This window comes from Anastrepha obliqua, chromosome 6, assembly GCF_027943255.1.
Source record: "Anastrepha obliqua isolate idAnaObli1 chromosome 6, idAnaObli1_1.0, whole genome shotgun sequence".
Lineage (NCBI taxonomy): Eukaryota > Metazoa > Arthropoda > Insecta > Diptera > Tephritidae > Anastrepha > Anastrepha obliqua.
In genome coordinates this window covers 35325785-35397873 of record NC_072897.1, presented here as the reverse complement: position 1 = coordinate 35397873, position 72089 = coordinate 35325785, and the positions used below count along the sequence as shown (strand labels likewise).

General features: G+C 37.6%; 3 protein-coding genes across 3 annotated transcripts; 1 reads left to right on the top strand and 2 right to left on the bottom strand.

Moving 5' to 3' along the window:
* Positions 1 to 14173: 14173 nt before the first annotated feature.
* LOC129250348 (uncharacterized) lies at positions 14174 to 19055 on the top strand. The gene is made up of 3 exons (XM_054889978.1): positions 14174 to 15020; positions 15219 to 17235; positions 18314 to 19055. Exons 1-3 carry the CDS (start codon positions 14174 to 14176, stop codon positions 19053 to 19055), a joined length of 3606 nt encoding a protein of 1201 aa, XP_054745953.1.
* Positions 19056 to 39264: 20209 nt separating this feature from the next.
* LOC129250347 (uncharacterized protein K02A2.6-like) lies at positions 39265 to 40323 on the bottom strand. Its single transcript, XM_054889977.1, has one exon. The coding sequence runs from the start codon at positions 40321 to 40323 to the stop codon at positions 39265 to 39267; it is 1059 nt and encodes a 352-aa protein (XP_054745952.1).
* Positions 40324 to 40692: 369 nt separating this feature from the next.
* LOC129250346 (uncharacterized protein K02A2.6-like) lies at positions 40693 to 42828 on the bottom strand. The gene has a single exon (XM_054889976.1). The coding sequence runs from the start codon at positions 42826 to 42828 to the stop codon at positions 40693 to 40695; it is 2136 nt and encodes a 711-aa protein (XP_054745951.1).
* Positions 42829 to 72089: the final 29261 nt, after the last annotated feature.

Below are 72089 nucleotides of genomic sequence, written 5' to 3'. Positions count from 1 at the left end.
TTTGATATCCATATTGTACAAACACATTCTAGGCTCCACGTTATGGTCTCTATCTCGAGATCCTAGTCACGGAGCGGCATGAAAAATACTCTGAACTAAAGCATTTACCAACAGCTTCCATTTGATACCCATATTGTACATACACGTCCGAAGGTTACCCGGGTCCACGTTTTGACCTATATCTCGAGACCCTAGTCATCAATAGGTATGAAAATTACCCCGTATGAAAGCACTTATCAACAGCATTCATTTGATACCCATATTGTACAAATACATTCTAGGGTCCACGATTTGGTCTCTATCTCGAGACCCTAGTCACGGAGCGGATGGAAATACTCTGAACTAAAGCATTCACCAACAGCTTCCATTTGATACCCATATTGTACATACACATCCAAAGGTTACCCGGGTCCACGTTTTGACCTATATCTCGAGACCCTTTCTACCAATAGGTATCCAAACTATACGGAAACCATCTTCAATACCTTCTTAACTATGTGTGTAAGTTTGGTTTAATTCGGTGCAGACACGGCCGGTTAGCGAACACACACAAAAAGTTGACTTTATTTTATATATAAGATTTTTTTCAGTTTGTGTCCGAAAAATCCAAATATCTTACGGAACCCTATTTTTTTCCAAAATAAAATGTAATCCATGTTACTCCTGGATAATGTAGTTTTCGAATGGTGAAAGAATTTTTAAAATCGGTCCAGTAGTTTTTGAGCCTATTCGTTACAAACAAACAAACAAACAAACAAACAAACAAACAAAGTTTTCCTCTTTATAATATTAGTATAGATATAAGATTTTTTTCAGTTTGTGTCCGAAAAATCCAAATATCTTACGGAACCCTATTTTTTTCCAAAATAAAATGTAATCCATGTTACTCCTGGATAATGTAGTTTTCGAATGGTGAAAGAATTTTTAAAATCGGTCCAGTAGTTTTTGAGCCTATTCGTTACAAACAAACAAACAAACAAAGTTTTCCTCTTTATAATATTAGTATAGATATAAGATTTTTTTGCAGTTTGTGTCCGAAAAATCCAAATATCTTACGGAACCCTATTTTTTCCAAAATAAAATGTAATCCATGTTACTCTTGGATAATGTAGTTTTCGAATGGTGAAAGAATTTTTAAAATCGGTCCAGTAGTTTTTGAGCCTATTCGTTACAAACAAACAAACAAACAAAGTTTTCCTCTTTATAATATTAGTATAGATGGAACGATACACGCTTAAACAAGGCATTGAAATTATTAAACTTCACTATAAAAATGGTGAAAATTTGGCAGAGACGGTTCGTAAACCTCAAACATTTTCGGGTCATCGTGAAGCACCTTGTCGGACCGCAATACAGAAATTGGTGAACAAATTCGAGCTGTTGGGATAAGTTAATGATGTGAAGAATAAACCCAGTGCATGTCGCTCAAGAGCAGCCGAAAATATTGCTGTTGTAGCCGAAAGTGTTGAAGGAAACCCAGGTTTGCCATTACTCGTCGTTCTTTGGAGTTAGGCATTCCACAACTGTCATTACACCGTATTTTGCATAAAAATTTGGGTCTTAATACTCATAAAGTCCAGCTAACATAAGAACTAAGCCGGCCGATCATCAACAACGTCGTGTCTTTGCTGATCGGCTCGTTGAAATGCATGAAAATTATCCGGAATTCCATCGAAATCATTTTGAGTGATGAGACCCATTTCCACCTCAGTGGCTTCGTCAACAAGCAAAATTGTCGGATCTGGGGCTCAGAAAATCCAAGAGTTATTGTTGAAAAGCCTCCCTATCCTCAACGTGTGACTGTTTGGTGCGGTTTATGGTCCGGCAGAGTCATTGGACCTTACTTTTTCGAAAATGAAGATGGAGCAACAGTTACGGTGAATGGATTGCGCTATCGAGAGATGATTAACGATTTTTTATGGGCGGAGTTGGATGGTATTGATCTGGACAACGTTTATTTTCAACAAGACGGCGCTACGTGCCACACAAGCAACGAAACTATTGATCCTTTACGGGAAAATATAACAAATAACACCTCTTATTGGAAACCCATTTACTTATGTAAAAAAAAATAATTTGCTTAAAAACATGCATGTTACTTTGATTGGATTATCTTCAATACTTACACTGGAGTCGACAGCTCCATAGGATTGGAGTAGTTTCTTATGAATCGCCTCTGACGAATAAGGTTAACTCCCGACTCCACATTATAGGTTAGGTTAGGTTATGGTGGTAGACGGTCTGCATCAACAACTAACTTAAACCTTAGAGCCCCATTTGCCTTTCTTCATGGAACTATTTTGTAGCTCTTATGAAACGTATTTAGAATTGATCCCAACTCCACGCCAGACAGGGAATTAAAAAAGTACTTACCTATACAACCCGCTCTGATTTTAGCTAGGGCTGGACAATTGCAAAGGAAGTGCTCAATTGTTTCTTCCTCTTCCTCATCTCTGCAACTTCTGCCATATTCAAGGGAGAAAACCCTTAGTCTCGAGGAATGCCAGCCAAATAGCCAATGACCGGTTAAACAAGCCACGACCTTCGATATATTATCTCTTGAGAGACTAAGCAATTCCTTGGTTTTTTTTTGTTTATATGCGGCCATAGTAGCCTAGCTGTTACACATGTATCTGTATCTCTCCATGACCTATTGGCCTCTTGGATAATGTTGTTTTTTATTATTTGTTTACTCGTGGCCAAAGCTATTCCAATGGTACTTTTATCACTGAGCAGTTGAAGAGCAGTACCTTTTCTGGCTAACTCATCAGCTTTACAGTTTCCCTCACATATATAAAAGTAAAAACATAACTAGGAAAAATTAATAATAGATACAGGCGCAACTAACCCAATTTTAAATCACGGATTTGTAATCCAAAATAGATCCAGAAAAAAAATCCCATTTACATAAATACGTTACAACATAAAATATGCCTAAGTGAAAAAGCAAACATTACAACTTTTGAAGAATTTGGAAAAGGACTTAACGTAGTCGAATTTTACATAGCAAAATTTCATGATTTCTACGACGGATTAATAGGCAATGATTTATTAAGGCCTTTAAACACAAACATAAATTATGCGAATAACACAATCACATTTGGAGAACGTATATTACCTATTTTTGTCAAAAACAAAGATGGCGACAAGACAGAAGAACATGTAACTCTAGGCACAGACCTCATTAATAATAAAAAATCGGATTTAGTGGACGAATCACACACCACATTCACACATAACGAAGATAACGCAAATTTTAATATCATCGAAGAAAAATAGTATAAACCATTGAATGAACAGATCAGGATTCAACACCTTAACATTGAGGAAAAACATAAGCTTTTGCCAGTTATAAACAAATATTCTGATATCTTTTATCTGGAAAACACTAAACTAAGTTTTACATCAGTAATGAAACACCAAATTAGGACTACTGATAACATTCCAATCGTTACCAAATCATACAGATATCCCTATATTCAGAAAAAAGAAGGAGAAAATAAATCAAGAAATGCTTGAAAATAACATTAAAAAACACAACAATTCCCATATTCAGCACCCATCTGTATCGTAGCAAAGAAGGCTGACGCCAGTAGAAGGACTAAATGGAGACTTGTAACAGACTATCGAAAACTGAATGAGGTAACGATAGATGCGAGGTAACGAATCCAAATATCGATAAAATACTGTACAAATTGGGCGGATTGATTCAGATTGAAATCGAAGAAAACGATATTCACAAGACCGCCCTCAGTGTCGAAGGAGGCCACTATGAATTCTTGCGAATGCCGTGCAATTAGATAAATCAGAATTTTTAAAAAGGGAAACTGAATTCCTTGGCCACATAGTTACACCCAATGGTATAAAGGCAAGCCCAAAAAAAATAGAATGTATCAAAAAACTCACAATCTCTAAAACTCCTAAACCAATTAAGCAATTTCTCGGTTTAACTCATTACTATAGAAAGTTAATAAAAGATTACTCTTTAATCGCCAAACCCATGACTAAGCATTTAAAAAAGGAAGCAAAAATAAACACATCCGATCCACAATATCAAGAAAGATTCAATACCCTTAAACCATTGCTAATTAACGACCCAATTTTGCCATATCCTGATTTTTCCAAAAAATTTATTCTCACAACGGACGCTAGTAACATTGCCTTGGGAGCAATACTTTCACAGGACAACCGCCCTATTTGTTATGCGAGTCGTACTCTTAATGAGCACGAACTTAACTATAGCACTATAGAAAAAGAACTGCTAGCAATAGTTTGGGCAACTAATTTTTTTAGGCCCAATTTTTTCGGACGCAAATTTTTAATCGAAACCGACCATGTCATGGCTTTTTTCCATTAAGGAACCTAATTCTAAACTTGTTGTTATCTGAATTCGACTACGAAATAAAATACAAAAAAGGAACGAAAAATAGTAACGCGGGCGCACTGTCTCGTATTGAGCACGAACCTATGAACATATGTAAATGCATTAGAATTCAATCATTCAACTATTAAAGAGACTCCGTCTCCAATAGATCTATTATAGATAACGGAAAATTTAGAATTATTGGATGTTTTACTTTATTAACAGATATAGAAAATGAATTAAGTGAAATAATTGAGAAAGAACACATGTGTAAGAATCATAGAGGCATTCAAGCAGTTTATGGAGAACTAAAACCAAATTTTATAACCCTCAACTCAAATTAAGAATAACACAATTTATCAACAATTGCGAAATATGCACATTAGAAAAATGACAGAAAACCCCCAAAGATACCATATGAAGTTAGCGAAACCCCTTCCGGACCTCGCGAAATTATTCATATCGACGTATTCTTCACTTTAGGAAAAGAACTTTTTATGACTATTATCGATAAATTTACAAAATTTGCGGTAGCTAATAAAGTAATTAGTAGAAATTGGGCAGAATTTAAGACAAAACTACTCGATTACATAAACATATACGGCAGAATAAAAAAGATAGTAGTAGACAATGAATTAGGATTCAAATCTATCCCAGTACAACAATACTTCAAACAGTAACCACACTTCAAATTCCGACGTCGAAAGACTTCACAATACAATTAACGAACATACATATAATATATGGCTCTTAAGACTTGACGATAGGAATAAAAACGAGACAATGGAAGAGAAAATGCTAAGAATAATAGGTTTTTACAATAATACACAGCGCTAAGAAAATTGACCATGACAATAGCTACAAAACTATCCACGAGCTTATTTCTAAGAAAAAAGATAAATATATAGATAAATTAAACCGAGACAGATCTGACTTAGAAAGAGAAGAAGGAACTTATTTTATTAAAGAAATTATAGGAGGCAAAAACCATAGAAAATATAGGAAAATAAATACTAGAAAAATCGTTGAAGACCCCCTAGAGAATACAAAAACTGGGCACAAATATTATAAGGTTCATATAAGACAGAATACAAAATACAAAGTCAAAGATAACCCCAAAGTAAGAATTAACTAACATAACCCTCCCAGATGACTACCTGGGTCCTGATAACTATTCCTACAGTAAATAAAAATTTTATTTTAGCCAAAGAAAAGATTGTAAACTTAAATCCACACTTTAGGCTAAAACGAGGACTGATTAATCTTTTAGGAAAAGGACTTAATTTAGTAGCTGCCTCTATGGACAGCGACGACGAATTAGAAATTAAAAATTTATTGAACACCGTATACAAGAACGAAGAGATTTTGCCGAAAAAACAATCTCACAAGCATAAATAATATAATTTCCTCTCAAATACAAAATATCACCAATCACATACCATATCAAATCAGAAGCAAATTCTAATAGGAAATTACATAAACAACTTTAAGAGCTTCTTACAACATAAAATAGCTACAATAGAAGACGAAATAATATTTTTAGAAAATACCTATGAAATAAATAACGATATATCCCTTTTACGTGATCACATTCACGATATTGGACAAATAATATTATATATAATTATATATAATATTATATAATAATAAAAACTAGGAATAATCCCTTCCGACATACTTACTCAAACAGAATTAGATTTAATACACGCCTTGGACAGTTACGCTAACATTAAAGTAGCCGTCGCATTATTTTAATTCTCCAAATACCTCAATATTCAGAAAGAATCCTATCAACAATCGTACTTTTACCAATGCCTAATATCAATAATAAATCCATTAAATTAAGCATATATGAAATACTTGTATAATATATTATAATAATAACATTTTTTACTCTTATGTTAAGGGTAGCCTAGAAAGAAACTTAGTAAAATTATCAGACATATGCTTATTCAATATTATAAATTTTAAAGAAGCATACTGCGATATGCAAGACTGCAAAGAAACTGAAGTAAAAGAAATCATCCCGGGAATACTTACATTTAAGAATTTTGATTCAAAGGTTACACATAATAGTAATTAAATGGAAATAAAACAGAAAGGAAACTTTATGATCAAATTTGAAAATTGTGAAATCCAAACACTTAATATAACATGTTTTAATACGAAAATTAAAATTTTTGACAAACTCATTTTACCAAATATCCTACCAAAAATAAAAGAAAGAAGAAATGAAACAATAGACGACTTAAAATTAGAATCTCTGTACTTAGAACAAGTAAAACATGCAAACTCAATTCACCTTTTTATCAAACAAAATGTATATTCCAATATAACTTATATCAGTATTAGCACAATAATCATAGTCATAATTATTTTGTTAACAATATTTTTTTCGAATAACATAAGAATATTTCGTCGGAGCCTCAAACTAATGGTGGGGGTGTTATAGTAAAGCCCCTTAATATAGTATAAAACCAAACTTCCATTTCTATAATACACACTTAACATACATAACTTACATACATAATTTAACTAAACTTGCTGTTCAGTCACGTGCCGTCTGGAATTAAGCAATTCCAAAGAATTAAAAGTGCAATAATGCAACTTATACGAGTATTATTGAACATTTATTCACCTTTTTGCCGAATTTGCATATCCGGCACTTGCCAAATAAACGGTAAACAATTCCATAGAATTGTTCACCGTGTTAATATGCAACATAGACAGAACTTAAATAATAAATAACATTGCAACAGTAATTTTAAGGCAGTCTTAAGATATATTCAATAAAGCAAAGATTGATTTTAATTGAACATAAATTTGTTTTTTTTTTTGTTCATTAAAAATTTCGAACCCAAATGTATTTCCCAGTATTGCGTAATAGTACGAGATCCGACTGCGTGACTTATACGTTCATATGTTTGATTAATAATATATAATTTGTATCGATATTTATAACTAAACCAATGAAAGTAAAAAATGTTGGAAACATTTTTTAGCAATTATTATTTGTTTAAAAAAAAGTATTTGTTGATTATATATTTAAAAGAAAAATGCACGAACCATTTTTTCATTTGTTAGGGATAGTGACAACAAAAAGTGAATTATTTATTTTTGATTTTATAATACAACTTTTTTTTATTACAAAAAATAATAAAAAATACCAACAAAATTGGTTTAAAAAAAAAAGAATAAAAATTACAAAAATGATTAAATATATTTTACAGTTAAATAATCATCTATTCATATCGGACTATTTGTAACAATTTTCATTCACGTACTATCGTCACTTGAATCATCGGAACTGTCACTCTCATATGTTGAAATGTCAGAATCTTTATCGTCTGTATCTTCTGAAGATTGTTTAATTAAATCACAAATAACATCTTTTACTTTCTGTGGCATTGAATCTCCTATGAACCATGTTGGAATAATTTTCAACTTTAGTATTAAACATTATAAACATAAACATTATTTATACATTATTAAGATTTATTAAATATTAAAAGATAGTCTACTATTATACCACTTTCATTAGATTAAAAATATCGTACTATTAAACCTACACTCCACGCAATAATATTTGTATTTAGTAGTTATAAAATTATTCATTTTACCTCTTTGATTAAAAATTGCACTTACATTTTGGGTTTTACAAAATTCTTCAAATTCCTCCTTGTATTTACTTTTTACAATAATAACTTTTTTAAACAATTTATGTGATAACCAAATTCATTAGTAAATTCCACATTTAGTTTTAGGTCATGATACATGAAATTTTTGTGACGTCGAAACAATATCATTAAAAAACACTTTTTAAATGATACATCACTAAAGTTAAGCACTTCTTGCCTTTCATTACACAACAAACACTTCTTCATTTTATTCTTACGGTTTGATAACGTTAAGAATGAAATATATCAATATTAATTTTAACAAAGTTATATTATATAATTTTGGACTTAAAAAAAACAAGGTGGCGCATAAGACTTTCAAAAACATATGATTGCAATATTGAGTACGGCATTTAGTTGAGCACCCTGTCTATAGACGCATGCGCAGTAGCATGAAAACGACAAGCAGCTGGCATGCTCTATCTTTATTCGACAAACGGTGTTCATCTTAAGTTTCTCTCGCTTTTATTTATCACCTATATCTCATCCGCCGGTAGGCCGCCGTAGCCGAATGGGTTGGTGCGTGATTACCATTCGGAATTTACAGAGACGTCGTTGGTTCGAATCTCGGTGAAAGCAAAATTAATAAAAACATTTTTCTAATAGCGGTCGCCCCTCGGCAGGCAATGGCAAACCTCCGAGTGTATTTCTGCCATGAAAAAGCTCCTCATAAAAATATCTGCCGTTCGGAGTCGGCTTGAAACTGTAGGTCCCTCCATTTGTGGAACAACATCAAGACGCACACCACAAATAGGAGGAGGAGCTCGGCCAAACACCTAACAGAAGTGTACGCGCCAATTATTGATTGATTGATTGACCTATATCTCATCATGTAGAGAAAAAATGCATCTTCAATTTGGTATGTATAACATGATAATACGTTATGAACGTACATATATATTTAACGAAATTATACCTGTTTACACCTAGCTGACATTAGGTTGCGGCCAAGTGAGGGGTGGCACCTTGAACTTTTTCGGTAACTCAGGTATATAGTATTTCTTTCTAATGAAATATATTTTTTAACAATTACAAGTGAACGTAATTGTTAAAAAATAAATAATTAATTGCATTTTAATTAATATTAATTGCGGCCAAATTTGGATGACCACCTTTGCGGATCTGCATTAGTTTAGTTATAAATATCGATAAAAATTACATATTATTAATCAGACATATGGACGTATAAATCACGCGGACGGATCTTAGACTATAATATTTCAAAATTTTTGGCCTTGACAGACACATTCATAGACACAAAATAATATGCAAATGATCCCATTTGTTTCTTTTTTCCATTATTATTGAAATTTAAGTAATTCCCATAATATAATATATAATTTTTATATGTATCTCAGTTTGGTAATGACCCAAAGTAATATAAATTGACAAAAGCATTATCTTACGGCCTTATTGATTTGCACTCTATAGGGTGGTTAAATTTCAAGGGCCGATGTTGAATGTGAACCACACCTAAACGTCAACGACACCGTTGGACTTCCTTCTTTGGGGTTATTTGAAAGAAACGGTGTACGTCGATAAACCAGCAACAATTCAAGAGCTAAAGGATGAGATAATTCGGCACATTAATGGCATAGAACCTTACTTATGCCTCAGCGTCATCATCGTCAAAATTTGGACCATCGGAGGGAGGTGTGCCGCCGAGGCCGATATTTTGTTCTATACGTAATTGAGCCATACCAGTATTATCATAATAAGGAGAAATGACAATAATTTCCTAAAAAAATTGTATTTTATTCAAGATCAACACCGGCCCTTGAAACTTAACCACCCTTATATATATAGGTATGTATAATATATATGTATATATAATTGTCGCGTACACCCTTTTTGGGTGTTTGGCCGAGCTCCTCCTCCTATTTGTGGTGTGCGTCTTGATGCTGTTCCACAAATGGATGGCATTGTATATATCAATTCAAAATTTAAGATTTTTAAATGGCTCTAATTGTTCATATTAAAGATAATGTTAAGCCCGTAACAATTTAGTTTGTTTATTGAACTGCATTTGTCGAGGATCAAAGTTATTTGAAGGTGCATACATACTTATGTGCATATGCATGTGTGAAATGTAATAATAGCATCGATTGCTTCTCTAATAGACTTACGTTTTGTTTTTGTACGAGTTTACTGTTTTCATTCAAAAACGCACATATAAAAACTGCGTTTGACACATATTTTTTGGTGGGAATTTAAAATATTTCATAATACGGTTGTTAAGCCAGATTCTGGCAAACTAATAATATAATATAAATTAAATAATATTGAATTTAAAAATTGAAATTGTATTAAAGCCTAATATTAAGTTATTTTATATTGTTTAAAAATTGAAATTGTATTAAAGCTTAATATTAAGTTATTTATATTGTTTATTTATAAGTAGGTATGTAGTATACTTTACTGTTTCTCGCTGTCGCTATCTCTTTACCTGTTTCTATTTACTTCCGAGCATTGACTCTATTTTTCCAGCTATACCTACTTTCCGTTCTTCCTATTTCTATTTACTAACTGCAAACTCTCTCTAACTCTCCACTTACTGTTCTTCCATTTCCGCTATTTCTCGTATCTTAGTTTAGGGCCTAATATAAGGACAGTACATGTGTAATAAACTCCACTTTTGAATTGTTAATCGGACGAGTGCGGTGTTCCTTTTTTAATTACGCGGCGTTACAGGCAATATACGTTTTATTTCGCGCTTCTACCCTTACAAAGTGTTTTGACGTGATAACGTCTTATAATTCGATTTAACAGGCTGCACGCACGAAAAAATGTGTCGTTACCTTGCTCATTACTGTTCATTGCCGTTACCTTGCTCATACTAGTGTTACCTTGCTCATTACTGTTCATATGTAGTTACCTTGCTCATATGTAGTTACCTTGCTCATATGTAGTTACCTTGCTCATATTAGTGTTACCTTGCTCATATGTAGTTACCTTGCTCATATGTAGTTACCTTGCTCATATGTAGTTACCTTGCTCATATGTAGTTACCTTGCTCATATGTAGTTACCTTGCTCATATGTAGTTACCTTGCTCATATTAGTGTTACCTTGCTCATATGTAGTTACCTTGCTCATATGTAGTTACCTTGCTCATATGTAGTTACCTTGCTCATTGCATTGAATGAACTGCAAGCGAAAGAGCGGAAGGAACGACAAAGCAAACAAAGCAAACGAACGGCAACGTTCGACATCTTGCTCTCCCCTACTTAAGTGAGCGTATATATGTATGTATGTATATGCGCATATGTACATATATAAATTCACGTATTTGTATTGGCATATGCCTTCTTATTGATTATTATTATTTTGATTTACTTGAGAATTTCAAATAAAACCAAGTTTGTTAATAATACCTGTTGTTTTAATGTTATTATTATTATTTTTTTATTATATCTGAAGGAAAAAATGTATGGTAATATTTACCATATCTATACTAATATTATAAAGAGGAAAACTTTGTTTGTTTGGTTGTAATGAATAGGCTCAAAAACTACTGGACCGATTTTAAAAATTCTTTCACCATTCGAAAGCTACATCACTAGTAACATGGATTATATTTTATTTTGGAAATAGGGCTCGAGATATAGGTCAAAACGTGGACCCGGGTAACCTTTGGATGTGTATGTACAATATGGGTATCAAATGAAAGCTGTTGATAAGTGCTTTAATACGGGGTAATTTTCATACCTATTGATGACTAGGGTCTGGAAATATATGCCAAAACGTGGACCCGCCGTGTCTTTGCACCGAATTAAACCAAACTTACACACATTGTTAAGTAGGTATTGAAGATGATTTCCGTATAGTTTGAATACCTATTGGTAGATAGGGTCTCGAGATATAGGTCAAAACGTTGACCCGGGTTACCTTCGGATGTGTATGTACAATATGGGTATCAAATGGAAGCTGTTGGTGAATGCTTTAGTTCAGAGTATTTCCATCCGCTCCGTGACTAGGGTCTCGAGATAGAGACCAAAACGTGGACCCTAGAATGTGTTTGTACAATATGGATATCAAATGAAAGCTGTTGATAAGTGCTTTAATAGGGGGTAATTTTCATACCTATTGATGACTAGGGTCTGGAAATATATGCCAAAACGTGGACCCGCCGGGTCTTTGCACCGAATTAAACCAAACTTACACACATTGTTAAGGAGGTATTGAAGATGGTTTCCGTATTGTTTGGGTACATATTGGTAGATATGGTCTCGAGATATAGGTCAAAACGTGGACCCGGGTAACCTTTGGTTGTGTATGTACAATATGGGTATCAAATGAAAGCTGTTGATAAGTGCTTTAATACGGGGTAATTTGTTATGTTATGTTATGTTATGTTATGTTATGTTATGTTATGTTATGTTATGTTATGTTATGTTATGTTATGTTATGTTATGTTATGTTATGTTATGTTATGTTATGTTATGTTATGTTATGTTATGTTATGTTATGTTATGTTATGTTATGTTATGTTATGTTATGTTATGTTATGTTATGTTATGTTGTGTTGTGTTGTGTTGTGTTGTGTTGTGTTGTGTTGTGTTGTGTTATGTCATGTTATGTTATGTTATGTTATGTTATGTTATGTTATGTTATGTTATGTTATGTTATGTTATGTTATGTTATGTTATGTTAAAGTATATGTTATGTTAATGTTAACTCATTCTCTATATCCATACAAAATATGTATCAAACAAATAAAATTAAAATTTTCTTTTGAAAAATGCAACCATTCAATCAGTATTTTCTTATGACGTTATCACGTTAAACTATCGTCAGTAAACCGACTTTGCAGACAACCTCTTTTTTTAAAAAATTTAATATAATACAATACCTAGTTTATCTTCTCAAACCAGTGAAGAATTTTTCATGGCGCCCGAGCAGGGACTTTAGTGCGAAATTCGAGAAATAAACAATAATTTGTGAACTAAAATCGGAAGTTGTTTAAATAAAATACATTGATAGTGACAAAAGACCACAAGTTGGCAATTTGTGCGCGCAAAATATTTAATAACTAAGAATTAAATTAAATAACCAACGAAATTAGTAAAAGAATATTGCCTGCGCGGTCCGTTGCAAAACAAAAGTCGTCTCGCAAACAAAAAACCAAAGTAAAATAACAAAACAGACAAACAGACAGCTAAACGAATATATGTACATACATATGTATATGCATATACCAAAACAAGTGCAGTGACGTGGAAAAAGTGCACAGTGACAGTGAGGCCCCAAAGAACAAAACAAAAAAAAAAAAAAAGAAAAAGTATATATATATATAATATATCTATCAAAAAAGGCTAAAATCATTTAAAAAAAAAAAAAAAATTGTTTAACATATAAACAAAATAGAACATTTATAGCCAAAAAAGTTAAAAAAAAAAAACATATCGCCAACGAAGGGGAGTGAAACTACAGCTGTAATATTCATCAGCCACCAACTGTTTACCACCAATACCAACCGTTACATAGGACATCGAGGGAGGAATGACCTGCAACTGCGTGGCCTGCACAAGGGAAGTTCAAGCTGGAAACAAACCAGTCCATGATAAACAGGTATTGAGTGCGAAAAATTGAAGCTAGAAATTGGGTTTGTGATTGACCGAGATTATTACAGTTGCTAATAATCGTCTCACAGTATAAGGGCTTCAGTTGTTGGCATCTCTTGTATCCACTTTTTATATGCAAATAAACTTATATACTTATATATATACATATCTATATACATATACATATACTGCCTATGAAGTGAAAGATACAGTGGGACCCGAGGTAGAGGAACTTGTTTGTCGCCAAATAATTTGCGAGTACTATTTTTCGGTTTATTTTCGGGATTTTTTCAAAAAATCAAACGAAATTGCGGTTTGTTAATCAACCACAATATTTTCAAAAAAAAAAAAAAATTTTTTTTTCGACAATACAAATTTTGTTTGAGCAAAGACTCAATTGTTCGCTGCTTATTTTCGTCTCGTTTTCGTTGGTTCTGGTCAAGTTTGAGCTATTATATAATATATTTCAGTATTATCGCTTTCGTTTTCGTTTTCGTGCTGACAAACTTCCAGAACCGTTTTCATTTTACAAAAGCCACAGGCTAAAGCAGCGAACTTTAATCTCAAAACATGAGTAAACCAAAGTCGGCTATTTCAAGTCTCTCTCCAAGTAAGGAGATGATGGACTTAAAGTCTTTAAAGCGCCAGAGAACTGTTGCAAAAACCAGCATAGTGCGCATAAAAACTGGTCTCCTTGAAAAGACCATGTCGCTAGATCCAATCGAATTGGAGTGCCGACTCGACATATTGAACTCCCACAGCGAAAAACTCATGAAATGTCAGTCGAAAATTGAGGAAATCGACGAAGAAGACATTGCCCGTGGAGAGTTAGAGGACTTAATTGTAGAAACAAAGTCCATTATAAAGTCCATTCTGGCGAGAAATAAATCGTCAATTGCCGAAACATCTTTTACTGCACCTCACAGCTCACGACTACCAAAAATGTCGTTACCTACGTTCAAAGGAGAATATTCCGAGTTTAAAAACTTTATGAGTCTGTTTGAGAGTTTCGTGCATAATGATCCCACAATCCCGGATATTGAAAAATTTAATCATTTAGTATCATGTCTATCCGGTGAAGCCTTAGGCACAGTGAAGTCCTTCCAAATGTCGGAAGAAAATTATCCAAAGGCGTTGGCAAGTTTGAGAAAGGTTTATGACAATAAATGCCTGATATTCTTTAATACAGTGTCTAAACTTTTTGAACTGTCAAAAATCCAAAGGCCTTCTGCGTCGTCGTTGCGATCAATGATCGATACAGTGTCTGCAGTATATGACTCCCTCTTATCGCTGGGTGACGATAAACTTATTTCAAATGCGATGTTGATTCACATAGTCATGTCGAAGGTTGATCCCACTACTCGGTCAAAGTGGGAGGAGCAACTTGACTATGATAAGCTGCCGCTTTGGGCTGAGTGTGAAGCTATGCTAAACAAGAGATACCAGCATTTATCAGCTGAAGAAGCTTCCTCATCCCAACAAAGGCCAAATAATGAAGATACGCGGCAGAAAACAAAAAATCAACAACTGCGACACTCAAAAACAACATTTATCGCGACGAATTCCAAACTGCCAACTTGCCTTCACTGTGGTTCCAAGGACCATTATTTGACAGCTTGTCCAAAATTCCAAGCGCTTACTGCACTTAAAAGATTTGAATTAGCAAAATCGATTTCCCTGTGCATAAATTGCTTGCGCAAGGGACATACGGTCACAAAGTGCAAAGCAAATCGCTGTGGTGTATGCAACCGTTCGCATCACACCATGTTGCATCAATATCCGATCTCCTTTGAGACGGAGCCGCAACCTTCGACGTCACAGGCCATGCATATTAGCAGCCTGCCTGACCGAGTCATGTTAGCTACAGCCGTAGTTAATGTAAAGGCCAGCTCCGGTGTTTACGTGCAAGCGCGAGCTCTACTTGACTCCGGTTCTCAAGTAAACTTTATGACCGAAGAGCTTATGCAGAAATTGCGAATCCGTAAAGAAAAATTCGCTCTAAATATAGTTGGAATTGGCAATTCAAATAAAAAGGTCCAAGGCAAGCTTAAAACTTATATAAAATCGAGGATCAACAATTTTGAATTTTCGGCGGACTTTTGGGTAATGCGTTCGATATCAGTCAATCATCCAGATCGGACTGTAAACACAAATGGCTGGAAAATCCCACAAAATATTGAACTAGCTGAGCCAAGTTTCTACAAGTGTCAGAAAATAGACATACTTTTAGGAGCTGAAATATTCTTTGATCTGTTATCGGTGGGTCAGATCAGAACCAGCCCAAGGCAGCCAACGCTGCAAAAAACTGTGTTAGGCTGGATAATTTCAGGCAAGTATGCCACAAATGATAGCTCCAGTGCCCAAGTAAGTAGCACATTATGTCAATTTGAAGAAAGCGTTGCTAGTATTGATACCACAATCCGAAAATTCTGGGAATTGGAAGAAATACCTGCACAAATAAATTCCACACGACTGACTCCAGAGCAGGCAAAATGTGAGGAATTTTTTTCGAAAACCACACAGGTTTTACCATGTGGAAGGCTTCAAGTCAGACTGCCTTTCAAAACCGACCGTAAATTACTCGGTCATTCGTATGAAACCGCAGCTCGGCGGTTTCAGGCGCTGGAGAGAAGGACGCTGAAAGATCCAGTACTTCGTAAAATGTACCTGGACTTCATGCAAGAGTATCTCGAATTGGGGCATATGAGTCCAACAAATAATCGACTCCCGAGTGAGCCGCACTATTTCATTCCGCACCAGTGTGTGTTAAGACCGCAGAGCACAACTACCAAGTTGCGCGTAGTTTTTGATGCTTCGAGTCGCACATCAACACAAGTTGCGTTGAATGAAACCTTGATGGTCGGACCGATCGTTCAAGAGGAGCTTTTTTCGACCCTCCTTCGCTTCCGATTGCACAAATATGCCATGACTGCTGACATCACGAAGATGTATCGTCAAATATTGGTGCACGAAGACGACAGGAACTTCCAGCTCATAGTGTGGAGACAGGATCCATCGAAGCATTTGCAAATTTTTCGATTAAACACCGTAACATACGGCACAGCGCCTGCACCATTTCTCGCCACACGGTGTCTGCAAATGCTAAGCGACAAAAATAAAGCCAAATATCCACTCCGTTCCAAAGTCATTCGGAATGACTTTTACGTCGACGACCTATTAACAGGATCCGACAGTATAGAAAGCCTCACCCAGATACAACAGGAAGTAAATATAATTTTAGAATCGGCAGGCCTGAAATTAGCAAAGTGGTTTTCCAATCATACAAGCTCATCGAATAGTGAGAGTCTCCAAAAATTATTGCAGCTCAGCGATACCGACTCCACCAAAACGCTGGGAATCCACTGGCAGCCGAAAGATGACATTTTTCGCTTCATTCTGGAAGATAATTTTAGCGAGCTGCGAGCAACTAAACGTAATATTTTATCCGTTTCCGCTCGCCTCTTTGACCCTCTTGGTTTATTAGCCCCGCTAGTTACCAAAGCTAAAATCTTATTACAAGAGCTTTGGATTCAAAAGCTAGACTGGGATGAGTCGATTCCATTGCGGCTTGACACTAGCTGGCAAAACTTTAAAGCCAATTTGTTGCAGCTTTCATCAATTAGCATTCCTCGGTATGTAAATACAGAGTCGAGTGCCAGCTGCCAAATTCATGGCTTTTCCGACGCTTCAATAAGAGCATATGGCTGCTGCGTATATATACGTAGCCAATCCGCTAGTGGTACGAAATGCACGCTGCTTACTTCAAAGTCTAGAGTAGCTCCGCTGAAGACTAAATCTCTTCGGCGTTTAGAGCTCTCGGCAGCCCATCTTCTTGCCAAATTATGGTCAAGAATTTCACCAATGTTGAGTCGACCGACAGAACAAACAATTTTCTGGACAGACTCCGAAATAGTTCTGCATTGGATTAAAACGCATCCATCGTCGTTGCAAACTTTCGTCGCAAATAGAGTGTCCGAGATCCAAGAGTGGACCCAGAATGTGTCGTGGCGTCATGTGCCCACAAAACAAAATCCAGCGGATCAAGTGTCTCGGGGTTGTAACGTGGACGGCAAAGGAATTACAATTGAGTTTCCTTAAAATTGTCGAAATAATTCAACATTTTGAATTTAGCGATGAAATAAATAAATTATCGAAAAATAACGTACTTCCCTCAAGTTTGCAGAAATTAACTCCATTTCTGCATGAACACTCGGAATCATCATTATCGTTTAAATTGATTCGAGTAGGTGGCCGTTTATTAAACGCGCCAATCCCCTATGATGCTAAGTTCCCTTTGCTATTGCGCAAAGACTCGCACTTTGTGAAAGCATACATCCGGTTCCTACATTTTCGTAATCACCATGCCGGTCCAAAGGCATTGGTAGCGCTTCTGCGAGAAAAAATATGGCTGGTAAATGCTCGAGAAGCCTGTAGTCGAACTGTAAGAGAATGTATTCACTGTTTTCGTTATAAGCCAAAATTACAAGGTCAGATCATGGGCAATCTACCCGCCGATCGATTACGCGCCCAACGGCCCTTCACAATATGTGGGGTAGATTACTGCGGGCCCATTCAAATAACCTTAAAAATTCGCGGTCGCCCTCCCGTGAAAATGTATATTGCCATTTTCGTGTGTTTCGCTTCAAAGGCAGTTCATCTAGAACTTGTAACTGATTTAACTGCTGATAAATTTATTTTCGCTCTCAAAAGCTTCATTGGGCGCCGAGGGATGCCAGCCAAAATATACTGCGACAACGCGACGAACTTCGTGGGAGCAGAGAGGAAGCTGAGGGAGCTCCGGGAAGCCTTTCTGGCACAGAAAGAGGAGATTCTCCAATACGCCGCCGACGAAGGATTCATCTTCGCCTTCATACCTCCGAGGGCACCCCACTTCGGCGGCCTGTGGGAAGCAGCAGTGAAGTCGGCCAAACATCTGCTGGTGCGCGCCGTAGACAACGCGCTGTTAACCGCCGAAGAAAGCGCAACGCTTCTCGTCGAAGTAGAAGCGGTACTGAATTCCCGACCGCTCGCACCACTCAGCAACGACCCCAACGACGGCGAGGCGCTAACGCCGGCGCATCTACTAATCGGTTGCCCCTTGCGAGCTTTGCCACCGGAGAAGGTACCCGTCAACCTCAGCCGCTGCTTAGAGAGATGGCAGCTTGTTTGCTCTCTCAAGCAACAATTTTGGCGCGCGTGGTCGAAGAGCTACCTTCTGGAGCTTCAGCAGCGCAACAAATGGGTGCACCCGCAGCGCAACGTCCAACCAGGCCAACTCGTCGTCGTCCACGAAGACAACGTACCACCGCAGCATTGGGTGCTCGGTCGAGTAACCGCAACCATTCCCGGAGCGGACGGCAAAATTCGAGTCGCAGACATCACCACTAGGTCGGGTGAAGTACGACGCCCTATTCACAAACTCGCCGTGCTGCCGGTGGAAAACAAGAATTGAAGGCTGTTGGATTCCTTCAAGGTGGCCGGTGTTAAGCCAGATTCTGGCAAACTAATAATATAATATAAATTAAATAATATTGAATTTAAAAATTGAAATTGTATTAAAGCCTAATATTAAGTTATTTTATATTGTTTAAAAATTGAAATTGTATTAAAGCTTAATATTAAGTTATTTATATTGTTTATTTATAAGTAGGTATGTAGTATACTTTACTGTTTCTCGCTGTCGCTATCTCTTTACCTGTTTCTATTTACTTCCGAGCATTGACTCTATTTTTCCAGCTATACCTACTTTCCGTTCTTCCTATTTCTATTTACTAACTGCAAACTCTCTCTAACTCTCCACTTACTGTTCTTCCATTTCCGCTATTTCTCGTATCTTAGTTTAGGGCCTAATATAAGGACAGTACATGTGTAATAAACTCCACTTTTGAATTGTTAATCGGACGAGTGCGGTGTTCCTTTTTTAATTACGCGGCGTTACAGGCAATATACGTTTTATTTCGCGCTTCTACCCTTACAAAGTGTTTTTTAAAAAATTTAATATAATACAATACCTAGTTTATCTTCTCAAACCAGTGAAGAATTTTTCAACGGTAATATAAAATATGTAGTAATCATACAATATAATAAAATCGCATGAAATGGCTGCCAAGTCCAACTCCAGCTGGGCAAACCAGCTCACGTATCAGTGTGTTTTCTTTTATTATTGAATTAATTTGCGTAGGCAACATCATACATACATATGCGCGATAATATGTGTAAATATATATAAGAATTCGTTTGACCATAAGTTTTTCAAATGTATGTATTAAGCTGTAAAATACATACATATGCAATATTTATTTTATATATGTGACATATAAATATTTACAATTGTCACACAATTTATTCGTACATTCTGCGTAGTACGTAAAAAACTTTAACTTTGCACAATATATTTGCTGTGACAATATATTTCTTTTGGGTCACTGTAAAGCTAAATACACACCAGGCAACCGTTGCAGCAACTCGGCCATGTTGAAGCAACCGTTGCCTCGTGTGTAGCTGTGTTGCCAAATGATTTTCGTGTTGCTGCAACCGTTGCCTGAAATATCAAATAAATTTGATTTTTGGGATAGGTTGCTGCAACCGTTGCTTCGTGTGTATCATTGTTTACTGCTTTTACTCGTTCAGTTCGTCGAACACAAGCAAAGAACAAGGTTCGTGCGGAGTAAAATAAAGTGAAATAGGAAAAAATGGCAATTGAAAATAATGAAAATTATGTTAATGTTATTAACGAATATAAAAATTTGAGAGAGCTGTGGGATATAAGTAGTGAAAAATATAAAAATAAAAATTTTAGAAAAAAAGCATACGAACAATTAAAAAATGAATACAATAAAATTGATAAAAATTTCAAGTCCGCAAAAGCGTTTCCTGTTGCAAGATACCGCAAAGTTATATCCAGTCTAATTTCTGCTGATATTGCCTCTCTCATTATGGTATCTTGTTTCGTTATTTTGGCCTTTACGAAGTCCAACAATTTTCTAAACAGGGCTTCGTCCATCCTCATGTAATTTTTATAGTCCGCTGGCTCATTTTCCTTCAGTTCTTTCAGCAGCCTCTCGTTCGAAAATTCGATTTTTTTAAAAGCCAATTTTTGGACCAGATTTTTTTTCTCTTCTTTTGTTGCATCTCTTCTTCCTTAAGTAGAGTAATTCTTCCTTAATGAAGTAATTTTAGGCATTTCGTCGATCATTTAAAAAATTTAATTTTACGTATCTTCCGCTTGTACCTTTCCTGCACCATAGTTATACACAATACTGAGATTGAAGCAACGGTCGCAACGTGTTTCTTAAACAAAGGCAACACGTTGCTGCAACCGTTGCTTCAACGGTTGCCTGGTGTGTATTTAGCTTAAGAATGTTACATTCGGACAGCAGGCAGTTGTAGCAAAATGCTGCAACACATGTATTCTTACACTTTCAGCTCATGATGTTGTTGCTGCAAAAGTAATAGTACATAAAAACAGTAGTGCTAAAAACGAAATAAGATTGGTTTTTCTTAGTTTTTATCGCCGATTCAGTTTCAGTTGCTCGTTTGAAAGTGACTAAATGGGACGAAATGCGGATTTACCATTAGAAATGCGTGAAATTGTTATTGAATTGTACTTGGACAACAAGTTTCTGCACAAAATCGGCAAATCGCTTTCTGGAATAAGAAAAATGGTGTTTACAAGTGTCAAACAGTTTAGAGAACAATTTGCATGATAGGGCCGTTGAACTGGACTGAATGCTAAAGGGTTCTTGTTTCAACAAGACAATGACCCATAACATTCATCTTATCTCGTACAAGAATGGCTCATTTACCACTGCAAACAGCTTAAAACTACACCTCAATCAACGGATCTGAACCCAATTGAGCATGGCTGGGTGCTTTTAGAAAAGAGAATCAGAAAGCACAAAATAACATCAAAGGCGTCAAAGACGGCTTTAAGTGTTGAGTGGGAGAAAATTGCAGCTAATGAAACCAAGGTATTGGTAAAAAGTATGCATCGACGTGTGGAAGTAGTTATTAAAGCTAAAGGCGGCCCAACAAAGTACTGAATACTAGTTTTTTCTATTATTTTTTTTAATAAAATACTCTTTAGATATGAGGAGTATGATACGTACTCCTATCTACGAATAAAATTTTTATATAAAATTGTGCTTATTTCGTTATTGCCTTAAGTTCTCTAATTCCAAAAATGAATTTGGAAGTTTTTTTAATTAAATATTGAATAAGTATGTTATTTTATACGAGTATATCCAGTTTTTTTGCTTTTGTATAAATCGTGTTAATATCAGGTGTATCTGTTTATAAACTGTGAGTGTACGAATAATTGTGTGACCACTGTAGATAAAAAATAAAATATGGCAGAGAAAAAAGAAAATACTATAAAATACTTCATATGAAATAAAACGTAAATTAAAATAAATAAAAAATACCTGCATAAATAGCAATTCATTCAATAAATTCGAAATATTGCCAAAGCATCAAAGATTCTAAAGAACAATGTGCATACAAACATACACCGTACGCTTACTCCGTGCTTAGGCAAAGACAAATCGACATCACATTTGCTTCGTGTCGATTCCTTTTTGTACATATATACGATCAAAGACATCTTTTCTCGCGTCTCGAACTTGTTGCAACAGTTTGCTCTTCTTCTTCTTTTTTTCTGTTTTTAATTATGTTTATTTGTAAAGATTTCGTACATAAATTGTCTTAATCTAAATAAACAAGATTAATAAATTTAAACAAGAATATAAGATACAATGTCCCAAGTTGAGCTCTCAGCATCTGTGACTAACATGTGTTATATACTTTTGTCATAGTAGTTATTACTAAGAAAGTTTGCACACCAATCATTAATAAATACAAACGTAGATTATTTTGGGAGTGTATTGAAAAAATTAAAAAATTTATGGGGTGTAAGATAAAATCAGACGATACAAATTAAAAAACTTAATATCATATTCATACACTGTGTGAAAAATGAGTTTTGGCATTGAAAATAAATTAAATTTTTCGATTCATATCCGACGAGATTATTTCAAAACTTTTTATTTTAATAATATTTTATCATAAACAAACGGTATGAAACATGCACCGAGCAGTAGCTTCATGAAAAACGGGCCAGACACGAACGAAACCTCAAATTCTTGGGAAAACAACAATTAAAGCAATAAAAACCGATAACACACTATTTCGACACTGTCAATAAAGTGTTTTTGCAAACATTAATACATACTTTTCTTATTAAACAATGTGATAATGTTAGTACGTCATTTTTTGATTAATTTAATATTTGGTATGATAACCGTTAGCTTCAGTAATTTTGAAGGCGCTTTTTCATGGAATGGACTAATTTGTTTACGTCGTATAGGTTCCGTATATTCTTTAATTCCTCCATTATTGCAGTTTTTAATGCAGCTGCATTCTTTGGATGCCTCTTAGCGATTATTTTCTTCAAAAAGGCTTAAAAATTTTCAATCACGTTTACGTCGGGACTAACTTTACCGCAATTGTAGAGAAGACACTTCTGCACATTATGCTCCTTATGCTTTGGATTGTTATCTTGGTAAAATTTACAAATGATAAACCCAAGTTTCTTAGCACTGCCGACTAAGCCTTCGGCTTACGGTATCTTAAACTAGAGCAACAAAATACATAAGTAACTATACACCATCTTAGGGGTCTCAAGAGAATGGGAGAGGGTTATTGAGGAAGTGTTAGAAGATTAGTGGATAGTGAGAGGTTAGGTGGAGTATAAGTTTATACAGAGTTTTCGCAAAGAGTTAAAGTTTTAATTTATTTGTTAATTAAATTTTCAAATTAAGTTAATGCTATTGTCACCTGTGATGAGTAGATTCGAAAGTTCAAGGTTAGGATGAATTGCATTTCTATTGCATTTCAATCCTGTGCAGGTATCGAGGAGGTGTGTTGTCGTGTAATAGTTTGAGTTGCAGAAAGAGACCGATTCGAATGCGTGTAAATATCTTCAGGCTCTGAAAAGACATGGGTTTGATGCCAGTAGGATTGTATATTACTTTTTGTAGTGGTGTTAGTAATTAATCCATTGACTATTGTACGCTTCCTGAAGAGATTTTTGTATAATTTTCCGAAAATCTCAGGGTTTCATTAGAATGGTTCAAGAGAGCGTCCATTACAGATTTACTATCGCTGCAAACAATGAATTTGCCGCCTTTGTGAGAAGCTAAAGTACCGCTTCAAGTAATGCAGCTGCTTCCACTGGGAATACTGAGTAGTAAAGGGTGTTTTTTTTAGAGGTTAGGTTTTCAAGTTGGCACTACTTTTTTCGTAGATGGTCTTTTTGACAGCTGTCACTTGATTTATGCTCAGTTTGGTTTGCCATTTCATAATGAATAGACTTACACCTGAACAACGTTTGCAAATCGTGCAAATTTATTACGAAAATAACACAGGCCTGCGAAATTTAACTTTTTTCAGTTTCTAGAATGGCTGTACTTGTTTCTTGTAGTTTTTTATGCGCTGAAAACGATCTGACCTTCAAAATGCTCCATCACGTCAGGATTTTTGGTAAATGAAGCCTAAAAGGTCAAAAAATGGCCATTTTAGCCATTTTTGATAATTTTTTTTGGGATAGAAAAATTTTTTTTTTCAATTTTCGACGAGAAGGTCGCATAGTACAACTCTTTAGCTTTAAAACCCATTTTTTAAAATTATTGTATGATTTTTTAAAAAAAAGTTATGACATTTTGAAATTAACAGTTTCAGTTACGCCAATAGACGCTATACCCAACGTATACGTAACTGATTCCCTCATTGGTCCATATTTCTTTAAAAATGAAGCCGGCCATAATGTTACAGTCAATGGAGAGCGCTATAGAGCCATGATTAATGACTTTTTCGTGCCTGAATTGGACGATGTTGATGTGGACGACCTTTGGTTCCAACAAGACGGCGCTACATGCCATACAGCCAACGCAACAATCGATTTATTGAAGGAAACTTTTGGTGAGCGCATTATCTCGCGCCGTGGACCTGTGGCGTGGCCTCCAAGATCGTGTGATATAACACCGCTGGACTATTTCTTGTGGGACTATGTGAAGTCGCTTGTATACGCAGATAAGCCCGAGACGATTGACGTCTTGGAAGAGAATATTCGGCGCGTTATTGCTGACATACGGCCCCAATTGCTGCAAAAAGTGGTCGAAAATTGGGCCTCTCGGCTGGAATTTATTCGAGCCAGCCGCGGCGGCCACTTGCCCGAAATCATTTTTAAAACATAATGGCAAACCCTTATCTTTATAATAAAGCTAAATTCTTGGCCATAACATTAAATTATATACGTTTTATTTCATCTTGAAAACCTAACCTCTAAAAAAAACACCCTTTAGGAAGGTAAAGCACCGACTGAGATTGTGACACCAAGCTGGTTTGTGACTGCCAACGATGTACTGCTGTCTGTTTTAGATCCACCTGTATAAATGAACTCTCATTTTTTTCTTAAAGGTGCAGCGGTTTCATTGAAATTTTGGACGTGGAGGTAGTGGACTCTTTGGGAAATTTTAGCAAATCCGTGATAAAAATAGTTTGTTGCTTCGCCGAATTCATCAGTCCAAAGAGCATTTAATAATTTGATGTTTTCCTTAGCACAATGTCCCTAAATACAAAGTCTAAAATCGATTTTGGATAACCGTAGGGCCTTTGTTACGTTAACAAGTGTGTGTGGAAGAACATGACAATGCTTAGAAGATAAAAACTTAATTATGTTAAGTTTTACAAATAAGCTTATTCTAATGACATTACAGTGTTTCTTATATGTAAGTTTTCGTCGAATGTTAAGCCAAAATCCTTAGTGTATTTTCGAGCGCTTGAGTTGGTTAAGAACCACATGAAGGGCGATTCTATCGAACGCGTTCTCGAAGTCTAAACTTAATACAGAAACGTGATTACCTGATGCTATTCCTGAGGATGCAAAAAATTCAAAGTATAAAACTCGGTCACTCCTATGCCTTTTTGGAAGCCAAATTTTTTTATATCGGGGCTCTGGGCTGGTGTATTAATAATATTACCGCAGTTGTGGAGAAAACACATCTGTGTCTTATGATTTGGATCGTTATCTCGGTAAAATTTAATACTCGGTTCATTCTCAGTGATAAACATAATTTTTTTAATACTGCCGACTAAGTTTTATATTCAACTAACGGACCCGACAGACATCGTTCTGTCAAATAGATTTTGAATGTGGCAGTTTAGATTTCGACCTTGAGACGTTTTTACTCTGCTGACCCTCACACACCGCCCTATCATCATTATCAGAAAAGGGTCAGCTTGGGTGACCTAAGTACCTTCGCTTCCACGAACTTTGGCCACCCTTTTGGGATCCACTAAAACCCCGACTGGGATGCCTGCCAAAGAGCTTCAAACTAAGAGGGGAACTTAAGGTTCAAACCTGATTGAAAAATAATCTAAAGGGATAATGGGAACCTAAGGGTGACAAATATTTATAAAATGGACACTTCAATGACAAAACATAGAGATAAGTAATTATTTATTATTATTATTATTAACATAGTGTTAATAACCGATATAATAAAGAATAATGAAATTAAACGTATATAAGTATTTTCAGTAATCGCTTTATTGTAAATCAAGTAAAATAACGTTTAGAAATTACAACTAGTACAACTAAATAAAGATACTAACGAGCAATTTTTATTGAACATATCTTCTCTTCTTAATTGGCGCGATAACAGCTTACGCGATTTTGGCCGAGCTTAACAAAGCGCGCCAGTCGTTTCTTTCTCGTGCTAACCGGCGCCAGTTGGACACACCAAGTGAAGCCAAGTCCTTCTCCACCTGATCTTTCCAACGCAGAGGAGGCCTTCCTCTTCCTCTGCTACCACCAGCTGGTACCGCATCGAATACTTTCAAAGCCGGAGCGTTTGTATCCATTCTGACGACATGACCCAGCCAACGTAGCCGCTGGATCTTTATTCGCTGCGCTATGTCTACATATGTCGCCGTAAAGCTCATACAGCTCATTGTTCCATCGTCTGCGATATTCGTCGTTGCCAACGTGCAAAGGTCCAAAAATCTTACGCAGAATCTTTCTCTCGAACACTCCAAGCGTCGCTTCATCGGATGTTGTCATCGTCCAAGCTTCTGCGCCATACGTTAGAACGGGCATGATGAGAGTCTTGTAGAGTGTTAGTTTTGTTCGTCGAGAGAGGACTTTACTGCTCAGTTGCCTACTTAGTCCAAAGTAGCACTTGTTGGCAAGAGAGATTCTACGTTGGATTTCAAGGCTGACATTGTTATCGGTGTTAATACTGGTTCCTAGATAAACAAAGTCTTTTACAACCTCGAAATTATAACTGTCAACAGTGACGTGGGTGCCGATACGCGAGTGCGCCGACTGTTTGTTTGAAGACAGGAGGTACTTCGTTTTGTCCTCGTTCACCACCAAACCCATTCGTTTTGCCTCTTTATCCAGTTTGGAGAAGGCAGAACTAACAGCGCGGTTGTTAAGACCGATGATATCAATATCATCGGCATACGCCAACAATTGTACGCTCTTATAAAATATTGTGCCTGAGCGATTAAGTTCTGCGGCTCGTACGATGCTCTCCAACATCAGGTTAAAGAAGTCACACGACAGCGAGTCACCCTGTCTTAAACCTCGTTTGGTATCAAACGGATCGGAGAGGTCCTTCCCAATTCTGACGGCGCTGCTGGTGTTGAGCAACGTCATCTTACATAGTCGTATTATTTTTGCGGGGATACCAAATTCAGCTATCGCGGCATACAGGTAACTCCTTTCCGTACTGTCGAATGCAGCTTTGAAGTCGACGAAAAGATGGTGTGTGTCGATTCTCCTTTCATGGGTCTTTTCCAAGATTAGGCGTATTGTGAATATTTGGTTGATGGTAGACTTTCCAGGTCTGAAGCCACACTGATAAGGTCCAATCAGTTGGTTGACGGTGGGCTTCAGCCTTTCACACAATACGCTCGCTAGAACCTTATAGGCGATATTTAGAAGACTAATCCCGCGGTAATTGGCACAGATTGCAGGATCACCCTTCTTATGGATTGGGCAGAGCACACTTAAATTCCAATCGGCAGGCATGCTTTTATCCGACCATATTTTGCATAGGAGCTGATGCATGCACCTTACCAGCTCCTCGCCGCCATGTTTGAATAGCTCAGCTGGCAGTCCGTCGGCGCCAGCGGCTTTGTTGTTCTTTAGCCGTGATATTGCTATTCTCACCTCGTCATGGTCGGGTAACGGAACGATAATTCCGTCGTCAGCGATTGGGGTATCGGGATCTTCACATTCTCTATTACATGCGCAGCTGTCACCGTTTAACAGGTTCGAGAAGTGTTCCCTCCATAATTTAAGATTGCTCTGTACGTCAGTCACCAGATCGCCATCTTTGTTCTTACAGGAAATTGATTGAAAATTATTGAACATATATGTACATTAAAAAAGCAGAAACTAAGACACCTTAATATTCATAAATTCATTATGAATGTATAAATATATAACGTACAGCTGCTACTGGGTGCCCATCTGGTCTAAAACTGTTTTACGCTTGAGCCGCTGACGATGAGTATTTGGCTGAAGGAAAGCCAATGCTTCAGCGTTGACATGTGTACTTATACGTTGTCTGTGAGCCATGGCAGTGACGAGTAGCATACCAAGATCACGATGGAGGTCGAGATTTCTCACATAGTACGGAGCATTGACGATGTTGCGCAACATTTTTATTTTGGCATCGTTGGATAATAGTCACGCAAGATTCGCTTGATTATATAGCAGTAGTTTGTTCTTCGTTGACAGAATAGAGTGTCTACCAATAAGATAAAGAAGGTTTTTTGTTTTTAATTCCAGCTCTTCACGCTTTTTCTTAACATGCGCCTTCCAACGCAGTTTAGCATCAAGGGTTATTCTAAGATATTTTGCCTCGTTGACGTACGGTATATTTACGCTGTTTATGTAGACTGGCTGGTAAATTGTTTTTTTTTTTTCAGGCCAAATACAATGTGCACTGATTTTGAATTATTTAGTTTGACACGCCATTTTTTTGCCCATGTTGTAATAAAACTCACCGCTGATTGCAATTTCGTCGTTGTAGTCTCGATTAATTCTCCAACTGCTAGGATAGCCGTGTCATCTGCAAAGGTTGAGGTAAAGTCTTGCTCTTGAACCGGAAAATCATACGTATACAAGAGGTACAAGAGAGGGCCCAGGATGCTTTCTTGAGGTACCCTCATGCATGCTTTTTGTAATGAAGAATAGGCGTTGTCAAGTCTGACACGAAAGTATCTGCCATCAAGGTATAGGGTGGGCCATGTAAAATTTGCTTTTTGAATCGGCTATAAAAAAAAAACTTATAAATATGTTTTCAAATTTTTTTTTATTTTAAAGATTGAACATTGCCATTTATGAATGAAAAATAATATTGTTCAAATGACTGCCACGACTGGCGTTACAGTAGGCCATTCGATCAACCCAATTTTTAATCACATTTTCGATTGCTTGGGCTCTAATTTCATGAATGGCAACTTCCATTTCGTGTTTTAAAGCATCAATCGTCTCTGGATGGTTCGCATAGCATTTGTCCTTAACGGCTCACCACCAAAAATAGTCCAACGGGCTTAAATCACAGTTCGAAGGCGGCCAATTGATATTGGAATTTCGGCTGATTATTCGGTTTTCAAAAACGGTAGTCAAAAGTTCGAGTGTAACTTTGGCAGTGTGACAAGTTGCACCGTCCTGTTGAAACCAAATGTCGTCCATGTCATCGTCTTCAATTTTTCGAAACAACTCGTTCAGCATGTCACGGTAACTGTCGCCATTTACTATAACCGCGGCTCCTCGCTCATTTTCGAAAAAAATAGCCCGATGATGCCGCCAGACCAAAAACGGCACCAAACAGTGACTCGTTGTGGATGCATTTGCTTCTTTACAGTAACGTGTGGATTTTCTGAGCCCCAAATCCGACAATTTTGCTTATTGACGTAGCTACCGATGTGAAAATCAGAAAAGAAGAAGAAGACTCACCACTTTGGAAATAGGTTTTCAATATTTCCCAATTTTGTTCAAGCGTATAGCGTCCCATTTCGTAAATATCAAACCTTTAAGTAAATTATGAGCTTGGAGGATGGTTCCATGGGTAGAAGTCCACTCAAGTGGGGAAAGTTACTGATCGCCATTCACTTGGGAGTGACCAGGACGATTCTTCTACATATGGTTCAAGCAGCTCACAACGTCCGGGATTAGCCCACGTATCCTCTGGTTAGCTTTCGAACACCCGTTCGGGAGTGAGCTAACGTGAGAAGGCAAAGCATCCCAGCTAGCTGGTTGTGCGCTGGGTTTGGGACCCGCCACTTAAAAATCCCCCCCAAAGAAAACAGCAACAAAGCCTCGGATTAGAACTTCCAACCCTGATGACGACCCCTGCAAACGAAATAAGGAATACGATTTGAGGGCATGCACCTGGAATGTCCGGTCCCTTAATGGGGAAGGTGCCTCTGCCCGGCTGGTTGATGTCCTCGTAAGAGCAAAGGCTGACATCACTGCCATCCAAGAGATGCGATGGACGGGGCAAGGCAAGAAAACCATAGGACCGACGTCTACTACAGCTGCCATGTAAAGGAGCGCAAATTCGGTGTCGGATTTGTTGTGGGAGAGAGGCTTCGTCGCCAAGTACTGTCGCTCACTCCGGTGGACGAGCGTCTCGCAATAATCCGCATCAAAGCACGTTTTTTTAACATATCGCTAATTTGCGCCCACGCCCCGACGGAAGAGAAGGACGATGCGACCAAAGATTCCTTCTATGAGCGCTTGGAGCGTTCGTATGAGCACTGCCCCCGCCACGACATAAAAATCGTGCTTGGCGACTTCAACGCCAGGGTGGGCAAGGAAGGAATTTTTGGTCCCACAGTCGGAAAGTTCAGCCTGCACAACGAAACATCCGGTAACGGACAGAGGCTGATCGACTTCGCCGGGGCCCGAAACATGGTAGTCTGCAGCACCAGATTCCAGCATAAAAAAATCCACCAAGCTACCTGGCTGTCCCCTGATCGAAAAACGCGAAACCAGATCGATAATGTTGTGATAGATGGAAGACACGCTTCTAGTGTATTAGATGTACGTACGATCCGAGGACCCAACATTGACTCGGATCATTACCTTGTTGCAGCCAAACTGCGCACACGCCTCTGTGCAGCAAAAAACGTACATCTACCTACGCAAAGAATGTTCGACATCGAAAAGCTGCAATCACAACAGACAGCCAGAAGATTCGCCACTCGACTCTCACTCCTGCTCTCAGAGAGCACTTCCCAACAAACCGGCATGCACGAGCAATGGAGCAACATTTCTCGTTCCCTACGTACCGCCGCCGAAGAAGAAATCGGATTCCGGCGAGCCCGAAAAAACAATTGGTACGACGAGGAATGTCATGCTGCCGCAGAAAGAAAGGATGCCGCCTATAGAGCTACGCTGCGATCGGGCGCAACGCGAGCCATGTGGGATCGCTACCGAAAGCTAAGAAAGGAAGAGAGACGTATTATCCGACAAAAGAAATGAGACGCCAAAATACGAGAGTACGAGGAACTTGAGATGCTGGCCAGCAGAAACAACGCCCGAAAATTCTTCCAGAAAGTTCGGCGGCTTACAGAAGGTTTTAAGACCGGGCCGTTTTCCTGTAAGAACAAAGACGGCGATCTGGTGACTGACGTATAGAGCAATCTTAAATTATGGAGGGAACACTTCTCGAACCTGTTAAACAGTGACAGCTGCGCATGTCGTAGAGAATGTGAAGATCGCGATACCCCAATCGATGACGACGGAATTGTAGTTCCGTTACCCGACCATGACGAGGTGAGAATAGCAATATCACGGCTAAAGAACAACAAAGCCGCTGGCGCCGACGGACTGCCAGCTGAGCTATTCAAACATGGCGGCGAGGAGCTGGTAAGGTGCATGCGTCAGCTCCTATGCAAAATATGGTCGGATGAAAGCATGCCTGCCGATTGGAATTTAAGTGTGCTCTGCCCAATCCATAAGAAGGGCGACCCTGCAATTTGTGCCAATTACCGCGGGATTAGTCTTCTAAATATCGCCTATAAGGTTCTAGCGAGCGTATTGTGTGAAAGGCTGAAGCCCACCGTCAACCAACTGATTGGACCTTATCAGTGTGACTTCAGACCTGGAAAGTCTACCATCGACCAAATATTCTCAATACGCCAAATCTTGGAAAAGACCCATGAAAGGAGAATCGACACACACCACCTTTTCGTCGACTTCAAAGCTGCATTCGACAGTACGGAAAGGAGTTACCTGTATGCCGCGATAACTGAATTTGGTATCCCCGCAAAACTAATACGACTATGTAAGATGACGTTGCTCAACACCAGCAGCGCCGTCAGAATTGGGAAGGACCTCTCCGATCCGTTTGATACCAAACGAGGTTTCAGACAGGGTGACTCGCTGTTGTGTGACTTCTTTAACCTGATGTTGGAGAGGATCGTACGAGCCGCAGAACTTAATCGCTCAGGCACAATATTTTATAAGAGCGTACAATTGTTGGCGTATGCCGATGATATCGATATCATCGGCCTTAACAACCGCGCTGTTAGTTCTGCCTTCTCAAAACTGGATAATGAGGCAAAGCGAATGGGTTTGGTGGTGAACGAGGACAAAACGAAGTACCTCCTGTCTTCAAACCAACAGTCGGCGCACTCGCGTATCGGCACCCACGTCACTGTAGACAGTTATAATTTCGAGGTTGTAAAAGACTTCGTTTATTTAGGAACCAGTATTAACACCGATAACAATGTCAGCCTTGAAATCCAACGTAGAATCTCTCTTGCCAACAAGTGCTACTTTGGACTAAGTAGGCAACTGAGCAGTAAAGTCCTCTCTCGACGAACAAAACTAACACTCTACAAGACTCTCATCATGCCCGTCCTGACGTATGGCGCAGAAGCTTGGACGATGACAACATCCGATGAAGCGACGCTTGGAGTGTTCGAGAGAAAGATTCTGCGTAAGATTTTTGGACCTTTGCACGTTGGCAACGGCGAATATCGCAGGCGATGGAACGATGAGCTGTATGAGCTTTACGACGACATAGACATAGCGCAGCGAATAAAGATCCAGCGGCTACGTTGGCTGGGTCATGTCGTCCGAATGGATACAAACGCTCCGGCTTTGAAAGTATTCGATGCGGTACCAGCTGCTGGTAGTAGAGGAAGAGGAAGGCCTCCTCTGCGTTGGAAAGATCAGGTGGAGAAGGACTTGGCTTCACTTGGTGTGTCCAATTGGCGCCGGTTAGCACGAGAAAGAAACGACTGGCGTGCTTTGTTAAACTCGGCCAAAATCGCGTAAGCGGTTATCGCGCCAATTAAGAAGAAGAAGTAAATTATGAACACATTTGACATGTCATTTGTGTTACCGTTCTCAAAAAATAGGTGATTCAAAAAGCAAACGCTATATGGCGCACCCTGTATTTTGTTAACACTTTAAGGAAGAAAGGATTTCGCAATAATTCCTGCGCAAAATCAATTTTAGTTTGTGGAGTAAGCCCGTATGCCAAACTTTGTCAAATGCCTGCGAGACGTCAAGGAACACCGCAGCGCAAACTTTATTTTCCTCTATCGCACGCTCTATGGTTCTAACAACCCTGTGAACTTGGTCAATTGTAGAGTGATTTTTTTGAAAGCCAAATTGGTGCGTTGGAATAACTCCCTTGTTTTCTATATCCGCAACATTCGAGTCAGTAACAGTCGTTCAAAAAGTTTGCACAGCATTGTGTTACCGTTCTCAAAAAAACAGGTGATTCAAAAAGCAAACGCTATATGGCCCACCCTGTATTTTGTTAACACTTTAAGGAAGAAAGGATTTCGCAATAATTCCTGCGCAAAATCAATTTTAGTTTGTGGAGTAAGCCCGTATGCCAAACTTTGTCAAATGCCTGCGAGACGTCAAGGAACACCGCAGCGCAAACTTTATTTTCCTCTATCGCACGCTCTATGGTTCTAACAACCCTGTGAACTTGGTCAATTGTAGAGTGATTTTTTTGAAAGCCAAATTGGTGCGTTGGAATAACTCCCTTGTTTTCTATATCCGCAACATTCGAGTCAGTAACAGTCGTTCAAAAAGTTTGCACAGCATTGGTAGCAGAGAAATAGGTCGGTATGAAGACACGTCATTTGGCGATTTTCCGGCTTTCAGAATCATAATTACTTCTGCTGTCTTCCAGTACATAGGAAAATATTTTAACAAAAAGCACAAATTAATCAATTGACACAGACAAGGAACACAATTATTGGGCAATATCTGAAGAATTCCTGCAGTTATGAAATCGAAACCAGGCGTTTTTTTTGGTTTTCATTTTGAAATTTTCGCTCATTACTTCTTCGTTACTAACTGGCTCAATACTTACATCGCTTTCAATCCACTTTGACGCGATGTCAATATCTTTAGATTCATCATTGGCATAGAAAGTTTTACGAAGATTCTCTGCAAATAAATTTGCTTTTTGCTCATTGGTTTTTGCCCATTGGGTGTCGTTTATTTTGATGGGTGCTATGTGTTTTATCGGTCGATTAAAAGACTTTGCTGCCTTCCATAAGGAGTAGTCTGTGGACTTATCAGATGAGAGGCTCTTAAGAAATCGATTGAAATTATCATTTTTGAATGTCTGAATTCGAACGTGTAGTTGTTTTGTTTTTTGGTTGAGTTTCAATTTATCCTCAGGATATCTGGTTTGCTGCAAACGGCGTCTAAGTTTTCGTTGTTAACACACTTTTATTAGCTCGGGATGTATGTATGTAACGGAATCTTTGAGCTTAATTTTCACTGACTTGGAATTTTGCACACCTATCAAGGACCGGTGACAATGCAATAATTTGATAAAAGTTTTCCATTGGCCTTATTAGAATTGCCAGGATTAATATTTTCTTTTTTTACCTGTGGGCAAAAAGTAAGGTGAATTTGGTTGTAAAATGAAAAATCTTTATTTATTCTTGTAAATCAATTTCATCCCCTTCAAAATAATCCCCTCTCGATGAAATACACTTATGCCAACGGTTTTTCCAATCCCCGAAACATGCCAAATAGTCCATTTTCGGTATAGCCATCAGCACCTTCTTCGATTCAGCTTTTATCTCCTCAATCGACTCGAAACGCATTCCCCGGAGCGGTCTCTTGAGTTTTGGGAATAGCTAGAAGTCACACGGAGCCAAATCAGCCGAATACGGTGATTGCGGAACGATATGCGTGGAGTTTTTGGTGAAATCGTCACGAAGAACGAGTGCAGTGTGAGACGGTGCATTATCGTGATGCAAAAACCAAGAGTTGTTGACCCATAATTCTGGTCTTTTTAGACGAATTGCTTCACGTAAACGACGCATAACGCTCAAATAATATACCTTATTAACAGTTTGGCCAGGTCGAAGGAATTCATAGTGCACCACACCATTTTTTATTATTGAACGACTTTGACGTGCTCTTTTCGGTCTGGCCTCGACTTTAGCACGATATTCGTTTGATTGGTCGGTTGTTCCAGGGTCGTAAGCATAAATCCAAGTCTCATCTCCCGTAATGATGCATTTGAGCTTGTCCTGATAGTCTGAAAGCATTGTTTCACAAACATCAACGCGACGACTTTTTTCCAAGAAATTGAGAGTTTTCGGTACCAAACGAGATTTGACTTTTCGTAGGCCCAAATGGTCTTACAAAATGGTTTTCACAGATCCTTCTGATATTCCGATCATATCAGTAAGGTCTTTAACAGTCAACCGACGATTTTTGAGCACTAACAACTTTATTGACGTTGGTCATCTGTTGTCGTCGATGGTCGTCCGGAGCGCTCCAAGTCATCAACACGTTCTTGACCCTCTTTGAAATCTTTGTACCACTTATAAACATTTTTCTGCGACATGGTCGAATCACCAAATGCCTTCTGAATGCTAAACGTTTCCGCAGCCGAAATTTCATTCCGCAAACAAAATTTGATGGCACTTCTCTGCTCAATCAAATCAGACATTGTAAAAATCAAAAAATGCACTCTTGGTCGTTTGGTAAACACAAGCGTAAATATATTACTGATAATGACATTCACATGAAAGTTTGCTCGGATGTTATTAACAGTGCTGCCAACTCATGAAAAAAATAACTAGAGCGAAATTTTAATCCCGCGAACTTTGACAAATAAATTCACCTTACTTTTTGCCCACAGTAGTAGATCTTCTGTAGAAGAGTAAGAAAGTCAGAGCTAACGCGCGGTCTGCGCATGCCTGCACTCTCCGAGTTAATCTTACTGATTTCGGGAGTCTACGACTTACTCTTTCGAATTCGAATTTGCTCGGGCACGCGGCACGGCAGTACGAATAGAAGGCTAAAACGTTTTCAGGGTAGTTGCATTCTCACTTTGTATAGTCTTTACACATGCGTAGATACTACAAGTCTCATACACGCAAATGTACTCTATTCAATGTTCATGTAAGATGAAATAATTTTCATATAAAATGTAATTTTGTTAATTACAATAAAATAATCAAAACATAAATTTTGAAATTATTTTACGGAACAAAATTTTGGCAAATAAAGAAGGAATTTATCATTACCATAATCTTATATATAAAAATGGAGACGTTTTTTTGTGTTCGTTAGTCGCCGATTCACGCCTAAACGCATTCACCGATTTCCATCAAACTTTCACAGATCATTGGTATTGGTCCATAGATGGTTTATGTGAAGTTTTAAAGAAATCGGTAAAGGTATGCGTGTGTTGTGTAAGTGTGAAAAATACAATATTTGCGTGTTTCCCTTATACGGACATTAGGTATACGGAATGAGAATACACGCGAATGAATAGAATATACACAGACATGAATAACATTGCTTCGATGTCGAGTGACGTATGGGACTGTATTATTCGTAACGCAATAGTTGTCCTCTCTTTTGTTTCCCTTTTATGCATGCGTGACACGGCATCAAAGCACATTGCTTTTTTTTAAACTGGAAAAATATTTTGAGCTTCATTTGAACGTTTTATGATTTAGATAAAATAAAAATTCGTTAAATATATTTGATTCCATTAATAACCATAAGACTGTATTTTTCGAAGTTCAAAGCCGACGAGCAAAATGTAAAAAATAAATCCTCCTGTATGTATATATACTCGAAAAAGTTATGCTAACACTTTTTTCATGCATTTAGGTAGTCAATTTTATATGGGCAAACGTACGTTTACGGGATAAAGGTATAGCGCTGAAGACAAATGCTCAGGATATAGTACAAAAATGCATATTTCACATAGTAATATTATCATTGTTAAAAGAGAACAAGTTTGTATTAGGTAATAATTAAATAATGCAACCTTATGTTCTGCTTTGACGAGTGGAAAAACCAAAATAAATAATTATATTTGTATGTGTGTTTAAAAGAGTTGGATTATTTTGTGAGTGTAAGCGGTTTCAAAGCCAAAGAATAGTTGCAACATTAAAAAATTGCTGAAACACATTTTCATTTAAGAACTAAAATAACAAATATGAGCAAAATATGTACTTTCTTCAATTTTCTTCTGTTGCCAACTTTCTGAAAAACGTGAATTCACCGCTTGCGATACAGAAACAAAAAGACAGCGACAGCGCGCAGAGGGTTTTGAGCAATAATATAAATTTGTATCAAACAACGCATTAAATAGTCATTTTAGTATACTTTTGGTGTTTACTTATTCAAGTAAATGCATGTATTAATAGTTTTTCTTTAAGAAATTAATCTAAAATTTGCAACTTTTTTTTATGACTTCTAAAGATTACTTTATTTTTGCCCAAGAGCAACCTTGCGTACAGAAAATTGTGTTGTACCTAAAACTTCACCACTATAAACTTGGTCCTTATAAAGGACTTTCACCACAGTTTGTTTACTGGATATACTGAGGTCAAAATAATCAGCTGTATCAAAACCATTTGTTGAGTGGTCAACAATTTTAAAATGCGGTTTTCATTGTTGTTTTTTTTTTTGGGAAAAAATGTATAAAAATAAAATATATTGTGCGTAAAATTTTAATAATCAGTGAAAATAAAAAAACGGTGGTTTCGTTGTTGTTGCTAGCGATTGTAATGCACATTGTGAGTTTTTCATGTTTTTTTGATTAAATTCAAATGCGAATAAATGATATCGGTCGTCGGTCGCGTAGAACGCAAAATAGATCAAATGAAAGGCAAAATCAATCACAAGAAGAGCGAGAAATTCAAAACCAAAATCAAAGGGAACGTATGGCCAGATCACGTTCAGGCCATTCACCTGAAGAACGTATACAACGTAATGAGCAAGATAGATTAAAACAAACACAATAAACAAAGCACAAGGACAATCGCTAGAATTATGCGGAATTGACTTAGAATATCCATGCTTCTCCCACGGACAATTATATGTATCATGTTCACGTGTAGGAAAACCATCAGTTCTGTTTATTTATACCACAACTCAGGGCAAAACAAAAAATGTAGTTTACGAAAAGGCTTTGCGTTAGTTTAAGTTTAAAATTAACATTAATTTTATATTGTAAAAAAAGAATAAATACACATAGAGTGAATTTAAATCGAGTGTTCATTATTCATTCTTAATTTTGATATGCCTAGCGAAGCAGGCAGAGGGTCCGCTAGTTTCATTTATAAAATTTTATCGATTAAAGTACAATTCACAACAAAAATGAACTAAAAAACCAAACTGGAACTTTACATCTCGTTTTGATTGTGTCAATATAATCCACGGTCACCTTTTTCTGTGCTGAGAGTATCTAATCTGTGTCAAGGCCAATGCTGGCCTATCTTTGGACATATAGTCGGTAAAAAAGAAATTAAATATAACACAATTAAATCGGACTATAAATCACTGACTAAATGAAAACAATAATTTTCATTCAGAAAAACAAGGCTCGACCTTCAATCAATGATCTATATGGGAAAAAGTATGTATCATATTGATTATGTCAGTATATTTTGTTGTTACCTCTCCGTTTCAGGAGTGGGGTAGCCGTTTCTCAGGCTCCCTCCACGAATTAAGTTCTTCATCCCGATTACTTCTTTATCACGGCCGATAACTGCATAGCTTTAGACTCACAGTCGATAAGAAAGGAATTAAATATAACACGAATATATCGAATCATTAATTCACTGACTGCAATGGTAACAATAATTTTCATTCATAATAAAAAGTAGTTTAAAAAAAAAACTAAAAAACAAGCTTTTTTGGTAATCGAACTAAAAAGTAAGAAGTAAAAGAAAATAAAAAATAGTTTAAAAAAACTAAAAAACACGCTTTTATTGCAAATCGAACTAAAAATTAGAAAATAAATTTTAATGACAAAGAGACCTATAATGAAGTAATAGCAAATCGAACGATCAGTCATAGTCAACTACTTCAGAACAGAATTATAACAAAAATTGGCAACTACCTTTGTACAGAAGGTTATGAAAATGAAGCAAAATGCGGTATCGGATTTGTAGATTTGATAGGTGTTATGTATTGAATTTATTGGCTTTATTAAGTGAAACTATATTACTGTTATATATATATGTATGTAACGTGTGTGTAAATGTCGGGATCCGAGGGACAACTTGTTCGGTGGATGTCTCTATTGCTTCTGTGCTTTTCTCATACATGACACCCCTTAACACCCAGAGGCGGAGTAGAATTGTGGGGCCTGTCGGTCGCGCTTCGATCTGCGCGGTTCTTCCGGTGTTGGCGATGACGAGGCGACAGGCTGTAGATTCGTTGATGGCCCTGGCGATTGAGTCTCCACGACGTGTCCAGAAGTACTTGAATCAACTTCATCAGATGATTGGATTGTGCTGGCTTCGACGTCTTCGGTTGACAGTATTTCGCAGTCGGAATCTCCTGATGCCACCCGACTACGAAGCTGGTCCTGATGTCGTTTGATGACCCTAGAGTCGTTCAACCGAACCTCATAAGATATAGGCCCAGTCTGATTTTCCACCAGGCCCTCGATCCATCTCGGGCCCGTCGAATGATTACGAACCCATACTGGACTGCCTGAAATAAAAGGTTTAGTACTGACAGGGTCGGTGACCTTACCGTAAACTATTTCGTGAGGTTGAATTTTGTCGAAATAAGTTTTCAGCTCACGATTGAACAGTAGCTCTGCAGGCGAGCGGTTCGTTGTTGAGTGCGGGGTGGTGTGTTGGTTGAACAAATATCTAGCCAGGCTGAGATCGATGTTTATGCCAGGCTCTGCTTTCTTCAAATAATTTTTGGTACTTTGAACCATTCGCTCCGCCTGCCCGTTTGTAGAAGGATGAAACGGCGCAGAACGGATATGTCGAATTAGATTGTTCTTCATAAAGTTCTTAAACTCCTTAGATGTGAAAGCTGTTCCGTTGTCCGACACGAGCTCATCAGGTAGCCGTTGCGTGGCGAATATTTGGCGTAACACCTTAATAGCGGCCGCTGACGAAGTTGAATTAACGACGGTCACTTCAAGCCACTTAGAGTAGGAGTCGATGAGTATGAAGAATAATTTGCCTCGAAAAGGACCTGCGAAATCCACATGCAGGCGGGACCATGGACGTTTTGCAGATTCCCAGTGGTGCGTTGTTGTTTGGGGTTGATCGTTGCGATTTTGCTGACATGAACTGCATCTCTTCACAACGAGTTCGATTTCCGCATCGATGTTCGGCCACCAAACATAACTTCGAGCAACGGCCTTCATTTTGACGATGCCAGGATGTGGTGCATGAAGAGTTTTCAAAATAGACCCTCGAAGAGTAGACGGAATTACAGCGCGGTTTCCCCAAACTAAACATCCTCTATTTGCACTGAGTTCAGTTCGACGGCAAAAGTATTGGTACAGCTTATCGGAGCGGTTGATTTTGCAGGGTATAAGTAGTTGTGGAATTTTTTCACTCCAGAGACGAGGGCGACTGCTTCCCTATCTATCTGTGCGTAATTTCGTTCTGCCTTCGACAGCGTCCTTGAGTAGAATGCAATGGGTTTCTCCGACCCGTCTGCTAACCTGTGGCTGAGAACTGCTCCGAGTCCGTACGGCGATGAGTCACAAGTGAGCACTAACGGCAAGTTCTCATTGTAATGGATAAGCACATTCTCTGATGATCAGCCTTTTAAGCGTATTGAAAGCTGTTTCGAGTTGCTCTTTCCAAGACCATCGAGCACTTATGTCGAGCAAGCGGTGAAGCGGCTCAGCGATTGTTCCTTTGTTGGGTAAAAAGGCGTGATAAAAGTTGAGTAAGCCCAGAAACGCTTGGAGTTGCTTCTTGTCCTTTGGCGATGGTGCTTCATGAATGGCCTTGATCTTGTCATGTGAGGGTCGTATACCGATATTGTCCAGTTTAAACCCCAAAAATTCGATAGATGGCACACTGAATTGGCACTTGTCCTTGCGCAAACGTAGTCCGGCCTTGTCGAAACGTACAAATATTTGTTCCAGTCTATTTGCAAGCTCATCTTTCGATTTACCCATGACCACGATGTCATCAAAGTACGGCAAGACGCCAGGAATGTTTTGCAAAACGTTTTCGATGCAGCTTTGGAATATACCAGGTGCTGATGAGATGCCAAACTGCAGCCTGGTTACCATGAATGCGCCTTTATGCGTTGACACGGTTTGCAGGAGTGACGAACGCTCATCAACCACGAGCTGTTGGTATGCCTGTGCCAAATCAATTTTTGCATAAATCGATCCACCTTCAATCGAAGCCAAAAGCGTGCTAACGGCTGGAATTTGATGACAGTGTGGCTTAATTGCCTTATTCAGCGTCGATTTGTAGTCACCGCATATACGGATGGAACCATCCTTTTTTACCACGGGCACTATTGGCGTTGCCCAATCGGAGTATTCCACAGGCTCCAAAATACCTTGACAACATAAGTGATCGATTTCTTCTTCCACGGGCCCCTTAATGGCGAAGGGTATACGGCGTGGAGGCAGTCTCACGGGCGGCACCGCCGAATCGATTTGTAAAGACACTGGTGGTCCTGTGTAGCGACCAAGATCTGTTGAGAATAAATGATCGTATTTCTTTAGAATGGCTTTGATGCTGAGACCACTGTTGACGGCAAAAACTCCTTCTATACGTATGCCCAGTGCATCGAACCAGTTACAACCAACAAGATTAGAGCCACCACTGTTTGCGATGATTAGCGGCAAGTTGTCAATTTTACGGCGGTTGTAATAAAATGACACATCGATGATCCCCTTGACTGGGATATGGTTGCGTTGGTAATCGCTAAGATCCAAATCACACATGGAAAGATTTGGCCTTCTGTTGGACCAGACGCTATTGAACGTAGATTCCGTCATGATGGTCACAGGCGACCCAGAATCCACTTCAAAAATACATGTGCTGCCATTAATCGTAACTGAGATCGACTTCTTCTGATTGACCAAGGGCGTGATCTGATTGACATTCTCTCGACGAGATGATTTTTTCCGCATTGAACCTGAACGAGCATTTGTTGAGTTGGATGAAGACGCTCTGTGTGAATTGACATTTGACGCGCTGCGGCAGGCTCGATGCAGATGCCCCTTGACTCCGCATGCGTTGCAAAGTGATTCACGATATGGACACTGCTTACGAGGGTGTGATCCACCACAACCATTGCATGACAGCTGCTGGTTTCTGTTGACGGCGTTTTTTGTTCGTGTACGAAAACGATTGTCGTTGACAACATTAACTGGTTCGCTGGGGTGCCTCATAGCCATAGCACTGATGGCTGCTGCCTCATTCGAAAGTGCACGTTCGATAACCTTTTGCACTGTTAGATCCTTTTCTGCCAGTAAGCTTTTCTGCAGTCCTTCGTCCTTCATGCCACACACACGGTCGAGCGCCGTACCGAAGTTGCAGTCCACTGCCAATGTGCGCAATGCTGCGATGTAATTACTGACAGACTCGTCCGGATATTGATCACGTTTGTGAAAATGATAATAGGCCGCAATTTCGGATGGACGTGGAGAAAAATGGTTGGTTAGAATCGTTTTTATATCGGGAAGATTCAGATTACTAACCTGCTTTGGTGACGCCAATGATGCCAAGAGGTCGTAGAGTGGCGCTCCGGCCAATGTGAGGAATGCTGCCTTTTGACGACCTTCCTCTTGTACATCATTGGCCAGAAGGAACAAATCGAAACGCGCCATATACGTTGACCATTTATTTGGATGATTTAAATCAAATGGTTCCAAGTTCCCAACTCCAGCCATGTTGACTCGTTTGACTTCTTGCAAAATAACTCGTTCCGTCTTCACAGTGAATGTGCTGCTATCAGTTGAGGAATGCGAATCACCGCTACTTTTTATTTGCTTGCCGTTACGATCCTTGTGCTCTCAACGAGAGCTGACTTGCGACTTTTTGTTGTCTGATCCAATTTTTATGACCTCAAAATATTCTTTGCGAATAAGGCGACTTAACACAAGGTTGTGTGAATGTCAGTGCATTTTTGTATTTGCAAACGGTTCCTGCACATTCAATGTCCTTGTTGTTGTGCGCCGGTAGGTTTTGTCGTTATGCTTTGTTTCACTTTTCGAGTGGCCTACGCGCAATACGTACATATATATAGTATATGTGTATGTTGTTTTTATTATTATGTATTATTGTACATATCCCATCCTCGTCGCCAGTGTTATGTATTGAATTTATTGGCTTTATTAAGTGAAACTATATTACTGTTATATATATATGTATGTAACGTGTGTGTAAATGTCGGGATCCGAGGGACAACTTGTTCGGTGGATGTCTCTATTGCTTCTGTGCTTTTCTCATACATGACAATAGGTTTAACTTTTACTATGATATTCAATATATTTTTAATTGCGTAAATTTTTTTCACATCTTCAAACGGATCGGAAGTGATTTTTAACTATTACCTTGATAGGTATGTATATATTATTTTGCTTATATTATTCTCATAGCTGTGCCAAGGAATATTTTCATTTGACAATAACTTTGTTACAGACCGATAGTCGTACGAATCGAACGTTATTACTTTGCATACATCGTTGTTTAAAAGTTTAATGAAAAATTTGTTTTTTATTGTAGTAACAAGTTAACTATGGAGTTTTTTAAAATCATTATTACCATTGATAATTAGTGGAAGAGGACGAGGTATTTTACTAACTTGTTCCGTATTTGTTGAATCATTAACACTATTTGTAGGGTTTGATGGTGTTACAGCTTCAGGAGAAGATTCAGCGTAAATTTTGGATGGCGTTTTTTTTTCTTTAGGATCCAGTCGGTTTCTCTGGCAAGCTCTTCTTCGTCAGTTTCATAAACTTCAAAACATGTTTTTTTGTGATGTTTACATCAGTTTTATTATCATCAGCACATAAGGCAGATTTAAGTTTGCCGTTTTCTAATTTAAGATGGGATATCTCATTTTGTAGAGCAGATCATAATTTTTCTTAGTCAACAATTTTTTGCACAGACCTTTATTACGCACTTCACTGTTTGTGTTGGAATGATTGGGCCCACCACCCTGTGGTGGAGAACCCATTTCACCTCGGTATAGGCCGTATATTAACACTCTTTTCGCAGGGTCGTATTTGATGAGCTTGTGATGATATTACAGCATCATTGAGAGTTTGATCCCAATAAACGTCATCTTCTAGCAATTGCAAACGTTGGCAGGCTTCTCTGTATGATCCACACAAATCACCATCAACACTTCGTAAATATTGGAATGATGTTGGGCCACGTACATTGACTATTAGCAGTCGTAAATAAAAACATTCATCATTGCTTGGAAGTACATAATAAATTCGACCAATCGCATCGGTAGAATATATATCTGGGTATCCTGGAACTGGTTTTCCTGGTTTCCGTCGTATAAATCTCCTTGAGGATGGATTCCAAGTATAATATTTTGGCATTTCAGAATATAACAATATTTGAGCAAAAGCATCGTTTTGGCATGTCTCAAAAAACTGGTTAAAGTATTGGATGGTGGCTGAGCAGCTCTTTGTACTGCGTTCTGTGCTGTAAGATAAACTCTTTGTCCATTTTCTAAATGCACAGCTAAATGAACAACAGTCATGAATACGAAAAGAAAATATTCGCCAAACTTCTCCTTTACTACTAACATAGCGACCCATTTGGTATTGGGTAACTTCGTCATTGGAATTCTCTGCATTAATACTAATCACAGCCATATCACTCCCTTTGGTAACATATTTGCAAATCTATAATATAAAAATGAATGGCCAAACGTGTTGGTAAGCGCATAACTCAATAACGCAATCTTAACATTTTTTTTTAAATGTTCCTTGAAGTCCAAGGATGGTTTTTACGGCGAGAAAAATTCAAATAATTCCTGGAAAAACCCTTAAACAGCCCTTTTCTTTTTCCCATACAAATATTTTCTAACCAAATGTAGAGTGAATTTGAACTTTATTGGTATTCAATAAAGTTTATATTAAATTACAAGCACTCATTGTTGTCTAAACAATGTAGGTGTGTTCCTAACGTCGAAGAGTCAATTCGAGCTTTATTGTCGCTGCACAAAATTCAAATTCAATCAAATGTATGTGTGTGCGTGTTCGTGTGTTTTTTTGTTTTGTTTTTTTTTGGTTATCCGAAGGGGGAATCTTTCATAGATACCGTCAGCATAGATGGCATTGACGATTCATACTGATCGCTATTACTACTAAACTGGACTAGCGAAACAATACACGTACGTACTAAGCCCTAACTCCGACCTCAGTAGCTTTAGTTTGCCCTGCGGTTTCGCCATTTAAGCATTGCATCGCTGGGCCAAGCTGGCCAGTATGGCTCTTCATATATGTTTCTTTCTCAGTCTACCCTTCCCTACTTGATTCTCTTCTTTGTTTACTGCGTTCCCGTTCCTTTTTCCGCAGTTCCTGTAGTGCCTTTGCGGACTATTCTTTCATCTTGGCCCACACCAACTTCGATTGGAGCATGTGATTTACAATGTTGCCCGCGGTTATTCTTTCCTCTATCATTTCTTCAATGGACATTATTTCGGATGCGTATCGCGGGCAGGAGAAGAAGACATGTTCCGCGTTCTCACTACCGTTGCCGCAGAACGATCAGTCTGCTACGTCCTCGTGTCCGAGTCTTTCTAGATACTCTCTATAGCATCTATGTCCCGTCAAGAACTGTGTCACCATGTCCTCTCTCAACCCAAGTCTATTCGCCTCTGATAAGTTTGTGCATCCACCTCCCTTTTGTCGCTAGGTCATACCGATTTTGTCACTCAATTATGCTCCCCCGTCTTTCTTCCTTACGCTCTTCCGCCTTTTGGGCTTTTGGCTTTGTCGTAGACTCTACCCAGTTCAGAGACCATTATATCTGATATGACACATACTGCTTCAAACGACACTGTCCTGAAAGCAGAGTCAACTCTAAGGGCACTTAGTCTAAACACTATTTCCGCCTTCTTCGCGAATGTTTTTTGTATCAGGGCTTTACTCCATATCGGTGCTGCATACATGAGTGTAGACTGGGTAACTTTAGCCAGGAGCGCTCTTATACTCTGAGTGGGACCACCGATGTTGGCCATAATTCTTGTCAGTGCCGCCGTCACCATGGCTGCCTTTCCACATTCTTTTTTAATGTGCTCCTTGAAGCTTAGTCGAGCATCGATCATTACACCTAAATATCTTATTGCCGCTTGTGCTGTGACATTAAACCCATCAATAATTAGTGTGGTCGCTTCTAACTTTTTTCTACTCGTAATGAGAACTGCTTCTGTTTTTTGTCCTGCAATGTCAACGCAATGTCGTCCGCGTATCCTATTATTTGCTCTTCCTTCGGCATTGAGAGTTGCAGTACCCCATCATATAGTACTTCCATAGGATCGGGCCCAGTACAGAATCCCTTTATAACATGGGGCCAGTATGCCGAGTTGAAGGCGTTCTTGACATCCAGAGTGACAACTGCACCGTATTCTTTATCACCATGCATCCACCTGTCACCCTCAATAGCGTTGCTTGCAATGTTTGTCCCTTTCCTGACGGCGTCGATGGTTGAACGATCGTTTCGGAAACCAAACTGATGTTCGGATAGTTTAGCCGGCACTTTCTCCAGATGCTGTTTCAGGCGCGTGCAGATTAGTTTCTCCAAGATTTTACCCGCTGTATCTGTCATCCAGAGTGGCCGATAAGAACTTGGTTCACCCGCTGGCTTATTTGGTTTCTGAAGTAGGACTAGTTGTTGCTTCTTCCATACTTTCGGAAACATGCCTTCATTTATACATTTGGTGTAGTGTTCTGCAAAAGGCTTTGCGTTGCGCCTGATAGCGATCTTCAGCGGTTTGTTCGGGATGCCGTCAGGTCCTGCCACCTTAGCATTGCCGAAACTTTCCGTTGCCAAAATCACCTCTACTTCACTCATTGTAACACTACTTTCTGTTGCGTGGAACTGGGTCTGGCTTGGTTGCATGTCTTGCTTTGGGAAGAGTATATGTACAATCTTTTCAAAAAGTATGGGGCAAGTTGGTGCCTGTCCTCTACCTCCTTTGACCTTGGCCATAACGAATTTGGTGCCATCACCCCACGCACATTCTGGCACAGTTCTTTAAGGCTGGCTGCCTTACTGATTTTAGTGTCTTTTTTTAATTGTTTCCGTTTCTTTTTATAATTCTCGCGAAGCCTGTAGTGTTCTGCCAGCCCATAACTCCTTTGAGAAAGGCACTTTGATGTTTTGCATTCGCTTCTTAGGGTCTGATTTCCTCGTTCCACCACTATACAGGCTTTCTGGGCGCGCTCTGTCTTTTCCTGCACATAGCGGCATCGCAGGCTCTGCTAACATGCTTTACTAGCAGCTCCGCCTGTAGTTCCACATCGTTGGTGCTAGTCAAGTTCTCTCTGGAACAGTTCTTCGTCAAGCGTCCCCACCCTCCAGCCCTTATTCTGTATTTTCTGTACGGCTTCTTTTCCATGCGAAAAGTCTACCTTAAGGTGGTCATTGCCTGTGTAAAAATCACACACTCGCCAACTTACTGATCGTACTAGAGCCCTGCTGGCGTAAGAGATGTCGAATATTTATGCAGGACCATTCACTTCGAAGGTGCTTTTTCCCCCAGTGTTTAGCAGAACCGCATCAAGCTGTGAGAATGACTTAATCAAGGCATCTCCCCTTTTATTAGTCTATCTGCTACCCTATTCCAAGGCCCACGCGTTGAAATCATCCGCAATCACGTTTGGTGTGATACCACGAGCGCTTTTTCTAACTCGAGCGGTTTTCGAACTCTGCTTGCGTCAATTTCGTTGTCGCGTAGCAACTGTAGAAATAAATGCCCCATATTTTTGCTCGGGTATAATTATCACTGTCGGTGCGCGGTTTTTCCAGCAGAGTATTTTTTCCACAGGCCAATATTGCAGCTTTACTTTTCCTGTCCAAGACCCACGTTCCAACGTTTAGGTTTTTATGCTGGTCGCTGACTAGCACCACATCAACCTTATTTTCGTAAACCCTTTGTTTCAGAAGTTCTTTTGCAGCCTCGCAATGGTTTAGATTGATTTGCTCAATCCTCATTTTTTCGTTTTAATATACGTCGCTTAATAAAGGGGACATTTTCTGCTTCCAATCTGGTGGCGGCCGCCGTGGCCTAGTGGGTTGGTGCGTGACTACCATTCGGAATTCAGAGAGTGAACGTCGGTTTGAATCTCGGTGAAAGATCAAAAATTAAGAAACAGTTTTTTCGTATTGCCTCACCTATGCCCTCTTTGGTTGTGATTTCATCTAAATCACGGATCTCCACCAACATTTCGTGGGTCAGGACCTTGATTTGCGCCTGGTCACCTAGCATCTTGCCAATCTTCTTCTGATATACTCCTCTATTGGCCATCAGCTTTTTTTTTCAATTGAAGCAGGATTTCGCCATTGGCCGTCTTTCTTATGCGTGTCATATTTTCGCCGAGTTCTTGCAGGGCATCATATTTTTCAACCACCCTGAGAATGTCACTATACTTCATTGCTCCAGCACGCGCCATGACAATCGCATCCGGCCTCGGGGGTAGTTTATTTGCCACTTTCTTCTTGGCTGGTTTGCGCTTAACACTCATCCAGCCATTTTCTATATCCCCGTTTGTCTTCTTGACTTGTTGCCATTTTGTGCTCTTCCTCGTGAGTAGTTTTGCTTTTCTTGGGTGGCGTTTTTCTGCTCAGCTGTTTGTCGTCGCGTGGTCTTTTCGGCGTTCCTTCCGTCATTACGCTTCGAAGAACGTTTCTCTTGGCTTCTTTGATTTTCATTTCTTCTTGAGCTCTCGAGTGTAGTTTAGTGATTGTTTCAAGGAGTTCCTTTATGTGGTTGTTGATCGAGCGTTGCGGTAGACGCATTGCTTCTGTCAACTTGGCAATTGTCTCACCAAGAAGCATTAGGGTGTCACTACCCGATTCTGCGGATTTCTCATTATTTTATTGCAATGCAGATGGCGACGATTTGGCTCTCTCAGGCCTTTCTACACTGAGCGTCTTGATAGGACTCCGTCTCAGCTTTGGTGCGCGCTTAAAAGGATCAGTCCCCGTGATTATAGGGCCTCTGGGGGTCTTACTCTCCTCAGTTAAATCCACTAGTAGATCACTCGATCCACTTACACCTGGTGCCTTTTTGGTAGCCTCTTGCAGGCTTTCATTATTACTTCCCATAATGGCTCCATATATATTGCTGCTGTTGTTTGTTGTATTTCTCATTTTGTTTTCCATTCTTTTTTGTTTAAACAATACAATACGAAATAAACAGGAACGGGTATACCGTTGGGGACATTACCCCTACCCCAGTTCCCTGAGGCCTGTTCTTCGCTTTACCTGCCCAAAAGACACGGACGGACCGGAGCTTGCCCGGGGCAACGCATACTACTAACTCTGCGTCCACACACTCCCTGACCAGGGCCGAAGGGGCTGGTCACTGATACACCCCGTGGCTAACACCTCGGCAGAGCAAGCTCACATCACTCTCCTCGCTTCAATAACTGAGATGGTTCTTAAAGTGATGAGAGACTCCCAATGCGCCACGGCATATACCGGTCAATTAGCAGCCGCACCTAACATGGTGAACAGACGCTGACCAGGAAGCCGTCCATTATGGAAACCACCGCCTCTGGATTTTTGTTCCGCTCCCCATGGTCTTGCATCTTGAGGTAGACAACTATTTCTCCGAAGCATTGTCTTTGTGAATCTGTCACCGGAAACCTCATCGGATAGGCTGTCTTTTGGCCTCATCCTCCGCTCCTGTCCGCTCACTGACAGGGATTGCTTATTCGTTTAAATTTATTTCGCAACTAACCTGCTACCACAGGCCTTCCGGCTATCCGCAACCTACCGACGCCCACGGTAGCTTAAAACCCAGTTTAGTCGTCCAACACCTAGGAGCGAACACCTCCGTGTGCGCGTTCGTGTGTATGCGTGTTCGCGTTGGAGGATCTAATGCGTTCACACAAAAGTGATAATATCGTGAACCCGACCAAATTGAAAGGTCAGAAATGTAAGAGCTATAGATTTGATTGGCTTCGCAATATTCTTTCTTTTGTTTTAGTTTCAAAATGCGATATAAATTACATCAGTTTTCACGTCGTTGCAGCTGTTAAACAAATCGCGTTAAAAAGCGTTTATTATCATTAATAATTAATTTCGATTGTTTTATATCGTGTTTTGTGAAAAGTGTGTTAGAAAATATTTCTATGGGAAAAAGAAAAAGGCGGTTTTAGGGTCTTTCCGGAAATTATTCGAATTTTTCTCGCCGTAAAAACCATCTTTGGACTTCAAGGAACATTTCAAAAAAGAATTGTTAAGATTGGTGCATGCGTTGTTGAGTTATGCGCTTACCAACACATTTTGCCTTTCATTTTTATATTATAGATATATTTAAATATGGTTTGGTGTCCATTTTGCCGTTAATAAACACCAAGTTTCCTACTCATTTACTTAAAATGCACCCCCAAACTATAACGAAAATGTTTCCAAGTTTGACCGTGGGAATTATATTTCGAATTTATAAAGTTGTCAAGGTCTTGCAACATACTCTAGTCAGCCCATCGTTGTTATACATTATCTTTGTCTCGTCGCAAAATATAACGTTGTCCTAACCATCTTCTGGTTCGGAAATGTGGTTCAAAGCAAAGGACGGCGTTCTTCTACATTTTATGTAGACAACAATGGTTCCCTGCATGTTGATATCGATGAATATTTGTGGTGCAGTATGGATTGACGCACAACTTCATGAAAGCCAACAATAAGATACTCCTCGTTAAGCTCCTTTGCCAGTATTCTGAAGTAAATCGGCTTTTGATCCAATTTTCGGATCATCAAACTTGCTGCACGTACAGTAATTTTAGTTGTAAGTCCACCTGCGCGCCTCCAATCTACCCTCTTCTTCCGCTGGATTTATAACATTACAAACTATCTGACGGTCACCGGAGCCGAATGGTTTGGTTCGTGACTATCATTCGGGATACGGAGAGAACGTAAGTTCAAATCTCGGTGCATGAATATCAAATAACAGAAAAAGTTGTTTTCTAATAGCGATCGCCCCTCGGCAGGCAATGCAAGTGTATTTCTGCAATGAAAAAGCTCCTCATAAAAATATCTGCCGTTCGGAGTCGGCTTAAAACTATAAGCCCCTCCATTTGTGGAACAACATCAAGACGCACACCTTCAGTAGGAGGAGGAGGTCAGCCAAACACACCCAAAAAGGGTGTAACCGCCAATTATAATTATGTATATATATATATATATCTGACGTGTTGCCGAAAACATTTCCGACAATTCTTGAACAATTTTTCCCAAGTGGTAATTATAATACAATAATTGGGTAATATCAAAGAATAATCTTTTTTCAGGCATTTTCTTCTTCTTCTTTTTAGTCCTAATGCAATCTAATCGTGTTTTTACAACGATTGATCGGAGTACTTATATTTCAGGCATTTTAAAAACACAATGTTTAAATTTAAAGTCCGAATAATGCATCAATTTTCCATTGAATTGTAAAACAGAAGCATCAAAGTGATCATTGCAAAGCAGAGATATCGGTAAATCGAAGTAAATCCCGCAACACATTCTAAAGAAATTGAAAGACCAAAACAGTTTATTGACAGTGATGATATAAAATGTTATTTGTTTTTGTTGCTTTAGTTGTTTTTCCGGAGAATGTAAGGTTTTTGAAGTGAAGCTTCTTAGGTGTCGATGGACGAGCGAGAATGGAGAGTAAAATTTCAAGGGCATGCAACGTTTTGGGCATTTCCGTTCCGCAAGAGAGAAAAAAGATACAACGTAGAGGAAAAGGAGAGAGAAAGCTATCCCTTTTCTTTGTTTTTGTACCATATAATATTTTAAATTGTTCAGCGTCGTCGCGACTAAACGAATCATGGCCGCTGCGACTGCGTCTACGAATGTATTTTATTTTTTAGTCCCTAGGCTTAGATTTAGGGCTTGGACGACATACGCATATTGAGTGAATGCGCTGTGTTTTTATTGTGTTCTAGAACATTTTGGAATTCGCAGTGCCAAAACGGTCTTCGCATTGCGCTTGCTGCAGCTTTTGCGTCAATCAAGCTATATTGTTTTTGTAAGTGCAATATTCGGAATATCGGCTGGTGGAAGACAAAAGTACACGGAAGCAAAAAGGGAGCGCTGTGCTCGCGCATATTTTGTAGGAAGTTTAGAAGGCAAGTAGGTATGTGTGTATGTATGCGTGCTAGGACTTAAAGTGGGCATCTATACATACATACACACCTACATAGGCTTTAGAGCAGAATCGTTTTTGCACTTGTTAGGAAGAAACTCGTTCACTAGTACGTATGCGTATCTGATTTCTTGTAGGAATGTGATGTGCTGTGACATGTGAATAAATAAGTCAAGGTTATTTGAAGAACTCGACAAAAGAAAACGAAATGAAGGAGTAAAATTGTTTGATATCGCGCTTAGTTTTTAAGTAATTTAATGTTAAAGTTCTCTAATTTAGCGAAAAGGTGGTGTTGCCATAGACCTGAAATAAAAACGAAGTTCGTATGCAGAGATGTTCAGTAGAAGGTTCGTTGTAAAACTGCAGTATTTTTTGCTGTAATTTTAAGTTGAGAAATAATTTTGAAAATAAAAACATACAACTCATTCAAACTTAAAAACAATGATATTAAGCGCATCTCAAAAAATAATAATGTAATTAAAATTAAATTAATTAACACAGTATTTTTGCGTAGAACTCCTTATCGCATGGGCGGCCTTTGGCCGCGCTTCAAAAAAAATAACCCTCATCAGTCCAACTCCGGCTACGCACTCCACAGTATTTTTGGGTAGAACTTCTTTTCGCGTGGGCGGCCTTCGGCCGCGCTTCAAAAAATAACCCTCATCAGTCCAACTCCGACTACGCAATCCACAGTATTTTTGGGTAGAACTTCTTTTCGCGTGGCGGCCTTCGGCCGCGCTTCAAAACAATAACCCTCATCAGTCCAACTCCGGCTACGCAATCCACAGTATTTTTGCGTAGAACTCCTTTTCGAGTGGGCGGCCTTCGGCCGCGCTTCAAAACAATAACCCTCATCAGTCCAACTCCGGCTACGCAATCCACAGTATTTTTGCGTAGAACTCCTTTTCGCGTGGGCGGCCTTCGGCCGCGCTTCAAAAAAATAACCCTCATCAGTCCAACTCTGGCTACGCAATCCACAGTATTTTTGCGTAGAACTTTCCGTGTTAAAACCATTGATCCCAAAATTAAAACATCATATGCGTGTATGTAGTAAGGAGGCACAATAACCCCCATCCCCAACATTAACACTAAACTTAAATACTTAATTTTTGTTCATATTTTTGTTTCATTTGCAGGCATCCGGCAACACCATACTGTTGTCATTCCAATCTTCTTCTTATTCGCGTTTAAAATTGGAAAGTGACTGTATGGACAAATGCATTTGCATTTTATTTTAATAAAAATAATTCGAATATAAGGATAAAAATAAGTAAAAACACGCGTGTGAGTGTATATTTCGTGAATTTTAGTGAAGTGTTAAAAAATATATAGTGTAACGTGGCAAATTATAGTGAAGTTCCAAAGGGCATTTTGAAGGCCTTTTTTATTCAATATCTCGAAAACTAAGCGAGATATCAAAAAATTTTACTCCTTCATTTCGTTTTCTTTTGTTGAGTTCTATAAGAATCCGCCATAAGATTGCGGCGCCACGGAAACAGCAGAATCCCCTAAACTATCATATAAATTGAAATACAACATAACATAAGTGTTGATATATCTTAAACCATTATTTCATTTCTGTAAATTTTGTCTATATGTTTTCTCTGCAAATGTTGTGTATTTATTTAGATATATATTCTTTCTCTCTCGCTCTCTCTCTCATTCTATCTCGGGTCTCCCCCTCTTTCTTTGTCTGCCTTGAAAGTTTCACTTCTGTTATGTGTACTACCCTACACGCACTTATTTTTATTAATTCCCTATAAATGCCGTTAATAAATATAAATGAGGAGAAAAAAGAAATCAAAGATAAAGACTTTGGACTTCCAAAGATAAGAGAGTACTATTTTTTTCTATGGAAGTCTAAAAATTTTAATTATTTTCTATGTCAAAACTCATTCTTGACGTACTGTGTATTATTCCTTTTGCCACCAAAAATTTTTGGCATTTAATGCCTTCTAAAGCTTTACAATCTTTGAAATTACAGTGAGCCACATTCAAAAAAGGGCACTTCATATACCATAAGATCTCTTAGCTTAAATAAGAATATATATATTTTTTGGTTTCAATTTGTTTGTTGTGTAGGAAGTACAGTTATAAGAATTAACTGCATTTAAATCAAAAACGATGAGAAGAATTCAATGTTGTATAAAATTATTGCCATGTATATGCTGCTCACACTCAAAATGGGACACTCCGTTTATAACGCGCAAAAGCAACAAATGTATAAGCATCAATATTTGGTTGATTTCCCTTTAGATTTTATTATCTCCGGTAGCGCCGTGACATAGTTTCAATGAGTTATCGGCAATAACTGGGCTAAATTGTTTCCCATTCCTCCAATATTGCTTGCTTTAAATCTGACTTACTGCTCACACATCTTGAAGCAAGCTTTTTTTTGAGTTCTCCCACAAATGTTTAATGGGATTCATGTCAGAAGATTGAGCAGCAAAGTTTTCACGAATACCAAGTTTTTCTGCACTGCTGAGAACATTTTGTTTTAAAATGTCAATGCGCCTTTTACCTTCCAAAATCCCATCAATAACGTGTACTTTTCAGACGCCAACCCCCGACATGCATTCCCACATCATTATTGAGCCGATACCATACTTCCTCGTCTATTTAATATTTTTGTCCTCCAATTCTTTTCCAGGCATTCTCCATACAAAACGCTTGCCGTCTGATCCAGAAATATTAATTTTGGTTTCATACGTAAATAAAACCTAGAATGCAGATAAATTCTGGTGAGATTTTGAACGCAACATTGTTATTTTTCAATTAATACCTTAGACTAAAAGTCCACATTCCTATATTGGAACTTCTTCGCAAACTCCAACCTAGTCTCTTGGTTTTTTTTCGAAATAAGTTGCTTACGTTGTGGCACCCGTGCATGAAATTTGTTTTTCTAAGTAAACGGCGCATACTTCAAATCCTTTTAATTTTTTTTTCAAATCTACAGCAGATACCTTTGGATTCTGTTTTGTTAAAAATAAAAACTACAACTCCGGTAATTGATTTTCGCTCTGTTTGTTAACCACTTCCCTGTCCTCATACAAAGCGCTTTGAGAAGGACCCAGTTTTAATTTCCTCTAGCGCTTCAGGAACTTCAAATTATTTTCCTGGACATAGCCTACAAGAAATTCCCGAAATACTAACAACAAACTCATACAAAAAAGATGCACTGGGTGCTACATCAAATTGAAAAATCAGGGAGAATTGGCTAGGAAAGCAAAGCAAGTGCATACTGAGTACATAATGTGTAAAAAGGCCTTTTGCTTGGAATGCTATAACGAAAGACAAGCTTGATTTTATTGATTTAAATTTTTATATATTTCATGTTTCTTCTACCGAATTAAAGGCTACTTTCAGAAAAAAAATTTCGAAATTTTCTTTCATTTTCCTAAAGTTTAGGTCTTTTGATATACGTTAACATAGAATTCACAAATAACGAATTCACAAATAATAACACATTTATATAACGACACGTTCGTAGAAAGAGAACTTCTACAGGTATAAGTTGTATAGAGAAATGAGTCACATGTGACTCATGAAGTTATTTCAATACGCTCTCATGAGTCACATATAACTTGGACATGGAAATTATTAAGTTAGGTTTTTTATCACGCACGTTGCCCCTTTCCTAGAAACCTTTTAATAATATAATTAATAATATTATGCACTGTAAACTTTTTTTCCAACAATTTTCCTAATTTCGTAAATGGACTTCTTATCATTGTAGTTTTTTATAATAGTTTCCCCGTTCTATAATTGTCGTTTGACGCACTGAAATACTATTGGAAATAAACAACTTCCGATTTGATCCCAACATAAATCGGTACTCAGCTTACGAATTCTATCTGTCCCATTTTGAGAGTGAGTGGCATGTATGGCATTAATTGCATTCAAATTTGGTTCCTGTTTATAGTTTTTGCTTTCAACGATGGGTAATTCTTTTAATTATATTTCTTACATACTAGTGTACATAAACAAATAGAAATAAATTGAAATCAACAATTCTTTTCTTACTTAAGCTAAATGCTCTCCCTGAGAGTGGCTCACTGTATACTCACATCGATTCTAAGTTCCTTTCCGTCATGTTTAGAGGATTTGATAGATTTATCTGTAGCTCTGCGGTATCTGAGGTATAATATCGGTAGATCCTCATTATTTTGCTCCAATTTGTTTTTGTCAAATCCTAGTTCCAGAAATTTTTGTATGTACTCTTCGTTGCTCATATTGCAGTTCAGGCATCTTTGTATGTGCTTCCTTATGAGATTAATCATGTAATTACATATTCTGTGAGCTTTGGATGTTTTCTAAAGGTGACTAGTAGAATAACATTTTCGGTATTGTGGTGTTCTGTATAGCGAGGTGCATTACATTTTCGTTCAAAATTTCCAATTTTTTCCTTGAGGGATGGAGATATGTTGAACCATATGGGAACGGTGTATGTATGATAATTATAGGTCGTTTACACATTGGTACATGAATATCCTGACTCTAGAGGAATGTGTCGGGAAGAGAATAATTGTGTATATAAAAAGTATACCCTTGTGGCACTCTCCAACTGTTGATTTACGTGATTATTGTAGTATAAAAACTTGTCCAGGTTTATTCCTAAATATCTTACTGTGCACCGCACCGAAATACTTGACTCATTCATGTTTGAGTTATTTATAACAGTAGGATATTTGTCTCTTTTGGGTATAACGATGATTTTCGCCTTTTTCCAATTTTGTGGAAAATAAGCATTATTCAACATATTATTAAACAATGAGCAATATTCTAATATCATTGTGTATGGTAATTTTTTTAGAACAATGTTAGGAATGTTATCCAGGCCAGATGATAGTTTTGCGGGAAGGTTCGTGAAAATATCGATTATTGGGTTGCCAAGTAATTCACTTTTTGATTGTCTTTTGACATATTTGATTTCTTATTTTCGTTAAATGTAGTTTTTGTGTGCAAAGTATCTAATTTGCTTTTATTTTCTGAAAACTGGTTTAAACTCGGTGATTATCTTGCATTACCAGAATGATTCTGATTTGTGCAGTGAACAGACTGTATATATGAACTTATGGAGTTAGGTATGAGGACTTGTTATCTAATTTTCGGAGGTTTAGGTACTTTTTCTTCAATAGTATCTACAATTATATTAGATAGTGCGTTCAAATGTATGTATACATATTTCTGTATTTTATTGATTTCTTTCTTTGGTTACCGGAGACTTATATCGAAATTTTTCTTCTATAATCATGGTTTCTGAGAGAATTAACTATAAATATGTGAAAAGGGTTTAGTCTTGAATCTCTTGAGATTTCCATTTGGATTGCACTATGATCGCTATTATAATCGAAGACATTTATGCAGTTCATAGTATTATTTACTTTTTTAAAAGATAGTCTGGAATCCATTATACAGTTGGTTCTGGGGAAAGACGGTTTATCTGAAGCGTAAAGCTCACGACTGGTGCGCTTTGTTAAACTCGGCCAAATTCACGAAGGCGGTTATTGCGCCAATCAAGAAGAAGCTAGCTGGTTAGCTCTTGAGTTTTTACTTGTTTCTCAGTTTAGTATGATGGGCGTCCATCCCAAAGTGAATTTGGGATAAGCATTATCCTATGGCCTTATTCATCTGCATTATATCTTAGTACTTTCTTATTAAAATACTTTATACTTTCATATTAATTGCTCATATTAAAGTATGACTTTTTGAAAACATAAATGTTAAGCCCATAATAATTTAGTTTCTTCATTGAACTGCGTTTGAGGAGGTTGAAAGTTATTTCAAGGCTCAAATCATACATACATATTTGTCTTTAAAAGGTTCAGGTTTGGTTTTTTGTACGCAGTTTATTGTTTTCCTTTAAACAGTTATTTCCTATAAAAATTGGCCGATTTTTACGTTTGACATGCATATTTTGGTGAAGCATTTAAGATATTTCATAATATAATATAAAATAAAGCTATACCTATAATAAAATCGTATCAAATGTCTGCCAAGTCCCAACTCTGCATCAACGTGGCTGAGAAACACCAGGGATTTCTATTCAAAATACGGATTGGGAAAACCTGATTATGTATCCGTGTATTAATTTATTTTATTGTTTTAATTTATTTGAGTAAAAGATACGTAAATACGCATCAAATTATATACTTTTATGTGGCATATAAATATTACTAATAATAATAGTAATACTCGTACTTCATATATGTATATGAAATAAAACGTAAATTAAAATAAATAAAAAAATACTTTCATAAATAGTAATTCATTTTTTAATATTGAAATATTGCCAAAGCATTAAATACACATTAAAGCATTAAAAAAACATACATACATACATACATATATACATATATGTATATGAACGTTTACCGTACACTTGCTCAGTGCTTAGGTGAAGACAAGCCGACAACGCATTTGCTTCGTGTCCATTTCTTTCAATGAATACGAGCAAATACATAATTTCACGCCTCTAGAACTAGTTGCAATGGTTCGCCCTTCCTCTTATTTCCCCCCGACCCACGGCATCAATACGCCCGTTTGCTAAAAATTGAGTGATTATGACTCTATCTTATCTATTACTTACTCAATTCATAAACTAAATATCTGACGGCAATACGAGTATATATCCATATATATGGCAGAGAACGTTGATGTATAGAGAAGTCTCAATGACGGGAACGCACAAACATATTTTTCACCAAAAGTTAACAGAAATATACTCCACTGGTCAAATTAAAAAGCAGTTGAGTAAAATTCGTTTGAATGTAGGACGAAAGAATGTTAATGCTGTAGGCTAGCTACAGGCACTTTATCATAAAAAACAAATATGCTAAGTTCAATAGAGACTTAGAAAGAGCAAGTCATTGGACAATATATACATATCTCTGTCTAACGCACCTCTGTTAAAACTTTGTTGAATTCCATCCAACCAAATCAAATCCTTCATAGAGAATTCAAACTCAAATATGTGAATTTATATATGTATGTACATACATATGTATGTGGCTGCGTGCACTTGTCACAGCAAAAAAATTACGATCCCCTAAACCTTCTCAAGAAATCCTACGCACATCATTCATAGAGACAGCATTATATGAACAGTAACCTTCAAATTGTACAGTAACCTTCAAATACTATGATTTCAGAGTAAGTTCCTAACCTTGCAGGGATACATACCTGTATGCATATGTTTTTGTGCACTTTTTATCAACTGAAGAACTACATATGTACGTAAAGTAATATACCTACTAATTAACTATTTACCTACTATCAGAGAATATAAAACAATTGTTTCCAAATTTTCTCCCAGTATTGAAATGTCCGACACAGAACTTTTTATATAAGCTACTTGTGCTGGTTTCTGCAACTTACTGTATGCTCATGCGCCCACTTGACGCACAGCAGCTGCGGTTGTCGAGCATTTAGAAGACATATTTACATACATATATGGGTGCAAACATATATACGGAGCCGCGACCATTCGATATGACAAAAATTCATGATTTGCCAAATATTAGCAAATATTTGTGTAAGAAATATTCCAGTATTGACTATTTTGATTTGATATGTTCAATCTTAGATGTCATTTTTGGTCATCGTTGAGAAAAGTGTCATATGGGTGGCTTGTTTTATGAATGAAAGTACTTTGATGTTAGAACTATGAGCTCGAATTTATCAATGAATTGTTTTATGATGACTTTTTGTTGTACTGTACAATAATTGAAGCTGTGCAGTGCCGCCACGACTATTTTAGACTGTTCAGCACCATGGGAACTAGAATGATGCCCGCTACGGCTGCACCTATTAATGCACTTTGTTTTTGTAGTCGCTAGGCATAGCATTTTAGCTTTGGACGCCATACGCATTTAGAGGAATAAAGTGAGGGGACTGTGTGCGGTTGTATGTATATGCATATATGTACATTAGGGTGGCAGTTATTTTGCAAGATTATTTTTTTATTGGTGCTACCCCCCAGATTGGTTCCTTTATATATAAAAATGGTAAACAAAAGTTTGAAGTAAATCTGGTAAGTGGAAAGTGTGCCCCCGGGCCTTCAAAGTTTAAAAAAACCCAAAAATTCGTAGTATAAGTACTAGTAGTAAGTAAAGTAGCCGAGCATTTAGTTTATCACATTACAATGATAATTCAAATTATTACGGTTAAAAAAAATATATTCAATGCAGAATCTACCACGTCGTTCGACCCTTGCTTTTTGACAACTCTGTCAAAAATTTTCCATTTTTCTTCAATTTCTGAATTACAAAAACAAAACGGAAGTTAAAATATGTGAGATAACTTATCAACTGATCACATTTTGAAATTCGAAATGAAAATAGATTTCCTCAAACAGATTTCCGCGCATAAAAAATTGGGTTCGCGTTTTGACTAACGTACACATCGTGTCTTGGATAATATCAATATCAAAAACCAGTACTAGTATCAAATAAAGTAGGCGAGCATTTCGTTTCTGAAATAACAACGGTAATTCAAATTTGTATGGCTAAAAAAGTTTTGTTTTAAAGGTTTTTAAAAAAATCATTAGTTGCGTACAACATTTGAAGTGAAGACATTCGGTAGTACAATGTCGCGACCTCTATTACGAGAAAAAGTTTATCTGCTCGGGTATTATTCAAATGAAATTTTTGGAAACAAACTTCCATCTGTAAAACAAATGTTACAAGTTTTTTTTTTTCAATTTACGAGTGTGTGAGGCAGTGATTCACTAGCTGTGCGGAAAGTGATGATATATTGGGAGAAAGCCCGAATTCCGACGCAAGAACTAAAGAACTGTGTACCAAAGTTAGAAGGTCTCTATCAGCAGTGGCGGCAACTTCAAAAGCATGCTGCAAGAACGTCGATGGATAATAAGAAAAAAGAAAAAGATTTCGTTGAAAAACTCGAGGATCTCTTCGATATTGCACACGCCAATGCATTGAATATCATACCCAATGAAGAAGATAAGCAGTTGTTAAACAATCAGCGGATGAAAGGACGCCCGGGGTTTATGTATGGAATTGATTTCCAGCTCAGTGCGAAAGAGACTCGAGTTTCTGAGCGAAAATTACGAAAGGAGAAGAGAAAAGAACGAAGCAATAATGAAGTTCTTCAATTGAGTAAGTATTTATCTACCTATTTAACATGAATATTTATGTATATCGAACTAAATCGTACTTATATTGTTAATACTATTTCTAGCTCAATCTGATATACTGATGACGTCGAGTTCAAGCAGCGGAGAAGATTTAGCAGCGCGTGCTTTAGAGGAAATTCCGCAATGCTCAAAACATTTGTCTATACCAGCAAAACAAAAAAGAGGACGACAAATAATAATAACTCCTAAGCTTGCTGCTGCTTTGGATAAGTGCAAGATAAGTGACAGGAATGCAGTTCATATTCTTATAGCTACACTTGAAGCTCTTGGTCAAGATGTGGAGACTTTTGCGATCAACAGGTGGTCTATTAACAATTCTCGTGAGAAACTCCGCGAAAAGAAAGCTACCGAAATCAAAAATATCTTTAAGGATAAGGAATTGCCTGCCGCTACGATACATTGGGATAGTAAATTACTGCCATCACTAATAGGTAAAGAGACAGTAGACCGACTTCCTGTTATTCTTTCAAATTGCGGTGCTGATCAACTTCTTGGTGTACCTGCATTGCAATCAGGGAGTGGAAAAGAACAGGCAACAGCTGTTTGCGAAACCCTTGCGGAATGGGGCCTTCAAGACTACGTAAAAGCATTGGTTTTTGACACTACTGTCTCTAATACGGGCGCTTTTAATGGTGCGTGTGTTTTGATTGAAAGCTTTCTAGAAAAAGATCTTTTATATTTGCCTTGCCGCCATCACATATACGAAATCATTTTAAAAGCCGTTTTCGAGGAGAAGATGGGTGAAACTACCGGCCCAACCGTACCAATCTTAAAAAAGTTCCAAACTGCTTGGCCTAAAATAAATGTAAATAATTTTAAAACCGGAAACGTGAATAAGAAGATCAGAAAACATTTGGATCCGGTCGATGTTTCCCGAGTTCTTGATTTTATACGAAGCATGTTGCAAGAACAACAACCGAGAGAGGATTATCGAGAATTTTTACAATTGCTGCTATTTTTCTTGGCGAAATATCATCTCGTGGAGTATCCTTCCGTGCTCCAGGAGCTATACATCATGCAAGGTGGATGGCTAAGGCTATTTATTGCTTTAAGATATTCATGTTTCGCGATGAATTTAAATCATCACCGCATGAGGAAAATGCAATTTGTGATATTTGCATTTTCCTTATCAGTATATATGTATATCGAAGCGTGGTTTTGTGCACCTTCTTCAGTCAAAGCACCATTTTTGGATTTCAGTGTTCTTTCCAAAATTTATAAATACCGGACAGTTGACGAAGACATCTCTCATGTGGCTTTATAAAAAATCAAAAATCATTTGTGGTATTTATCACCTGAATCCATCGCCTTGGCCTTCTTTGACCCAAATGTGACGGCAGAATCAAAAATTAAAATGGTAAAGGCGTTGAATAGTGAAATTGATGCTGAATGTGAAAAAAGTATTAAAAGGATAACCGTGGAAACAAGCCAAGTTCCTGAATTATTAAACCAAGGACTTGAACAATTTGTCTCCAACAAAACAAAACGATTCTTTGCAAGATTTAACATAAATGACGAATTCCTATACACAGATCCTGCCCGGTGGCACAAATATGAAGATTTCGTCCAAGCTTTAAAAGTAGTTAATAAACTTAAAGTAACAAATGATACGGCGGAGGGAGGTGTTAAACAAGTAGAGGATTTTAATAAGTTATATACAAAAAACGAGCGACAAATGCAGTACGTGCTCCAAGTTGTAAGTGACTATCGACAGAAGTTCCCAGACAGCAATAAACAAACTATAGCAAAAAATAAAGATTTTTAATTCATTTTTATTTTATTTTCTTCAATGAGTTATTTCTTTTTTTTAGTTTTTTTATATGTTGTTATTAAACTAAATTGCAATGAAGTAAGCGTCATATGGAACTATATATGCTAAATACTGTATGGATAATAATTTCCTTCTTCAATTTATAAATGTATAATTTAATATACTTTACCAATTAAATTCTTTTACTACTTATTTACGCTGTATATATACTCATGTAAAATAAAAAACACACTTTTAATGAAATTAAAATTTTTTGTCATTTTGGGGTAAATTTTGCATATTGAACGGCTCGGGGGCACACCTTTCCCCTATCCGATTGGCACCGAATTTCACAGAGGTCATTTTTATATAGAATGGAACCAAACTGGAGGGTAGCCCGTGAAAAAATATTGTATATAAAAAAACAGATCAAATAACTGCCACGCTAATGTACATATATTAATAATCACTGTTTTGCTGGGTGTTCAGATTACAAATATATACGTACATAAGCTAGGGCATGAAGTGTGCATACGCACATACAAATATGTACATGCATATGCAAATGAGAATTTTTTTAGCATATGCTAGGGAGGAGTTCGATCATTCGGGTATTTGTTCTCTAATTATTGCATGTAAATATGATAAGGCGATGCGTCGTGAGATAGGTCATGGTTGCTGCAGTGTATATGTATGTATATACATATGTAACACTAAGAATTCAAGATGCAGTTGAACTATTGTACAAATATTATATAAGTAACATAATATAAATATTAATATATGTGTACATACATATATCAATATACCAAAACACTTGTACGCTCTATGCATTCTCGTCTAAAATTAGTTTCAGCACAAAAATTTAGCAACAATTTTCTTCAAATTTGTATGAAGTTTTAAGTTTACTAAACAAACCAAAATTGAGGTAGTTTTTAATATATTTTGTTTAAATTCTTCTTTTTAAATTAAATCAAAAAACATTTAAGTTACTTTGATTTTATATGTTGGCACATTGAATTCTAATCTTTTATTTATTTGTACATTTTAGTTTAGTTTATCAAGTAAATATCGAAATGCACAAGCAAATGCCGAGAAAAAAGCCGTCGGCCATTTGATTTCCTACAGAAGACAAAAACTGTGCAGAGCCAATATACTAAAGAGAGAATTCACTGTAATCATCTCTGTTAAAATTTTCATAATACCACGGCGGTGGTTAGACTTCACTTTTGACAATTCGCACTATTCGTCGCTCGTGAGACTTCTCCATACATTAACGTTCTCTGCCAAGAATGATAGAAACAAGATTGCGCCCATCAGAGCGTACGTGACGTCACGTTTGCTGAGTTGTGCAGTATTGCCAACCATTTGCTCTTCGCAATAAATTTAGTGCTTTTTTATACCGAAAATGCGAAAATTTTGAAGCTTCGTGTTTGTTTCTTTTTGCGTTTAATTTAAAGCTACCGAAACTGTAAGTTAAAAAAAACTGTATTATTAAAGAAAGAATGTTATAAAAGGTCACTCTGAGAAGATTTTAGTGCTAATGAAAATTAGTTGATTCTTATAAAATTTAGTATTTTGAAAAAATGGTGGGGAAAATCTTAAATATTTTGCAAATCATATTAAATTGTTCAACCAAGTCGTGGATCTACACATTTTATAGTGTCTAATATTGTTGCACAGCCGCTGATAAGATTGAACAATGTGTGAATGTGGATTTTAATAGTGCTGATGGAGTTGCGCCAGGAGAAGTGCCTTGAACGGATGGTGCCACTGGATGGATGGCGGAGGCAGTGTACTCAGTCCGTGGATCGGTGCTCAGTTACTATTCCTATAGACATTTTAAAACATTTAACTTAAATTTAATTAAATATTATAAACATATGTATGCAAATAGACTTATGCGTGCACATATTTGTGATCACAAACAAACCGTTTTTGTAGGCTTAAGAATTGCATCTATGGAACAGTGATCAGCTTATGCAGTTATTTATATGATTAAAGATATAGATATTATTGTTTGTTATCAAAAATATATATGCATATTGAGAATTTTTCACTGCACATTTCATGTTTTCTTATTTTTCACTTATACGAGTACACTTTCACGAATTATCTTATTTTTGCGTAAATATTCACTAAAACGTTTGTTACCGTTTGTTCTTATCAACGCACATTTCAAAGAAGAAACGAATATTCATAAACATCAACAATAACCGCAATCATGGGCAATGTGACCAGATCTCTGAGAAGATTTAGTGCTCTTTTTTTACTCTTATAAAATTTGATAATTTGAAAGTGCAAATTTAATTTTTGGCTCCATTTAAGGTTATGCAAAAATATTAAATGCCTCTCGCTCAACTCTTCTTAAGATTGAAAACCTTTTTACACATTTCATTTGAATTTATTGAATGCGAATTAAAACCATAGAGGTGTAATCGTTTCTTCCGGTCATCAATCCTTAGTGAGAAATAGGACATTAAGAGTTATATTCATTGTAAAAATAAACAAGAAAATACTAAAGAAACCATACTGACATTTTTACAAAAAGAGTACCTTATCTAGTTACATAACTTCAAATATATCAAAAAAGTCGTTCCCTTAACAAAAGAGTCTCGCTTAACAAAAAAACCTCATAAATTAAATTGTACATAAGCATGACACATTTATTTAGAAAAACGCACATTTTAAAGACAATTTGTCACGCATACCAAGTTCTTTAAGTGATTCAATAAAAATTTGTAGGGTTATTTTCTTTGAATGGGCATTTTAATGCGTTTTTATATCCAAAGCTAGGCAACACTGCAGTAGCGAGAGAGAGATTTGACTGCCGAAAGCAGAAGAACACCAACAACACCTGCACTCGCGGGCAATGCCACCAGATGTTAAAAAAAAGTAAAGCTAAATAAAACTGAGTGAATTATTTAAATAATTATTAAAAAATGTATATTTTACAAAATTATAAACATGACATTTTAATTAGAACAGCTAGAAAAATGTCATGAAGAAAGAACTAAAACTCCGAGACAAAAAATAATAAAAATAACAAAAAAAAAATGATAAATCAAGGTACGAAAATGGTAATCTGGCCATACTGGAGCTAAAATCACGTAACTAGTTGTCAAATTCGCTGAGCACAAAGTAACGGGACCACGATAGGCGCCACCTCATTATTCTTTCCATCATGGTTCTCTGCATATGGTATGGAAGAAATTGTAGCACATCGCACATTAACCTGTGCGACACAAATAATTATGTATGTTTGTTCGAAATAATCAAAGCTTTAGTTTTGTTATTTCAAACTATATAACAATCAAAAACTTTAGTTTTGTTGTTTTAAACGTTATTAGTAATCAAAAACTTAAGTTTTGTTATTTTAAAGTTTATTTTTGTACATAACCGAACTTCGTCCGGTTGATTACAAGATTATTCTTAAACTAAATTAGGCATTTGTTTTCCAGCTTACAACTGCTAGATATTTGCTACTGTTCTTATTTCTAAATTATTTTTAAACGATTAATACAAAAATACAATACTTCCGACTACTCCAATATCACTATTGTCGTGGCTTGTCAAAGGTCGTTTTCCACGAATTTATGGTAATCATGTTTAGCTAGATAAGATTGTATTCAAATACTATCTATTATCTCAGGGCAAAAGGCGTTTTGTAGAAGTCTTACTCTCTTTAATGTACCTTTTAAGCTACTCAAATATCAAATTCTTTTGGTTTACTTGTTTTCCACGAAGGAAGCAGAAACGAGAAAAAGCAAGAGCAGGGAAGTCAAAGCAAGAGCGTATTTACCTACTTAGGTAAGTCTACGGGAGAGGGAGTTTGAGGCGAAGACGTAAATCGCTCGGTTAACTTTATTACACACAGGGCATTCCTAAATTAGTTTAATTAAAAAGAGTTACTGTCGCAATAGACAAACAATTTGTATCGTCGCAAATTATTTCTATGTAAATTCTTTAGATTCACTATCTCAATAATTATTTATTTGCATTATTACAATGATAGCAAAAATAAAGAGGATAGTTTGAAAAAATATCAGAGCGAATTATTTATTTTTATTTAAATACTAGCTAACCCGGCAGACTTCGTACTGCCTCAATCGATAAATAAAATACCTAAACTTTTGTATAAAATAATTTTAAAACAAACAAAATGAATCCGTATTTAATAAAAAAAACATATTTTGAATTAAGCATGAAGTTGTATTATTATTTTCGACACATCATATTGCTTAATTATAAAATGGAGTTTTCCTGAGATATGGCTATTTATATGGTTTAAATTTGATATTGACAGACACACACTGCTATGATACAGTTTGTTAATCAATTTATAGCTTTCTGATAAACTATATAATATTTTTTGTTTTGTTTTGTGGTGCGTAAATAAACAAAGAAGACGGTTTTCCGACACGCGACGTATAATTGTCCATGCACGAAACAGGGAAACCCCAAGTTGATTGCGCAAACTTCTAACGACTGACCTTGCGATTTATTTATGGTCATCGCAAAGGCCAGACGTACTGGAAATTGTAAGCGTTTAAAATCGAATGGAAAATCCGTTGGAATCATCGGTATTCGCGGGATCAAGACAGCCTCTACTTTGTATTTTCCTTTTACGATTGTTGCCTCAATGACGTTATTCATCAGCTTTTTCAGAGCCAGTCTTGTTCCATTGCACAGTCGAGGTTGATTAATGTTACGCAGCATGATGACAACTGACCCTATTTTTAACTGCAAATTTTGAGGTGGTAATCCTGACAATTCCAGTGAATTTAAAAACTCCGAGGGATAGCTTAGTACGTCATCCTGGTTGATAACGGTGTCGACTGTTTTCAAGGAAACCAACTGTCCTGGAAGAAAATTCTGAATGGTCGCATTGAGATCCTCGGCATCTTTATTTTTCGCTGCCAATATTGCTCGTTCACCCAGCCAATTTTGGTTATTGAACTTTTGCGCTATATCTGGGAAAGCACGTTGAATAAGCTCCTCTTTTGAGTCTGTGTTTTGACAGAAATCTGTGGGTAACGTGATGAATCCGGTCGAGGTGTCCCCTGCAACTTTATTATTTCCAATGTCTAACAACTGCTTCCCAAACACATTCGCAGTTTCATTTGCTGCAAAAATACTCTCATGTTAGTTGTTAATTGGAGTGTCTTTACATACTGCCACAAATTCGATGATTTTAGGCATACATTTAGTTCATCAGCTAACAGTTGTTCGGGGAATTACTGGAAGAGTCTGACGAAAATCACCTGTAAACAGTAGCATGGCCCCACCAAAAATATTTTGGTTGTCACGAAGATCTTTCAACGTTCTGTCCAGTGCTTCTAGTGGCCTCTTATGGGCCATGCATTCATCCCAAACAATCAATTTGCATACCTGTAGGATCTTGGCCATTCCGCTATTTGTGGCAATGTTGCAATTGGTGTTTCGGTGATTTGCTTGTTTAATGGTAATTTCAAGGCAGAATGTGCAGTTCGCCCGCCTTCTAGCAGAGTCGCAGCTATTCCAGATTAAGCCAGCGGTAGAGCAACATCATTTCGCGATCTGATCCTCGCCAAAAGCAATGAAATTAAGAACGTTTTTCCGGTTCCGGGAGCATCAAGGAAATAAATTCCACCAGATCCACTGTTCGCAGCTTCTATCAAAATGTTGTACGCAATTTTTTGTTCTTGATTTAATTGTGGACCATTTGTATGAACTGTTTCGGCAAATGCTTCAATGTCGTACTGTTGTTCTCTTTGCAACTCATGGTTTAATGCATGGTGCATATGACGATTTGGTGCTGTCATTCCCAAACACGACAATACTTTATTTGCCATCAATAAAAACATATCTTCTATCATGATTAATGTCTCATTGTAAATTTCTGCAGTCATTTGAAGTGTAGGATTCAAAGTTTGACGGCGCACACGATGTAAAACATCCTCAGACATGCCATCTCTATACTTAACCCACAAATCTTTTGGATTCGAGGGGAGACATGTCGATATGATAATCGCAAACAATGTACAAATTTGATGCGGCGATGAAGATATTACGGAATCCTTGAGCGTATGATCCCAGTGCGTATCGTTCTCAAGTAAATGCAATAGTTGACATGCCTCACGGTAAGTCGCACACAGCTGTCCATTAACTGTTCTCAGTTGTTCAAACGATATCTAACCACGAACATTCACCAACAACAACCGCAAATAATAACATTCATCGTTATTTGAATTTACTGTGTAGATGCGACCCAGAGCGTCTGAAGAAATACATTTGGATGTCCTTCAACAGGTGTTCCTTGTTTTCGACGCTGAAACGATTTCGATGATGTATTCCAGGTGTAATATCGTGGCATGTCAGCATACAGCAAAGTGCAAGCAAAATCATCAGTTTGACAGACTGTGAATAAACTTGTTAATGATGTCGACGGTGGCCGTGCCGCTCTGTCTGTCCATACAATGGGTATCCATCATTTCCCGTTACGTTTTCAGCAAGCAGGTCTCTTGGGTATCGGAACACTTGCCGTCTACCATGCAGGGTGAATTGTAGTTGAAAAGTCCGCAAGGTCCATGTATCATTACAATATTTACAAATTATTTTCATTTCCCCAATTGTTACCGATTTGTCAGCACAATAATCAATTTCAGGATCATAGTGGAATGCAGCTAGTTCAAGTATCACAGGAGCATTCCGTCTGCGGATTCGGCCAATTTCATTATGTCGTGCTTGCTGTTGTTGTGTTTGATGTACACGAACTCGTTTAATTCTAAGCCTCTCTATCACTCACTAAATGACGCAATTCTGACATAGCAATACGACTATTTTCTTTATCTGTCTCTCTCTGGTCATTAGTGCGGTTAGCACGTGAGGTAGCTTTTCGCACATTTGATTGACTGCGACGACCTAAGTCTGGTCGTCTTCTCCTCGGCATCGTAAATTGTAAATAATCAAAGTGAGACAATTTTTCGCTCGCTTAGCAGTAAAGTGTCACAATCACAAAATATCAAAAAAAAAGAGCACATTACTTGGGATGTCACTATCACAAAGGATCGCCAAAGTAAAGAAAGTTCTCGCTCACTCATAGATATCGTAATACTTCTTTCCGTGTTCTAAAGTGCGACAGAATGGATTGAAATATTAGTTGGTTGTCAAATCTAATGTCAAATATTATGGTGATATTTTTGGGTGCGTTGAAAAATGTGTCCGTTTCATAGCTGTAATATGAGGTCCGATGAACACAGTGATTATAATTCAAATTGACTCCAAATTTTATTTTGAAAAAGTTTATATGGGATGAAGAAAAGGGCTGTTTTTAAGGTTTTCCCGGCAATTATTCGAATTTTTCTCACCTTTTAAACCTTCCCTAGATCTCTACGGACATTTCAAGACCAAGATAAGATAAATCCGTTCAGCCGTTCTCGAGTTTTAGCGAGACTAACGAACAGCAATTGATTTTTATATATATAGATTTATTTTTTGAACTCAAACAAACAACTATAGGTGATTTTTACAATGACTGACCTTAAGAATAGTTAACAATTTAAATCCTAGATTACCAATAACTAACAACAAAATTAAAATTAAAATTACAGTTGGTACTAAAAAGATTGAAGTTGTAGAAGGTATCACAGAAAAAATAAACAAAATAGTAGTAGTAGTACAGGTAGAGATTGACTAGATTTGAAGAATGAGAAATTATTTGAGTGCATTCAGCAATATTCGGCAAAACAACGAAACAATTCATCTCTGAAGCGCAAGTCCTCTTTTATAAAGGGTGTTTAAATTTCAAGGGCCGATGTTGAATGTGAACCACATCTAAACGTCAACGACACCGTTGGACTGCCTTTTTTGGGATTATTTGAAAGAAAAGGTGTACGTCGATAAGCCAGCAACAATTCAAGAGCTAAATGATGAGATAATTCCGCACATTAACGGCATAGATCCACAATTATGCCTTAGCGCCAGCGAAAATTCGGACCATGGGATGGAGCTGTGCCGCCGAGACCGCGGCGGCTATTTGGCCGATATTTTGTTCTATGCGTAATTGAGCCATACTAATATTATCATAATAAGGAGAAATGACAATAATTTCCAAAAGAATTGTATTTTATTCAAAATCAACACCGGCCCTTAAATTTAACCACCATTTAGATAAGGAACTATTTGCATTTGGAGGTGTGCCAATATTTTGTTCCATGCGTAATTGACCCATACCAATATTGTCATAATAAAGAGAAATGATAATAATTTCCTAAAAATTGTATTTTATTCAAAATCAACACCGGCCCTTAAAACTTAACCACTTTTAATTTTTTGGGTTAATTTTTCCAAAGACGGGCAGAAAACACAATTATTGACGTTCAGTCACTAAAAACCTGTATATCATCGGGACTAAGTTTAATGAGCGGCAAGATTTTGAAAACATAAGTCGATCTTTGAGATACTGGTTCTTCAATAAGTTTTGCGGTTCGATAAGAAAAACACAATTTTATGGTTTGAAATACACTTTATTATTATTTTTTTTTTTTTTTTGGGCATGAGGGGATTTAAAGTGCCTTATGCATCATCAAAGCTGCCGTCGCAGCAGTGGTATGTCCGGAGACTAAAAAACTCCCCCTTGTTTGGAACCGTCGCCCACCCTACACAGGTCTATGTCTATGTGCCTGCGTCCAGATCCCGCTCTTTTATACAGAGAACTCTTTCCGTGAAACCACTGATGATCTCCCACGTTTCTTCGCTACTAAACATCTTATGGATTACAATTTCAGTAGTTATATGACCGACTGCATTCTCCAGCGTTTGACGTTCTTGTTCCCAATGCATACATTGGAAAAAATGTGTGTTCAGCGTCATCTTCATCGGCATCTCCGTATATGCATGTAGGGTTATCGCATTTCCCTATTTGGAACAGGTATTTCTG

Bases quoted from the DNA above. Each gene is read 5' to 3' on its own strand.
- LOC129250347 (XM_054889977.1), bottom strand. From the start codon at position 40,323: ATGAAGGCCGTTGCTCGAAGTTATGTTTGGTGGCCGAACATCGATGCG.
- LOC129250348 (XM_054889978.1), top strand. From the start codon at position 14,174: ATGAGTAAACCAAAGTCGGCTATTTCAAGTCTCTCTCCAAGTAAGGAG. The intron at 15,021-15,218 runs GTGAAGCTATGC...ATTATTTGACAG, and splicing joins GCTGCCGCTTTGGGCTGAGT to CTTGTCCAAAATTCCAAGCG. The intron at 17,236-18,313 runs GTATGTAAATAC...CGCTCTCAAAAG, and splicing joins TCATCAATTAGCATTCCTCG to CTTCATTGGGCGCCGAGGGA.
- LOC129250346 (XM_054889976.1), bottom strand. From the start codon at position 42,828: ATGGCTGGAGTTGGGAACTTGGAACCATTTGATTTAAATCATCCAAAT.